Source organism: Coptis chinensis, chromosome 5, assembly GCF_015680905.1.
Source record: "Coptis chinensis isolate HL-2020 chromosome 5, ASM1568090v1, whole genome shotgun sequence".
Taxonomy (NCBI): Eukaryota; Viridiplantae; Streptophyta; class Magnoliopsida; order Ranunculales; family Ranunculaceae; genus Coptis; species Coptis chinensis.
In genome coordinates, this window is record NC_141460.1 from 64,117,941 (window position 1) to 64,179,363 (window position 61,423).

Sequence of the window (61,423 nt, forward strand, 5' to 3'; positions counted from 1 at the left end):
TGCAAGTTCCACCATGAGAGCCTCCATTCACTTCTTCTTCTTTGTTCATTCTCATTAATTGCTACCATAAAAACTTGCATGGATTTAGTTAGTCCCATAGTCAATGTTGTTGTTCGGGTATGAAATTGCACTGCAAGGCATATGAATTACTCCCCGTGTGGACTTGAAGAAAATCGGGAAACTTGAGAACCGAAATTAACGGATTGAAGGATGCTAGGAATGACATCAAGAGATGGGTTGATGTTGAAGAGGTGGCACAACTAATGATTCGCACTATTAATTTGGGTCTTATTATTTGTCGCCAATGTTGGGATTCGATCAGGAAATATTATGTACATGTTTCATTTGTATTTGCTAATGGGTCTCTTCATTGGATAGCCATTGATAATAGTTCTTCCAATCCCAAGTCACGTATTGTGTCCTTTCATCCGGGGTTGAAGAATTTATGTTTTCCCAACACCCGATTCCATTAGACAAAATAGTGATGACCCATTGAAATATTGGGCACTCGGGGTACTAGATGATCGTCTTTCGTTGTTGGATTCCTCTTCAAGACAGTATGTTGATGCATGGGTTATTACAAAGGATTGTGATGGGAAGACGTCTTGGAACAAGCTATTTTCTGTGAGGGACCCTTTGGTCTCTCATCGATTAGTTAGGCCTATCCAAGTTTATGGTGCAAAGTTTAATATTCTCATGTATGTTATGTCATGGTTGGATTATTTACACACTACAGTTTTGTTTCGGATTAAGTTGTCTTATTACAAATACCTTTAATGGCGCAATGGTGGTATGACAATAACAGATGGAAAATATGTTACAGCTGGTTATATTATTTCTTGCCATGGGTTTGGATCATCAGATCATGGTGATATGATCATCAAGTTTCGATCGTCATAGTAATGTGAAACTTTAGTACTTTGAATACCAAAACCATGAAATTGTGTCTTTTCTTCATATTGCCGAGTCCGTTCAATGTTCAATTTAATCACCTAAGGATGATTGTGGTTGATAGAATCAAGGGTTTAAAAACCCATTAAAGCTTATGTTCGTTCTTACTCTGATGTGAGGAAGATGATGTGACATCATCACTCGTTAAGATTGTTGGGCTTTAACATCTCAATTTTGTTTTGGATTTTAACATCTCAATCACGTGCAGACATGCAGCACACGTGTAAGGGTAAATGTGTCAATTTCTAAATTATGGACGGATCACCATCAATTTTGGCCCAATGTCTAATAAACGATCAATTGGTGACCAAACGCAAATTACCCAATTATAATTGGGCCCAAAAGCTAAATACCCCTTGAAAATACTCCAAATTAATTTGGGAGATATTATTGGATTGAGGCAATTGTTGGGTATAACAAAAACTTTAATTTGTTATGGGGGTGGGGAGTGTTTTTATGGGTGTCCAAGATCACCCTATGTTGGCATTTTGCTAATGCGTGGTAGTTGGTACGCTGTCTGATCTGGATGATAGAGTAATCAGACAAATAACTGACAAGTGGAAAGAAGCGGCAACTTAATAACTGATGATTTCATCCTCTGCCCTCTCCCAGTATTATTTGCCTTTTCAGCATCACTAAAAGCCCACAAAAAATACAAAATAACGTTCAAAAGCCACACCATCCTTTCCTTTCTTTAAACGCCCACCACGTACTCTCTTTCGTTCTCTCTTGCACAAACAAACCATGGCAATTCAACTTCGATGTGGATATCACCATCATCAGCATCATTACCACAAGCCATTACTCACATCTTCTTTTTCATCAAAGATATCTTTCTCCACTTCTTTAACCAATAAACAAAGAGTCACACCAAGGAATGTGTATGCACTACTATTCATCAACCCAACCACACACAGAAGCAGCACCAACAATCGTAAAACAACGTTGGTGAATGCATCAAGTAACACAGTTTCGCCATTTTGGGATGAATCTTGGAAACCTGATGAAAAAACACCAGCTCCTTCTCTCAGCGACATCTTCTGGCCTTCTGCAGGCATCTCTCTGTCTTTGTCTCATTATTTCTTTATTAGCATGTGAAACGACGAGAATGACCTTGTAAATTGTAATGAGTGTAATGTTTCTTCTATATAGGAGCATTTGTGGCGATGGCATCATTGGGAAAGATGGACCAAATGTTGGCACCAAAAGGAATTTCAATGTCCATTGCACCCTTGGGAGCTGTTTGTGCCGTACTGTTCGCTACTCCTTCCTCCCCTGCTGCTCGGGTACATCCTCTTCCATTCACCTTTATAGTTCTCCTTTTAGGCCCATTGTATTTGTTAGTTTGTTGAGCCCACAATCTTGGATTCATTGTGTTTTCTTCTTATTGGGCTTTTTCCAAAATTCATGTCAATAAGAGGTCCCTAATATGGTGTTCTAGTGTTGTTAGTGAAGCGAGACTAGTGTGTAGCGTCTAATCAATCTAACATAATAGAAGAGACTGATCTCGAGGTATTCTATTATTAAGTGGGGTGGTTTTTAGAGTTTAAGCAGGAAACAAATCCTATTTATAATCCAAATCTTATGATAGCTGGGTTTTCAGAACCCACTCTCCACTATCGAGACAAATTGAAATCTCCTTATTTGCTCAATTTATAAACACCTCTCACAAAAATGAGAACCACCCCTCATTATTAATAATTTAGAAGAACCCCCTAATGTCACTTAAATTATTTAATTATTCTCCATTTCCCTCCCGTAATTTAGAACAAGGCCTCTTTTATTAAGAATTTAGAAAAAAACTTTCTAATGTCACTTAGGAAAAAAAAAAGCTAGGTGCCTAGCACGGTTTGCATACTTGTCAATCTAACATAATCTACTATCTATATACTAAAGCAGAGACCTCTAATAGAGAATTTTCTCTCTCCTATGTGGCACTCTAATATGAAAGACAGTCTTTTCTAATAGCCTATAATCCTACGTATATAGAATCTCTTTGGAGATTTTGAGTGTATTTCTAATTTTTATATTTAGAGAGTTTGATTGTATTTCCAATTCTTATATATTTGATCAAATAAAAAAAATTGTTAAAAAATAGGTGATTTGTAAAAGGTAATTTCTTATTACGAATAAAACACTTTTAGTGTTCAAATTCTTATATATTTGATCAAATAAAAACAATTACTAAAAATTAGGTGATTTGTAGAAACTAATTCCGTATTACAAATCATACAATTTTAGTGTATATGATTAAACACCGACTTATTTTGAATATATCCTTAACACGGCCTCAAAACATAGTTAAAAATAATTATACAAAAAATAACATCACAAAATATATAATAGAAAATGAAAAAAAAATAAATAAATAAATAACGGCAAAGCAATAATGACAAATATTTTAAAAAACATATAATACTAAATGAAACTAACATAAAAAAACAATTAATAAGGAACCGAAAACTGGATATAAATGCATCGAACTAACCTCAAATAATATTTAACGGGAAATAAAAAACTGGATGCAAATGCAAACATTAAACTAATCTTAAAAAGTAATTAATAAAAAATTAGAATATGGATACAACTGCATTAAACTAACCTCAAATAATAATTAACGGAAAATCAAAATTTCGATGCAAATATATCAAACTAACATAAAAAAATAATTGTCGAAAAATCGGAAACTAGATGCAAATGCATTGAGCTAACCCTCAAAGATTAAATTAACTGGAAATCGAAAACTTGATGCAACTGCATTGAACTAACCTCAAAGAAAAATTATTTATAAATTGGAAACACGATGCAAATGCGTATAACTAATCTTAAAAAATAATTAACGGAAAATCGGAAACCGGATGCAACTGCACTGACTAATCTCAAAAAATAAAATGGATGCAAATGCATTTAATTAATCTCAAGAAATAATTAACGGGAAATCGAAAACTGGATGCAAATTCATTGAACTAACCTCAAACAATAATTAACAGGAAATCGGAAACTAGATGCAAAATGCAACTTTATCAAATAATAAACGAAATCGAAACCTGGATGCAAATACATTAAACTAATCTCACGTAATAATTAATGGAAATTAGAACCCCGGATGCAAATGCATTAAACCGACCTCGAAAGAACAATTAATGTGAAATTGGAAATTGGATGCAAATGTATTGAACTAATCGAAAAGAATAATTAACGAGAAATTAGAAACTGCATATAACTGCATTGAACTGATCTAAAAAAATAAATAACGGGAATTCAAAATTGGATACAACTGCATTGAACTAACCTCAAAATATAACTAACAAAAATCAGAAACTGGATGCAAATGCATTAAACTAATCTCAAAACATAGTTGGGTTATATGTTGTGGGAATGTCTCGATAAGTATAGTTTTGCATTTAAAATGGTGTTTATCTTATCTCTTTCCGTATGATTGGGAACTCCTTGCTATTAAGTAGCTTCAATATATATATGAACTTCACCTTATTAGGCAATCTCACAAAACTTCAATCAAACATCTATTATTAAACAACAAAATGAAGTTGAAGGGTTTTATCAAAGGTAAGTTCTTTTTTTCTAATGGAGAGTGAGGTTTTCACGTTATAAGAAATTTGGTTGAGTGATCAATATAATATTAATATATAATAGTTACAAGATATTTGCAAATATTTTTCGAGAATAATTAATATAACAACACCCGTTAAATAGATAATCTTTGAAGATTTCACATAGTGAGTCATGCATAATTTAAAGAATAATTAATGGGAAATCGGGAACTGGATAATCTTCAATGATCCCACATATAGTAAATCAAGCATAATTTACTTTTTATGTCATGTTTGCAAGGACACTACAGATGGATCAGTAGACGTTGGTATTACACACCACAATGGATAATTAAAATCGGAAATTGGATTAAAATACATAACTGAGCTCAAAGAGTAATTAACGGGAAATCGGAAACTTTATGCAAATGCAATAAACTAAACTCAAAAAAAGTAATTAACTAGAAATCGAAACTCGGGTGCAATTGCATTAAACTAACGTCAGATGATAACTAACGGGAAATTAGAAATTGGATGCAAATCCTTGAAAAATATTTAACGAGAAATAGGAAACGGTATGCAAATACATCAAACAAACCTCAGATAATAATTAATGGGAAACCGGAAACTGGATGCAAATGTATTGAACTAAACTAAAAAAAATAATTAACATAAAATCAAAAATCGAATCTGTTGCATTGATCAACTAACCTCGTAGAATAATTGGTGGGAAATCGAAACTAAATGCAAATACATTGAAATAATCTCGAAAGAATAATTAACTGAAAATAAGAAACCGATATAGTTGCATCGAATTAACCTCAAAGCATAAATAATCAAAAACTAGATGCATGTATTGAACTAACCTTAAAGAGTTATTAACGGAAATCGAAACTGGATCCGGATCTGAATGAACTAATCTCAAAGACTAATTAGCGAAACATTGAAAAATTGATGAAACTACGACCAACTAACCTAAATGAATAATTAACGGAAAATTATAAATTTGATGTAAATCGCATTGAACTAACCTCAAAAAATAATTAACGGAAATCTAAGCTTGATGCAAATGCATTGAACTAATCTCAAAGAACAATTAACATAAAATTGGAAATTGGATGCAATTGCATTGAACTAACCTCGAAAGAATAATTAACGGAATACCAAAAAACCGGATACAACCGCATTAAACTAAAATCGAGATTAACTAACGAAAATCGAAATTTGATGCAAATACATTGAAATAATTTCAAAAAATAGTTAACTGAAATCTAAGTCGGGATGTAATCAGATCACATCGATCTCAAAAGCATAAATGTCTACTTTTTAGCCTTCACATGAGTAATTCACGAGTAATTAGGAACGCGAAAACAAAAGTGAGTTTATAAAAATAGACTCTTACATGTATGCAAATTGTATAGAAATTGTAAACTATCGAACTAACCTAGAAAAAACAATTAACGGAAAATTAGAAACCGAATGTAGATGTATTAAACTAACCTCAAAGAGTAATTAACGGAGAACTAATCTCAAATACTAATTAACAAAACATGGAAAAACTGGATGCAATCTTGAATTAATCTTAATGAATAACTAACGGGAAATCATAAAGTGGATGCAATTGCATTGAACTAACCTCAAATAATAATGAACAGGAAATTGGAAACTTGATGCAACTGCATTGAACTAACCTCAAAGAATAATTAATGAAAATTTGGAAACCGAATGCAACGTCTACATTAAACTAACTTCAAAGAATAATTAATGGAAAATCGAAAACTAAATGCAAATGCATTGAACTAATAACCCTAAAACATATTTGTATTATATGTAGGGGGAATAAATGTCTCGACAAATATAGTTTTGCATTTTAAGTAGTGTTTATCATAATTCTTTTATTGTGATTAGGAATGCCTTGCTATTCAAGTAGCTTCAATATTATCTTCGACACATTGGACATTTTCACAAAACTTCAATCAAACTTCTATTGTTAAACCTAACAATAAAAAGAAGTCGATGAGTTTTATGAATGTTTGATGATTCCTTTTTATAGAGAGTGGTGCAAGAAATTTAAATGAGTAATTAATATAATTTTCATATCTCATAGCTATACATAGTTGCTAATATTTTTTAGAATAATTTAATATAACGGCACCTGTTTGTAGGACACGTTTATGTGATAAATCTTTTCAAGTGAGAGTAGTGTATTATTTGAGGATATGGAAACAATCAATCTGTTTTAGTGATTTGTACACATTAGTACGTATGCTGAGCGGTGATGATTTACCGCTGAATCACCATAAATCTAATAAAACTATTATACAAGCTAGATCGAGTTTAAAATAATTACATTTGAAAATTACGGATTAATATCCTAAACAACAAAGTGAATAGGCTATCTCAATTTGATCCCTTAGTTTCCAAGTACTTATACACCATAATCGCTGCTCATTAACGTATTTCGGTTTATTTTCAATAAAAATATATTCTGATTCGAAAATTTGCCACTAAATCACCATAAATCTAAGAAAACTATTATACAAGCTAGATCGAGTTTAAGATAATTCTATTTGAAAATTATGGATTAATATCCTAAACCACAAAGTGAAGAGACAATCTCAATTTGATCTCTTAATTTCAAAGTACTTATGCACCATAATCGCTGCTCATTAACGTATTTCGGTTTATTTTCAATAAAAATATATTCTGATTTGAAAATTTGTGTGAGACATTTTGTAAAGCCTTTTCAGCATACAAAATATTTAATAGATTTCGGGCGTATGCCCGGGTCCAAAATCTAGTAGAAGAGACTGATCTCAAGGTATTCTATTGTTAAGTGGTGGTTCAGATTTAATATTAGAAAAGGTAATTTGTGACTGAAATCAAATATATTGCGTCGAGATATGTGTTCTAACAAAGTCTTTAGAGTTTAAGTAGGAAACAAATCCTATTTATGATCCAAATAACCGAATTATTAGAAAACAGTGCAACTAATAACCGAATTATTAGGAATTTATAATTCTTTACATGTCACATACCTTACTTGAACGGACCACAAGATTTAGCATGAAATGCATGTATATTGCTTTTACTTTAGTAATTGAATGAAACTAAAGCCTCAAAGTAATAGTGACGAAGTCACGGGTAATTTATAGTAGGATACATTATAGATCATTTGATTCTATTTATCAGTATGGTTTGGTTACACAAATTTCTATTTCATGTTACACAAATTTCTCAACCATTATTTCTGTTTGTTTTAAAAATAATGTCAAACTTTCTATGATTCTTGAGTGACAGTTCCTAGTGTTCATGTCTATTCTACAGCAAAATATTGTGATACGCAATCCCTTATAAGGTCCATCATTGTCATACTCACTAGTCACTACAGTGCCTGATCAATGTTCATATGTCATAACTTAACCTGTGATAACTGAACACTATAAATTAATGGTTTCTTTCACATAGACTTGGACACAAGTCCAGTAGCTGTATGTGCTAGACAATATGTATTGAATTCACTGATAAATTTGATAACAACTTTTTTTCCTAAACGATATCAGGGCAACTCCAGTGGCTCTCTGTTTATTGCTAGACCTTCCCGACCTCCTTACATTTGGTCAGCTAACTAGCTAAACGAGTATTATCGTTTTGGTGTGGTTCAAATAAGATCTGTCATAGTAACAACTCACACAAACTTTACCAACTAAGCTAGTTAGAACCGGCCATTTACATCAGTACTATTGCCCCACCCCTACCCCCCAATTCGTCCCTGTCTCCACACATGGAAGGAGAGCTAGTAACGGTTGAACACATATGAAAGGGCCAATTCTCATATCCTTGCGGAATGATCTGCAGTAGTATAATACAATACCAGTACCTTATGCCTTCATCCTGTTACAGAAGTACAACACGTTCGTGGCTCAGATTGGTTGTGCGGCAATTGGAGTTCTGGCTTTCTCACTTTTGGGTCCAGGGTGGTTAGCTAGGAGCAGTGCTCTGGCTGTGTCCATAGCTTTCATGCTATACACTCGTTCCACACATCCACCAGGTCTGACTAACTTACTAGTTTCTTTTAAGTTCCCACTGCAATAGCTTCATTTGAAGGGTAGTATATATTCATATTGCATCCTCATAATGCTGTTAATTTATGTCTCCTTGCTATGCAGCTGCAAGCTTGCCAATATTGTTCATAGACGGGGCTAAGTTGCATCACTTGAATTTTTGGTATGCATTCTTCCCTGGTGCAACAGGATGCATACTTGTCTGCTTGATTGTAAGTGCTTGTTACCAATCTCTCTTTTTTGTCCTACTTAATTACATTTGTAACACAAAAAAATTGATTGACCAGCTATATTATGAGGGTTGGTAGATTGTGATAGTCTGGTTATGTTTTTTCATTAGAACGCAATGCTTGCTACAGTGCGACAGATTTCCCGAGCAAGTTTTTAGGAACTATGTTAAAGTGTATGGATGCTTCAGTTAAATGGTTTCTACACTTTCATGCTCTTAGTCAGAAGAAGACTATAAGTCCTTCTGCCAAGAAACAATCATACCCATGAAAAAACTATTCCAGCCCAGACTTTGGTAGGCATTTTTTTTTTTTGATTGGCAAGCCTGTTTTAAATGAGATTACCTCTTTGATGCTGGTGGGTTCAAGCTCCAGACCTCTAGTATCATCACCCAAAGGTTTTACCGACTTTGCTAGCAAGCACCAATCACAGAAATCTTAAAATGTTAGTTTATAATGAAGGCTACAGGCGTTGTGGACCAATATATCTTATATTTGGATTTCTGTCCAACTTTAACATGTATGGAATGTGTTCTGGTCTTCAAAACTTCTGAATTAGAATCCTAACAATATTGGCATAAGAATTTGACTTTGAACGTGATAATAACGGTGTATAGGTACTTTCCATTATTTCTTGTGTATAATTTGGAATGAGACAATTTGAGATTAATGTAATTTATGTGCTGTTAGTCCTTTCTTTAGGGAGATTGTTTTACATGTTACTTAAGGTGGATGTGTTTCTTTAGTTGCAATGTTAATCAATGAATCTGCTTCTCTTTATCTCTTCTTTCAATTGCAGCAACAGGTGGTGTGTTACATGAAAGACAACTATAAATTCTGATAATTGGATTCATGACGTAGTCTTCCCTTATACATGTACCTATTAGGCGGTCTATACACCTAATACTCACAACGACAAGGATACACTGGTGCAGAGGAGATATGCAGGAAGGATTTCCTAACGATGCTGGAACTACACTCTAACATGAATTAGGCAGATACCGTGTTTGACAGTGTTATTACTTTCTTACGTATCTGATTGCCTTGTTAATACAACTACTAGTGTTTAGTTGTGTTGATTCATCAATAATTACTGTGGAAGATTATCATTAATAAAATGTTTGCTTAAGAGCATCTTGAATGGCGCCTTTCTGGGCTCATTAACCCTCTGTTGGTGACCCTATGGTGAGTGCGATGATGACTTAACTAGCCGGCCCTGCGACTCGTGTATACCTATCATACTAATGGTAGGTGAGTATTTAAGGAGAGCCAGTGCAGATCCGCCTTATTTGAAGGCCCCTAATTATTGAGCACATATGGAAGGGAGAGACCATTGAAAATGGTTATGATAAACTTTATTACATAATTACTTGATATTCTATTTCTCATGTCCTGAACAATTTACTAAGCCACTGGTGACGGTCCATTGTCCTGAAGAACAATTTACTGGAAACACAGTGCTAGTGATTCTCTTAAATTTTAAGAGAGGCGCTCTTTGGATTAAAGATTAAGACAGAACGAAATTGAAACATCTATTTCCTTAAAAAGAAACTCAAGGAGTCGAGGCATACAAGTCTCCATCAAGGGTGCATTTTCTTTTTTCAATTACACAACATATGCAACAAAACTGACTTAAACTCTTGCTATTCAAAGACGCAGACGGAATAGAATGACAAATTAATGTTAAATTCCGTATTAATGGTGATGTTAGGAGAGTTGTGATATTGATATATTGAGAGAAACCAAGAAGAAGAACAATAGAGATTAATAAAAATTGATTGATTGATTGATTAAGGTTAGAGTTCAGAGAGTTGAGTTTTCTCTACCCAAAGTTACATATTTATACTACCCTACCTTGAGTGTGAAGTAAACCAAAACATGATAATAGAAACTATTAGATATGGATGTCCATACTTATAGAAACGTAGGACTTTACATATAGGACATAGTCTAATACTCCCCCTCAAGCTGTAATACAGCAAACTATGCAAATTACAACTTGAATAGCAGAAAGAGAAGATAAGAATACAACTCTCCCTTTCGCATATACCTGCCTTTAGTTGAAGAACTCGAACAACTGTTGAGACGAGACGTTCTGGAAAGTGAAACTGTCGGTGTAGACAATGGCCTAACCTGAAAACTGAAGTTGTACCACAGGCACAAACTGGAAACAGAACACCTATGTGATGACTGCATCCTGAGAGATGAATCTGAATAGTGCACTGATGATGTGACTGCAACCTGAGAGATGAATCTGAATAGGGCAATGATGATGTGACTGCAACTTGAGAAATGAATAGAAAGCTCGTGCTTTTCAGCCAAAGAGCTCAACAAGAAATAAATGAAACACCTGAGTACTTGGCACCACTGTGGCATAAAAGGAATCAAAACCTGAAAAGCTAAACCATCAATAAGAAGGCTAAAACATAAAGCCGGTGAAACACCATAGATTTTAGAACCATGACATGAAAGGGAGTCAAACCCTTATAAAGGAAACAACTTATCAACCAACCAATAATCAAGAATTCTACCAAATCATATTAGTTGAGACGAGGAGAAACTGCTGAAGAATATGGAAAACTGAACCTGAGATATAGAGACGATTAGCCCAGAGCGTGTGCGCGCCTAGCAGAAGGCTGAAACCGAGCACATGCATGCCTTCCACTAGACGAACTTTGAATACTAAAGAAGGCGTGTGCGCTTGTACTAAGACAATCTTGAGCGCATGCGCGCCTTGATCAATACGGAGACAGAGAGATTACTTGGCTTTCGAACCATGGAGAATAACGAGACAGAGAGATTGCGGAACCTTGAATACTGACTTCAAACCATGGAGGATAATGAGATGAGAGATTGTGAAATCTTGAAAAGTGCCTTGAACATGACAATGAACGATGATCGGTGAACAAGCGATTATTATAAGCGATTACAATGAACAAGATGCGATGAATGGGGCGATGAAACGATCTTGGTGAACAATACGATGAACAATACCGGTGAACATGAACGATGAACAGTAAATCCATCCAGAGAAAGATTGAAACTTGAATCGAGATAGAAAAAATTCTTTTTGTGAGAAAGATTGAAACTTGAATTGAATACTGAAAATTGAAAAAAAAAAATGATTTTGATTTTGATTGTTGATTTTGAGAGATTCCTCTCCTAGCATACCACTAAACTTTGATTTGATTTGAACCTGACGCTCTAATACCATCATAAATTCCATGTTAGTGGTGATGCTAGGAGAGTTGTGATATTGATATATTGAGAGAAACCAAGAAGAAGAACAATGGAGATGAATAGAGATTGATTGATTGATTAATTGATTAGGGTTAGAGTTCAGAGAGTTGAGTTTTTTCTACCCAGAGTTACATATTTATACTAACCTACCTTGGGTGTGAAGTAACCTAAAACATAAGAATAGAACTACTAGATATGGATGTCCACACTTATAGAAACGTGGGACTTTACATATAGGAAATCTATAATACAAAAAAGCTCAGTTTTTAAGCAGAGTTGTAAGGGCTTAAGTGGTGGTCCTGATTTCCTCAGGATTTGTGCTAATAATACTTTGAGAGTCCTATTTAGTACTACTAAAAACAACAAAAGCAGTCTTTCCAGATTGAAACTCTTCCTACCCAAAAACTTTAAGAGCCCTATTTTAGTACTACTAAAAACAACCAAAGCAGTCCTTCCGGATTGAAACTCTTCCTACCTAAAAAGAAAAGCTAAATTAAACCCAACAAAAAAGGCTTTTACGAGTAAACATTTTATTTCCTTCTCTAAATATTTGACTGCTTATTAAGCAAAGTTATAAGGGCTTAAGTGGTGGTCCTAATTTCCTCGGGATTTGTGCTAAAAAAAAATACTTTAAGAGTCCAATTTAGTACTACTAAAAACAACCAAAGCAGTCCTTCCGGATTGAAACTCTTCCTACCCAAATACTTTAAGAGTCCTATTTAGTACTACTAAAAACAACCAAAGCAGTTCTTCCGAATTGAAACTCTTCCTACCCAAAAAGGAAAGCTAAATTAAACCCAACAAAAAAGGCTTTTACGAGTAAACATTTTATTTCCTTCTCTAAATATTCGACTGCTTACAAAGAAATTTGATTCGATCTATTTCTTACGAAAAGAAAAAACCTTCTCTATCTTTAGCTTAGGTGTTTCGGAACCTTAAGTGGAAATTGTTCAAGGCGTTATTGCCGCAAACAGCAGGTTTCACTGGAGATATCCTTCGGACCTTAGCTTCCACAAACACATGTAATTTGATCTATTCCCAAAAATATTTGAGCTTGGCCTGAGCCTATGTTAGCATTTCCTAGAAAACAGCATGTTTCACTGGAGATAGAGCCCCTCTCCCTCAAAATAGGAGCTTTTTTATAATTAAATTTATTATTTCATTGTTAAATATGTCGAATTGTTTGTATTCTCTAATCTCTACCTTTTCCTTTATATTATAATTTAATCTAATTTAACTTTCTCTTTTAAATCATGAAAATATGTGATGGATAATACAGTAATTGCTTCATATATTTAGGAAGCCATGAGCTATGAAGTTGGGATTTGTGAGAGCCCATGTTAAGTCAGCCTACCAGGTACCAAAACAATCAAACAAGAACAAAATCAATAACTAATTAAAAAATCAAAATGCTATATGCATAATAACACCTTCCCAGTCACACACTCACACTACACCCACCACAATAGTACCTTGCCAACCAGTCAACAAGATCTACTAGATTGTAAGAGCATCTATAGGAGAGAAACCAAGAAAACACCAAATTTTTGAACCAAGCCAAAAAAATACCAATCAACTTTAGGAGAAGCTTCAAATTTTCGACATCAAATAACGCGGTTTTGGATAAACCGCGCCATATAGCCCACGTGGTTTTCTTAACACCGCGCACTGAAGCCCATCATAAAAGCCCAAGCACACGTAGTTTTGGCAAAACCGCGCGATGTGTCGCACATTAACTTTCTGATTTAATTTCTTTCCAAATCTCTAACGCGGTTTTGGCAAAACCGCGCGGTTCCCAGAAAACAGCAGGTTTCACTGAAGATAACCTTGGGACCTTGGCTTCCGCAAACACATGTAATTTGATCTATTAGCAAAAATGTTTGAGCTTGGCCTGAGCCCATGGTAACTTTTCCCAGAACATGTCTTCCCATCAATTCAAATACCATGATAGCTCCCAATATTAGGGAGATTATTCTGATGATTTCTAATAGGGTAAGAATTGTTTTACTGATTTGTTCAAGGCTCTATTGCCACAAACAACATGTTTCATTGGAGATACCCTTCTAGCCAATTGACTGATTTAAGTATCGTGGTATGTTTGTGACTGATTTTTAATTACCAATGTTAGATCATTATTTGGTTTTTATATTTTTTAGGTACCAATTCGATTAGACTATAGATGTGTGTGATCAATAGCTACCTAAGCTATCTTAGCTTCGGTTATGATCTGGTTGAAAGGTTTTAACCATAAAAAATTGGGATTGTTTAAGCTGAATAATCTAACACACAGACACTTAGGCCACTGCCTATAACTTGATCCAATAGTCCAGCACTGTACTATATATCATTATATGGATGGATTCCATAGCTATAATACAAAACAGCTCAGTTTTTAAGCAAAGTTATAAGGGCTTAAATGGTGGTCTTGATTTTCTCGGGATTTGTGCTAAAAATACTTTAAGAGTCCTATTTAGTACTACTAAAAACAACCAAACCAGTCCTTCCAGATTGAAACTCTTCCTATCCAAATACTTTAAGAGTCCTATTTAGTATTACTAAAAACAAACAAGGCAGTCCTTCCGGATTGAAACTCTTCCTACCCAAAAAGGAAAGCTAAATTAAACCCAACAAAAAAGGCTTTTACGAGTAAACATTTTATTTCCTTCTCTAAATATTCGGCTGCTTATTAAGCAAAGTTATAAGGGCTTAAGTGGTGATCCTGATTTTCTCGGGATTTGTGCTAAAAATACTTTAAGAGTCCTATGTAGTACTACTAAAAACAACCAAAGTAGTCCTTCCGGATTGAAACTCTTCCTACCCAAATACTTTAAGAGTCCTATTTAGTACTACTAAAAACAAGCAAAGCAATCCTTCTGGATTGAAACTCTTTCTACCCAAAAATGAAAGCTAAATTAAACCCAACAAAAAAGACTTTTACGAGTAAATATTTTATTTCATTCTCTAAATATTCGACTGCTTACAAAGACATTTGATTCGATCGGTTTCTTACAAAACAGCTAAGTTTTTAAGCAAAGTTATAAGGATTTAAGTGGTGATCCTGATTTCCTCGGGATTTGTGCTAAAAATACTTTAGGAGTCATATTTAGTACTACTAAAAACAACCAAAGCAATCTTTCTAGATTGAAACTCTTCCTACCCAAATACTTTAAGAGTCCTATTTAGTACTACTAAAAACAAACAAAGTAGTCCTTCCGGATTGAAACTCTTCCTACCCAAAAAGGAAAGCTAAATTAAACCCAACAAAAGAGGCTTTTATAAGTAAACATTTTATTTTCTTCTCTAAATATTCAGCTCCTTATTAAGCAAAGTTATAAGGGCTTAAGTGGTGATCCTGATTTTCTCGGGATTTGTGTTAAAAATACTTTAAGAGTCCTATTTAGTACTACTAAAAACAACCAAAGCAGTCCTTCCGGATTGAAACTCTTCCTACCCAAATACTTTAAGAGTCATATTTAGTACTACTAAAAACAACCAAAGCAATCCTTCTGGATTGAAACTCTTCCTACCCAAAAATGAAAGCTAAATTAAACCCAACAAAAAAGATTTTTACGAGCAAACATTTTATTTCATTCTCTAAATATTCGACTGCTTACAAAGACATTTGATTCGATTGGTTTTTTACAAAACAGCTCAATTTTTAAGCAAAGTTATAAGGGCTTAAGTGGTGATCCTGATTTCCTCGGGATTTGTGCTAAAAATACTTTAAGAGTCCTATTTAGTACTACTAAAAACAACCAAAGCAGTCCTTCCAGATTGAAACTCTTCCTACCCAAATACTTTAAGAGTCCTACTTAGTACTACTAAAAACAACCAAAGCAGTCCTTCCGGATTGAAACTTTTCCTACCCAAAAAGGAAAGCTAAATTAAACCCAACAAAAAAGGCTTTTGCGAGTAAACATTTTATTTCCTTCTCTAAATATTCGACTGCTTACAAAGAAATTTGATTCGATCGGTTTCTTACGAAAAGAAAAAACCTTCTCTATTTTCAGGTGTTTCGGAACCTTGCGTGGAAATTGTTCAAGGCTTTATTGCCGAAAACAATAGGTTTCACTAGAGATATCCTTCAGACCTTGGCTTCCGCAAACACATATAATTTGATATATTACCAAAAATGTTTGAGCTTAGCCTGAGCCCATGGTAGCTTTTCCCAAAAAACAGCTGGTTTCACTGGAGATATCCTTAAGACCTTGGCTTCCGCAAACACATGTAATTTGATCTATTAGCAAAAATGTTTGAGCTTGGCCTGAGCCCATGGTAGCTTTTCCCAGAACATGTCTTCCCATCAATTCAAATACCATGATAGCTCCCAATATTAGGGAGACTATTCCGATGATTTCTAATAGGATAAGAATTGTTTCGCTGATTTGTTCAAGGCTCTATTGCCACAAACAACAGGTTTCATTGGAGATACCCTTCTAGCCAATTGACTTATTTAAGTATCGTGGTATGTTTGTGATTGATTTTTAATTATCAATGTTAGATTATTATTTGGTTTTTATATTTTTTTGGTACCAATTCGATTAGACTATAGATGTGTGTGATCAGTAGCTACCTAAGCTATCTTAGCTTCGGTTATGCTCTGGTTAAAATCGCACATTCTGATGCTTCCTCACGTTCAGCAGAATTAAAACACACCACCCGATATTTAGATATTTCTGTAGTTTGAGAAGGTGGCTCAATGCCATACAAAACTGGTGGTCATTGCAATACAAAACTTCTTCATGACCAGCACCGACTTCACCGCCCCCATTGCTGCTTTCAATATCTATTGTGCTTCTGTCTACCAGTTGGCAACAGTAAAATAGAATTCCATACAAACACAACAGAACCACGGCTATAGAGCACGTAAGTATTAAAACGAGAAATATGTAAACGATATCACTATTGCCAAGTGAAGAAGAAGAAATTGGTGGTGATGCAGAACTCATTCTCGAGGGGTAAGAAATAGAACTCAAACAATTTACTACTATGGCTTCTTAGAGTTTAGAACTAGAGAACAATGCAAGTTTCTTAACTAGATACATTTCTAAATTTTAGTTGAGTCTAAAATTTCTAAAATCTACATGTTTTGGAGATAAACTTAGAAACATCACGAAATTTTAGTTCTACTAGAGATTATTTTTTTTTTGGATAAAAAAAAAAAAAAAAAAAAAAATAGAAACTATAGACTATAGATTCTAGTCTATAGTTTCTAAAGCCTACACTTTCTATTATGTTAGAATTTAAACTGCCACGGAGTTCCGCATCATCACGCTCTTCTTCGTATCGTATGTGGTTCATTTGGCCAAGACACAAGCAAGTGAAGTATCCCATTGAGAGACTACTCGAGCCCAGATTCTTAGACCGTGGTCTCACGGTCTCACCACTAATGAGTTAAGTGGGTAGGCTTGTCTAAAGATATGGAATGTGTCTCGACTTTCGAACTCAGAACACATCCTAATGACTTCACACGAAATCGCTTGTCTCATGAATTAGCAGTGGAGTACCCACGAATTAGCAGTGGAGTACCCACTTACTTCATCTTTCCAAATTGTTGTAGATAATTGGAACCATTCATCCAGTTCTTATCCTTTCCTTTTCAGTTATTGAGAGAGTGTGCATCCTGGCAGTGTCCAAATTTTGAATAGAATCTAAAACACTGTAATACAGATGAAAGCACTAATACTTCTCAAGTAGAGGAATCCTCACCAACAATCAAAATCAAAATCAATTTTTTTTTTTTCAATTTTCAGTATTCAATTTATGTTTCAATTTTTCTCACAAGAAGAAGTATTCAAGGTTCTGCAATCTCTCTATCTCATTATTCTCCATGATTAGAAGTCAATATTCAAAGTTCCACAATCTCTCTGTCTCATTATTCTCCATGATTAGAAGTCAATATTCAAAGTTCCACAATCTCTCTGTCTCATTATTCTCCATGGCTCGAAGTCAGTATTCAAGGTTCCGTAATCTCTCTATCTCCGTATTGATAAAGGGGCGCACATGCTCAAGATTGCCTTCGTAAAGGTGCGCACGCCCTCATATATCTTAGCAGTCGCTGTCATTATTCTCCATAGGGGCGCACGTGCTCAAGATTGGCTTCGTCAAGGGGTGCACACGCTCTAGAGTATATCGTGAAGAATTATCTTTCCTTTGTTTCCGGTACTACTCACGGTACTATTCATCATCGTACTATTCACGACACTATTCATAATTACTGTTCACGTCACTGTTCATCATATTGTTCATATGTACTGTTTATCGCACTGTTCAATCGATTCCCCACTACACAGATAACTTGTATTTGAACAATAACAACTCTAGACAACAATCTCAATATTCCTTACAACTAAACTAACATGCCAAACTCGCTAAACAACTATTAACAACAGATAATAATGTAAAGCAGTAAAAGCAAATCAGAACACAAAGATATACCGTGGTTCGGCCAATGGTGCCTACTTCCACAAGAGCTAATCCTTTTATAAAGTGGGAAGGAAGATTATAATCACTCTTTGCAGTCTCTCACCTTACTAGATCACTCCTCTCTCTTTACAGGGTTGTTTTTCTATAAAGGTTATCTCTCAATCTTGATTGCTTTCAAGATTAAGTTTCTCTCTTTGTTCTTGTGTATTTTCGTGTCTCTTCTGAGTCCTGGGTTTTGCCAAAAACCCCAACCCTTATTGCAAACTCGCGGTCCACAAAAATAGAATTCTCCAAAAAATAGGCATAGGCGAGGGGCGCGGGGCGCACCTTGACCAAGGCCAAGTCGAGCGCGGGTCGCGCTGAAGTGCTTGGAGGTTGACCAAGGCATGAGCGCGGGTCGCGCTCAGGCTTATGCACGCAAGCATAACTCCTTTTCTCCTAATGTGAGGGATAATTCCAACAATCTTCCCCTCCCAAACAGTGAGGGGGGATACCTCCATACAATTTCTAAATCAACAGGAGGAGTCTGCTACCATTCCGGTGGTAGCACAGCAAATATCAAACTTATCTTTCGGTAAGACTTGGGTCATCATATCCGACCCGTTCTTGTCGGTATGGATCTTCTCGATACACAAAGGGTTGTCTTCGAGTACTTCTCTAATCCAATGATAACGCACATGTATGTGCTTGGATATAGAATGGAAACTCGGATTCTTGCTCAAATGGATGGCGCTCTGACTGTCACATTGAACTACAAACTATTTCTGCTTTAGCCCTAGTTCGTCGAAAAACCTCTTCATCCATAATATCTCTTTGCAACACTCAGTGGCTGCAATATACTCGGCTTCTGTAGTGGAGAGGGGAACACACTTTTGCAACTTAGATTGCCAAGAAACTACTCCCCTAGCAAGAGTAACTAGATAACCGGAGGTGGACTTCATCGAGTCAACATCACCTGCCATGTCTGCATCAGTGTAGCCTTCAAGTAAGGGCTTACTTCCACCAAAGCATAAACACAATTTGGAAGTGCCCTTGAGATATCTCAATATCCACTTAACACCTTCCCAATGCTCCTTCTCCGGTTTGGCCAAATCGAAACACAACACCAACGGCGAAAGCAATATCCGGTCTTGTACACACCATTGCATACATCAAACTGCCCACTGTGGATGCATAAGGAATATGTTCCATCTGACTCTACTCATACTCACCTTTTGGACACATCTCTTTGGTCATGTGGAACTGGCCACCAAGCGGACAACTGACTAGCTTCGTTTGATCCATGTTGAATCTCTTCAACACCTTCTCAATGTAGCTTTCTTGAGAAAGCCACAACTTTCCACTCTTTCTGTCACAAGTGATTCGCATCCCAAGTATCTGCTTTGCTGAGAAAGCCACAACTTTCCACTCTTTCTATCACGAGTGATTCGCATCCCAAGTATCTGCTTTGCTTGACCTAAATCCTTCATCTCAAAAGACTTACTCAAGTCTTTCTTCAGCTTGGATATCTTGTTGATGTTTGGGCCAACTATCAACATATCATCCACATACAACAATAGCATAATGAAATCCCCATCTGGAAATCTCTGAACAAACACACAATGATCGGAAGCAGACTTCTTGTATCCTTGCTTCACCATAAAGGAATCAAACTTTATGTACCACTGTCTCGGTGCTTGCTTCAACCCATACAAACTCTTTATCAGCTTGCATACTAGGTGCTTCTTGCCTTTGACCTCAAACCCCTCTACCTGGTCCATGTAGACATCTTCTTCAAGGTCTCCATGAAGAAAAATTATCTTCACATCTAGTTGCTCAACCTTCAGGTTCATACTTGCGGTCATACCCAAAACCACTCAGATAGAAGTCATCTTCACTACAGGAGAAAAAAATCTCATCAAAGTCAATACCTTTCCTTTGACCAAATCCCTTCACTACAAGGCGAGCTTTGTGCCTTGGGTGTGGATTGTTCTCTTCATGCTTGACCTTGTAGATCTATTTATTCTTGAGAATTTTTCTTTCTTGCAGTTTCTCAACTAACTCATAAGTGTGATTCTTATGCAAAGAATCCATCTCGTCATGCATGGCCTTCAACCACTTCTCTTTGTATGTACCTTCAAGTGCCTCTTGATAGTATATAGGTTCTCCACCATCCGATAGTAGAACATACGTATGTGGTGGATACCTGGTTGAAGCTAGTCTTTCTCTATCTGACCTCCTTGCCCCATCTGCTGGTGCCTAAGGAGGATGCACTTCTGCTTGCTCTGGTGGTGGTTCATGCACTTCATCTGCATCTTCTATACCAATAGGTTCTATCCCATCATGAGCAATATGATTCTCTTTGTCTGTACCTTTAAGTGCCTCTTGATAGTACATAGGTTCTTCACCATCCGATAGTAGAACATACGTATGTGGTGGATACCTGGTTGAAGCTAGTCTTTCTCTGTCTGACCTCCTTGCCCCATCTGCTGGTGCATCAGGAGCATGCACTTCTGCTTGCTCTGGTGCTGGTTCATGCACTTCATCAACATCTTATATACCAATATGTTCTATCCCATCATGAGCAATAGGATTCTCATCATGAGCTTCAAACTCATGGTTCTCTGCATTCTCAATGCCTTCTGCACGTTCCACAGTAGGAACTTCTGGTTCTGAATCAACAAGATCATTGGTGAAAGCCTGTAACTTCTCACCCTCCTCAAAGTCTGCTATGGTTTGGTTTTTCAGGAACACAACATCTCAACTTCAGATTACCTTCTTGTTAATTGGATTATAGAGTTTGTAACCAAACTTTTCATCTCCATAATCCAGAAAAATACACTGCTTGGCTTTGTCATCAAGCTTGGATCTCTCATCCTTCAGAATATGCACAAATGCCCTGCATCCAAATACCCTCAAGTATCTATAATCAACATCTCTGTCTGACCATACTCTCTCTGGATAATCACTATTCAGAGGCTTTGACGGCGATAGGTTGATCACATGCACAACTGTACGCATTGCTTCTATCCAGTAGGTTCTAGGTAGCTTAGAATGAGACAACATGCATCTCATCCTCTCTACAATGGTACGATTCATTCTCTCTGCTATTCTATTCTATTGCAGTGTCTTGGGAACGGTCTGCTCATGATGAATCCCATAACTCTGGCAATACTCTTCAAATGGCCTAATATACTCACCCCCATTATCTGAGCGAATACACTTCAACAACTTCCCAGTCTCTCTATCCACCATGCCGTGGAATTTCTCAAACACGCCAAGTACTTCATCCTTGGTCTTCAGACTATATGCCCATACCTTTCTTGACGCATCATCAATGAAGGTCACGAAGTATAGACCTCCCCCGTGGGACTTCACTTTTATAGGACCACATAAGTATGTGTGCACTAATTCAAGGACATTGTCCTTTTTGTGAGACGGGAATCTTTGGAAAGACACCCTGTGTTGCTTTTTTACCAAACAGTGAGTACATGTATTTAAATGTGTACCTTTGATGTCTGGCAATGCCTTTTGCTTAGCAAGAACTTCCATCCCTTTTACGCCCATATGACACAGTCTCTTGTGCCACAGTTCGGAGGAAGCTTCTTCTACTGCCGCATTCACTTCTGCTTTACACAAACTAGCCTGTGTTTTGTAAAGAGAGCAAGTTTTCTTCCCTCTAGTTGCTACAATGGAGCCTCTGCTCAGTTTCCATACCCCGTTACCAAACGAGTTTACAAAGCTATCGTCATCTAACTTCCCAGCCAAAATTAAGCTTAGCCGTATGTCAGGGACATGTCTTAAATCCTTGAGTGTCAAGGTGTAGCCGACATTGGTTTCTACATGAACATCTCCAATGCCTATAATCTTCGAGACACCACTATTACCCATCTTCACTTCACCATATTCACCACAGCTGTAGGTAGTGAAGAATTCCCTGTGTGGTGTGACGAGATAGGATGCTCCTGTATCTATCACCCACTCTGTATCCTGGCATGAGGTACTAAGACAGCACACACCATAATCTGACACAATTCCCACTAGGTCGTCGACTAGTACGGTAGTATCTCTGCCTGTGCTTCCATTCCTCTGCACCATGTCTTCATGTACACAGTTATTCTTCTCATCCCTCTTCAGTGTTCTACACTCATATCTGAAGTGACCCTTGGTGGCATAATAGTAACATTGTCTCTCTGCCTTAGGAGTTCTAGCTTCACCCCTAGATTTACTTCTGTCACCACCTCTAGAATGAGATGGTTTCCTGTTTCTACCTCTCCCCCATTTCTCTGTGACAAGGATCTCTAAGTGAGAGGAGGTGCATTTTGAACTCCTTCTAGTCTCCTCATTTAACAAAGACGTGGTAGCCATCTCCATGGTAACGATTCCATCCTTGGCTGCTCCGTGTAGAGAGGCTGCTAACGTCTCCCAACTTTTGGGTAGAGAGCCTAAAAGAAACAAAGCCTCAACTTCGTCTCCCAAATTAATCTTCATCAAATGCATCTGATTGATGGTATTATGTACTTCATTAAGATGCACAGACATTGAAGAACCTTCTTAGTACTTCGTGTTGGCAAACTTATTAACAACTAGCACTTTGTTTCTGCCCGACTTCCTCTCATAGAGGTCTTCGAGTTTCTTCCACAAGCCAAAAGTTATAGTCTATTGGGATACATGGTGAAAGGCATTGTCGTCAATCCACTGTCGAATGTACCTAATGGCTTTTCTGTCAAGCTTGCTCCACTCAGCCGCAGCAACCGTTTCTGGTCTTTCTCCTCCATTCTCAATGGGTTGTGCCAAGTCCTTACAATAAAACAAGTCTTCCATCTTGGCTTTCCAAATGGTGTAGTTCTTCATATTCAGACTCGTCATGCGAGTGTTCATGAAATTGTCCATCTCTCCAAGTTATTTAAACTCAAATCTTCTCTCAGGAGTTTTGTCAGACACCTTCCGACCAAGATTTGGATAACACCCTAGGCTAATCTAACCTGGCTTTGATACCACTGTTGGGGTTTATACCAATACCAATCGATTTCCCACTACACAGATAACTCGTATTTGAACAATAACAACTCCAGACAACAATCTCAATATTCCCTACAACCAAACTAACATGCCTAACTCACTAAACAACTATTAACAACAGATAATAATGTAAAACAGTAAAAGCAAACAACAACACAAAGATATACCATGGTTCGGGCAATGGTGCCTACTTCCATAAGAGCTAATCCTTTTATAAAGTGGGAAAGAAGATTACAATCACTCCTTGCAGTCTCTCACCTTACTAGATCACTCCTCTCTCTTTACTGGGTTATTTCTCTGTAAATGTTATCTCTTAATCTTGATTGCTTTCAAGATTGGGGTTCTCTCTTTGTTCTTGTGTATTTTCGTGTCTCTTCTAAGTCCTAGGTTTTGCCAAAAACCCCAACCCTTATTGCAAACTTGCGGTCCACAAAAATAGAATTCTCTGAAAAATAGGCATGGGCGCGGGGCGCACCTTGACCAAGGCCAAGTCGAGCGCAGGTAGCACTGAAGTGCCTGGAGGTCGACCAAGGCATGAGTGCAGGTCGCGCCTTGAGCAAGCCTATTCTGAGTGCGGGTCGCGCTCAGGCTTATGCACGCAAGCATAACTCCTTTTCTCCTTATGTGAGGGATAACTCCAACACTTTTGAACTCAGAACACATCCTAATGACTTCACACAAAATCGCTTGTCTCATGAATTAGCAGTGGAGTACCCACTTACTTCATCTTTCCAAATTGTTGTAGATAATTGGAACCATTCATCCAGTTCTTATCCTTTCCTTTTCGTTCTTGAGAGTGTGCATCCCGCGGTGTCCAAATTTTGAATAGAATCTAAAACACTGTAATACAGAGGAAAACACTAATACTTCTCAAGTAGAGGAATCCCTCACCAACAATCAAAATCAATTTCTTTTCAATTTTCAGTATTCAATTCATGTTTCAATCTTTCTCACAAGAATAAGTATTCAAGGTTCTGCAATCTCTCTATCTCATTATTCTCCATGGTTAGAAGTCAGTATTCAAGGTTCCGCAATCTCTCTGTCTCATTATTCTCCATGGTTCGAAGTTAGTATTCAAGGTTCCATAATCTCTCTATCTCCGTATTGATAAAGGGGCACACGTGCTCAAGATTGCCTTCGTAAAGGCGTGCACTCCCTTATATCTATATCTCTATATCTCGGCAGTCGCTGTCATTATTCTCCATAGTGGTGCACACGCTCAAGATTGGCTTCGTCAAGGGGCGCACGCGCTCTAGAGTATATCAAGAAGAATTATCTTTCCTTTGTTTCCGGTAGTGTTCACGGTACTATTCATCATCGTACTGTTCATCATTACTGTTCACGTCACTGTTCATCGTACTGTTCATATGTACTATTCATCACACTGTTCACTAGTACTATTCACAAAATTCAACCGGTTCTACAAAATTCAACCGGCTAGTTCTAATATGAGGGCATGCGCCCTTTCTTAAAAGCAAATTAGAGGGCACGCGCCCCCACACTTTAGCTTTTTAGGTTTTGATTCCTTTTATGTCGCAGTGGTGCCCGGTACTTAGGTGTTTCATTGACTCTTACTATCTCTTGTTGAGCTCTTTGGCTGAAAAGCACGAGCTTTGTAATCATCTCTCAGGATGCAGTTATATCATCACTGCCCAATTCAGTTTCATTGATCTCTCAGGTTGCAGTCACATCATCACTGCACTACTCAAATTCATCTCTCAGGTTGCAGTCATCAAACAGGTGTTCTGTTTCCAGTTTGTGCTTGTGGTACAACTTTAGTATTCAAGTTAGGCCATTGTTTACACCGACAGTTTCACTTTCCAAAACGTCTCGTCTCAATAGTTATTTGAGTTCTTCAACTAAAGGCAGTTCTATACGAAAGGGAGAGTTGTATTCTTATATTTTCTTTCTGTCATTCAAGTTGTAATTTGCATAGTTTGCGGTATTACAACTTGAGGGGGAATATTATAATATGTCCTATATGTAGTTGACATATGTAAAGTCCCACGTTTCTATAAGTGAGGACTATAAGTCAAACTCATCCGTATCTAATAGTTTTTATTCTCATGTTTTGGGTTACTTCACACCCAAGGTAGGTTAGTATAAATATGTAACTCTGTGGAGAGAACAATAACTCTCTAAATTCTAACCCTAATCAATCTCCAACCCCAACTATCTCAATCAATCAATCTTTATTCTTCTCCATTGTTATTCTTCTTGGTTTCTCTCAATATATCAATGTCACAACTCTCCTAGCATCACCACTAAGCCGGTTGAATTTTGTGAACAGTGCGATGAACAATACCGGTGAACAATACAATGAATAATACCGGTGAACAGTACAATGAACAATGCCATGAACAGTAATGATGAATAGTACGATGATGAATAGTATTGTGAACAGTACCAGAAACAGAGGAAAGATAATTCTTCGCAATATACTCTAGAGTGCGTGCGCCCCTTGACAAAGCCAATTTTGAGCGTGTGCGCCCTTATGGAGAATATTGACAGCGACTGCAAGATATAGAGATATAGATATAAGGGCGTGCGCACCTTTACGAAAGCAATTCTTGAGCGCGTACGCCCCTTTATCAATACGGAGACAGAGAAATTACGGAACCTTGAATACTGACTTCGAGCCATGGAGAATAATGAGACAGAGAGATTGCAGAACCTTGAATACTGACTTCGAACCATGGAGAATAATGAGTCAGAGAGATTGCAGAACCTTGAATACTTCTTCTTGTGAGAAAGATTGAAACTTAAATTGAATACTAAAAATTGAAAAAAAAAAGATTTTGATTTTGATTGTTGGTGAGGGATTCCTCTCATAGCATACCACTAAATTTTGATTTGAACCTGACGCTCCAATACCATGTTAAATTACATGTTAGTGGTAATGCTAGGAGAGTTGAGACATTGATATATTGAGAGAAACAAAGAAGAGGAACAATGGAGAAGAATAGAGATTGATTGATTGAGAGAGTTGGGTTGAAGATTTATTAGGGTTAGAGTTTAGAGAGTATTTATTCTCTACCCAGAGTTACATATTTATACTAACCTACATTGGGTGTGAAGTAACCCAAAACATGAGAATAGAAACTACTAGATATGGACGAGTTTGACTTATAGTCCACACTTATAGAAACGTGGGACTTTACATATGTCAACTACGTATAGGACATATTCTAATAGTTTGTTATACCAAAATTTGGAGCATGGTACAATATAGATGATATCATTTCCACCAACAATATTTTCCAAGCACAAATCGAATTTAAATTAATAAGTACTTTTTCATCTTTGATAAGGTGTCGCCCACTGTCGAATTCTGTGTAGATCACGATTACACACCCAACAAGTTAGTCTATATTGTTGAGTGTACATTCACGATGTGAATTCTTACAGCAATTTTGCCCATTCATATAAGGAATCCGTTTCACTGTGTTTCTGCCCAAACGCCCTGGGAGGGATTTACGTTGCAGCCAAAATTAAATCTAACGATTCGTCGATTCCAAAATCTTATGATTCATCGATTCCACATCACTTGTTTGAAACTTTGTATTCAGGGGGACTTTTTTATGTATCATTTTTTCTGACTAATATAGATTCTCTCTCTAGGCTTTTCCAGGGAAAGTGAGACATCAATTCCTCTCCATTTAATTTGCAGGGAAAGGGAGACATCAACTTTTTTTTTTATTGTTTAAAATAGTGCCACATCTTTATCTCTAGATGGAAATATTTGTGATAACAACTAGTCCAAAATGGAATATGTGATCTTTTGATGTTACAATTTTTAAGACTTACGCACTTACCCCAAGTCAAGTTTGCTCAAATACTTGGGGGTACTTAGTTACTTAACACCCACCCAACCCCCAAACTCACAGTAGGACCAAGTCAACTAGTGTTGACCATGATATTGTTATTTGAGTCATGTGAAATGTCCTAAGTATCCTTTCAGACCTAAAATTATCTAAATACCCTCTTGAATCCAACGGCTTAAAGAAAGGGAGAGTTAGTGACACGTGTCCCAATCTTATCAACTTAATCCAACGGCTTAAACAAAGGCAGAGTTAGTGACACGTGTCCCTATCCTATCAACTCCATCTAATGGCTTAAACAAAGGAGGAGTTAGTGACGCATGTCCCCATCTTATCAAGTTAATCCATCGGCATGAACAATTACTTGAATTTACTATTAATTTTCACTACTTCTTGAGATGTGTAATTGGGGTGTGTGCTACTAATTTTTGTAAATATAGTGGGGGGATACTACAATTCAACAATGTTAATTGGTCGTAGTTATTTCTTATGTGGTTGCATTGATGATCAATGAGTTTGTTTTGTATTTGAGGAATCCAACAACACCAAAACACATGTCACCATATAATGAACTTAATTGATCTAACGATTGATTTCTAAAAACCACATAAAAACTTTATTAGTATTACCCCCCTCACTGTATTTACACAATTTAATAGTATACCCCCAACTCCACATTTCAATAACTAATTATTAGGAGCTTCCAACAACACCACCGCCACCTCCCATTAGGCTAAGGGTAAAATCTAAGTTTTGTAGGTAATGATAGAAGAAATTAATCTTCAATTCGAGACATGGTATACCAATGTTAAGTTGGATCAAACCCCATAAAAACTAAATAGAACATTAATGGCCAATGATTAGATCATTGTTAATTAAGTTGTTAATACAAATATCAAATTTGAAAATGAAGTTGAATAGGGAAATCAAGATGAGAAATTTTAAAGATGAAAGTTTTTGGTTAGATAGAGAAGAAAATGAATTAGCCGTAGGATTGATCTCGAATGACACAAAAAATATCACAACAAACAATAATTTTTTTGCTTTGATTAAATCGCAGCCATTAATTTTTGGGTTAATGATTGAGTATTAACCCCCATACATACAAAAAAAACACAGTCAATCCAAGTTGACTTTTTTTTTGTGTGTACTGGGGAGAGAGAGACTCTAATTTTCCCATCTAGTGGGGGGAAATCCTAATTGGCTCATCTGGGGGGGGGGGGAGGGTACTAGTTAGGTCCGAAAGGGTACTTAGGACATTTCACATGATTCAAACAACAAGATCACAGTCAACACCTGTTGACTCGGTCCTGCTATAGTCTTGGGGTGAAAGTCTAAATAATGAAGTCATTTTAGCAAACTTGGCAGGGGGTAAGTCTTAAAAACTGTTGAAGTTAAGTTAGTTTAGCCCAAAATGATTAGAAACAAAATCCAAAAAAGAAAAGATTGTTAATGTTAGAACTATCTATGAGGGTTAGGTAGAAATGTACCTTGCTTTCAGATGATTGGTCCGAGGAGCAAGTCCAATGGGGTGTTATATGGGGATGCGAAAGGCCATATAACACCCCAAACACCAAATGACCATTTTAATGAAGCTGCTAAAGGGTCTTAAACTTGACTGGTGTGATAAACCCAGCCAAATTTGTAGACAGTTTAGCAGCTGCCATAATTAAGTTTCGGGAGATGGACGACACAATTTCTGCCGACGGTGTGTTAAATTTCGGTGGACAACAAAAATTGTGTCATCTGTCTAAAAAAAATTAGACTTAAGTTACAAACTAATGGACGGACGACAGAAATTGTGTCGTCCTTATCCATTTAGCACTTCAAAACATAAAAGGCGATTGGAATGAAATTCAAGGTTTTGGCCTGCCATATTTGGCCGGCAAAGTAAAAACCTTAAAAATCCTATATGGCAAGGTTTTAGCAGCTCCTTTTTATGTGCAAGTCCAATGGGGGTGCTATATGGGTTGCTAAAGGCCATATAACACCCTAAACACAAAAATGTCATTCCAATGGGGCTGCTAGATGGCTCCAAAATTTGGCCGGTGTGATAAACCCAACCAAATTTGTAGCATTGTCTAACAGCTGCCATTAATAAGTTGTCGGATGATGGACGACACATTTTCTGCCGTCTGTCCCCTGTTTTAATTAAATTGATGAATGACAGAAAGTTTGTCGTCTGTACCTTCCAGACACAAAAACTGAAAGGCATTTGTTCTTCTTTTCATATACAAATAATCCATTCCAATCATTATATAACTCCACAATCTATTACAATCATTACACAACTCCACGATCCATTCCATTCATTCCCAACTCAACAATCCACACATCTATTCAACTAAACAAAAGTCATTCAACTAAACAAAATTCATTCATTAAACAAACATAATCCAATTCATTCATTAAACAGAATCCATTAAAACTTCAATTAATACAAACATTGAAACATTTCAAAATTAACTTAAGCTCGAGCCCTTCCCAAGTTGCCTTTTCTTTGATTTACTCCTTCGCTGTGATTCTTGCAAGGTCAGTTCTACCAGTTGTGTTTCTAAGTCATCAACTCTATCCTGTGACTTTTTCTTCGCTTCTCGCTCAACCACCAAATAATGATAGTACTAGTTGGTTGTAATCATAAACGAGTCACGCATCCCATGCATCACTAGTTATCACTCGACATATCGCTACCTAAGTGTGGCTTACAAAAAAAATCAATTACTTTAAGAAAAATCATCACTATGAACCAAATATAATTTGAGTTTCAAATTAAACCAAATATTAACCTCATATATAGTGTCAAAATCCGGGACAAAGTTCAAAAGATAGACTTGATCAATGTGAGGTAACAATGACATGCATCCCCTATGAACTAACCATGTCATAACTCCATGGGTTATCCGGATTGGATGAAGGTGGAGCAAAAGCCTCGTAAGGACCCTGACAATAAGAGTATGGCTCAGCAGGGTGTGGGATACGCAAATAACTTCTCATAGCCTTATGTCCCACAAAGTCCATGTTAACCGGCAATATATGACCCATTGAGACGCGATCCCAGTAACTGTCGTAGTCACCATTCAAATTTAAATAGAGTAATGCATGTGGCCACAAATCATGTTCACTAAGGTAGAACCTCCACTGACTAGCTCTTCCCAATGGGCACATATTCTCTGGAGGTGGGTGTGGGATGAAAGGTGTCCTAATGATTTGGTGCCAACACCTATTACCCAGGTATCACACGATGATACCTCCAAACTCAAAGAGGACTCAACGCATTGTAAGGTCATATGAATGATGTACACTGTGAATCACCTCACGTTCCCACACATCCTAACATTGTCAACATTTAATTGCAAATACTTCCTCAAATATGATGGTGTCCACTGTATCGCCAATGCCGATCTAGTCTCGAGTTAGTTACGGTCCATGTGAACGTTGTGGTGCCATTCACCATATTGGCATTCTCTATAGTTATTCATCCATGCTCGAATCTGTAGGACGATATCACGATGCATGTTCTACCTCACAAGTGGAGCCATTGTATGTACGTACTCAAACCACCAATACTACAATAAAAATAATAAAAAAAAATATAAAAAAAAACTTGTAATATAATATAAAGTTGTTATGATACTCAAAATTTAAAACTTACTTATAAAAGAGGGGTGAAACTGTTAGAAAAATGGATTTGCACAAATCTATTGAGATATGAATGAGTAATTTGTCTCCCAAGTTACCCCACTTGAGATGAAATAGGTTTCTCTTGAAATAGTACTATAAAGTGAGAAAAACTTTTTCGAAAGGGTACACTGGTTCGAAACAGTGCATTACGCTAAAAAGGTGCGACCTTTCAAAATGTGCACTGGTTCGAAACAGTGCATTATGCCAAAAAGGTGTGACCTTTCGAAATAGGCACTGGTTCGAAATAGTGCTTTATGCCGAAATGGTGTGTCATTTCGAAACATGTGACTTTTCAAAGAGTTGCTTAATTTTTCCCAAGAGTCACTGTGTTGTTTTGAAACGGCACCACTCACCTATAAATAGTTGATGAATTTGGAGAGAAAGACACACCATATCACACCGAGTTCTGATCTTTCTATTCTTTCCCTGTTCTTAGTCAAATACTATGTTGTGTTCGCTGATTTTGTAGAATTGAAGTGCTAGCTTTCTATAGAAGAAAATTCGTTCTATCTTGGGATACAGTTTCCCATCAACCTTCAAGCACCGTGAGGGGGAAAATCTGTCTTAAGGACATAATGTATCTACAGTAGGCTCAGATTTAACTAAGAAGTATAAGACACGTACAAGAAAAAATGTTTGTATAGTTTGGTAAATAGTAAAGAGTAAGTACAATTATGTTGTATATTCGTAACAGAAACCCCCACATTGACCATCCCCAACATTTATTTTAGGTCTCGACGTTTGATCCAACGCATAAATCAATGTTCTATACATAGCACCTCCCCAGTCTAACCCATCAATGTATTCTAACTCAACCGAATTCTCTATCCAACCCATTCTCAATGAACTATCACCCATGGGGAAGAAACAATACGTGATTAAGTAAAGTAGAAGGTTAGCAAGTACATTTCCTGATCTCTACCGGTCGGGCACCAACCTTTGTCATTTTCTTTAGTCTTGGTCATAAGCTCATTCAAAAAAAAAAAGGTTTGACACCCGCTTTAGACCAATGCTCCGGCTTGATATTGGGACATTGATGCTCAACTTAATCAAAAGTATATTGCTGGCCTTCTCCAAATGTGATTGTGTTTCCTTTCCTTGAGGTCATTCTCATAAGCATAGTGACATCCATTGGAGTGATACCTATCTCAATCTGTGGAAAGTGGAAGGTGTGGGTTATGTCCCACCACCGCTTGATCAAAGTATATATTAAACCATGGTCGGTGTTTTGATATCCATATTGAAACAATGATCCAAATGGAGATTGTAAAATTTCATTTCGTATGTCTGCAAAACAATCTTCTTTGGCAACCATTATTTTCCACCAACTGTTCACGGAAGCCCAACACCACCGCAATTTCATCTCCCGCACCCCTTAAACATTTATTCAAAACATTTCATTAGCAATAATAAATTAAAAAAATACCAATTTTCTAAAAAAAAAATCAAATTTAACGATCAAATGTTTACCATATCTACACTAACACGATGAGAGATGCGTGTTTCTGGGTTTGTAACCAATGTAGAGTGTGTTAGTGGATCTACTGGGTCCGGTGTATAATCCCATATTTTGGGCCTTGGGTGAGTTGGGCTTGATAATGCCAATAACATAGAAGAACAAAAAAAAACAAGAGAAAGAGGGAGAATACGCTCGGGCTCCTCTCTCGCTCTCGGTCTCTCTCAAAATGTGTGTGTGTGTGTGTGGGGGGGGGGGGGGGCTCTCACAATTTTGAGGGTACACTCATCTACCTCGTACAATACAAGCTAGGGTTTTTAGTGGGGTGTTGAATTGGAAGCAAATTCTAAGGAATTTCATGAAATTGAAGTAATTAAGCACCATAGGAGTTAAGCTAAGTAATCTCTACCATAAATTCTCTGAAGTTTAATTTGAATTCGAAATTGCTAAGGGTAGGAATATAGATATGTATATATTACCTATTATTCGCCGCAGGTTAAGTATTTAACATTTTAATCTTTGTTATTTCATCTTTTTGATATGGGTGCATGTAATCTGTAAGTAGAACTAATTTTAAAAGATATGTCCAAGGCTTGATTTAAGCCTAGTTATCTAGCATGGTGTGTCTTGATGGGCTTGAAAATCATTTTTGTGATCCTATTCATCTGTGTAAGTTTTAGGATATGAGAGAGTTAGTTCTCGATATATGTCAATAATGTGAGATGATTTTTGTTATTGCTATTTTGATCAATTGTGTATTACCTAAGTTGTGTTAAGTTGAAGCGTTGTTATTTTATTAACATTCATGACATGATTTGTATTAATGTGTAAATTGCTAAGATTAGCAAGTTGTTTCTATTAGTGTCAAATTAATTTTGGGGTTTGGCGCGGGCTATATAGGTATACATTATATGAAGAATTTGGAAGAACTATGTATGACTTGATCCCTTGAAGGGTAGGCAGCCACTTGGCACAACCACTTTATGATTAGTAGAATTGTTTGATTTTTGGATATTTTATTATGGTTTGATTTCATGATAACGTGGGTTCATATACACGTAATTGTGGAGACGTAATACTCTTATTGTGGATGGTCTATTATGTGGATAGTCTTCATGTTGAACCTTTGTGGCTCGAATGATGTTATGTTGTGCATGACCACGTTGAACTCATGGTGTTAAGAATGGTGGTCGATGTATAGTATGTGACCATGTGGAACCCATGATATTAGCATGGCGGACAATGCATGCAACTAAGTTGAACCCATTAAGCACATGATGGTCGAACTCATTGAGCACATGGTGAAGAAGTTATGTTGATTTTGTTGAGTATTTCTTTAGAGATATTATAGTTATTTACAAAGAATTATTTTATTGTGATGATCCGTTATGTTGCTTACCTTGACAACGCAATAGATTGCGTCTATTTACTAACGATGTTATTAGTAACGTATCTTTATATATATATATATATATTATAGCTCTACCCTCTTCAATTGAGGAAGCGTTTCTAGAGTGTCCACGTGTCATGGCTAATTAAGAAAAAATAGGAGATAAAATAGGAAACAAATATTTATCTTTATCCTTAGATATATATTATAGATATATCCTCACCAATCTATTTTTGAAACAAAGAGACTCTAGTTTTTTCTAAACTTTATTATTAATTATAAAAAAAAGTATGATATAAATAAGAAAACAATCCCATCTAGAGCTTCACAGAGTCTCTAATTTTTCTTAAACACTATAACTAATTACGAAAAAATAATCTCATTGAGAGTTTCACAAAGTCTCCAACTTTTTCTAAACAATATAGCTAATGACGAAAAAAAATGAGACAAAAAACTAAATTACTAAAAACAATAGTTTCAACCGAAAACGATTTTTCTAAAACCCTTTCGATTTGATGCGTCATCTACTGTGGGATTTAGATATTTATTCATAGTTAAGGATTCCAAAAATCACAATTCTAGCCACAATAATTACAACATATTCCAATTAAGTTTATGAATTTATAATTTTTCAACACTATAATGTAATTTCGAATATATATATATATATATATATATATATATATATATATATATATATATATATATATATATATATATATACGAGATTCAGTGGACGTTGGGCTTAAATAAATTATATACCAAACCAACACAAATTACATGTGGAAAATTAAATTATACAAAAATAACATCACAAAATATATAATAGAAAATAAATAAAATAACGGCAAAACAATAATGACAAATATTTTAAAATACATATAATACTGAATGAAACTAACGTCAAAAAACAATTAATGGGGAACCGAAAACTGGATGCAAATGCATCGAACTAACATCAATTAAAATTTAACGAGAAATCGGAAATTGGATACAAATGCAAGCATTAAACTAATTTTTAAAAAATAATTAATAGAAAATCGGAATATGGATATAACTGCATTAAACTAACCTCAAAGAATAATTAATGGGAAATCAAAACTTGGATGCAAATACATCAAACTAACATCAAAAAATAATTGTCGGGAAATCGGAAACTGAATGCAAATACATTGAACTAACCCTCAAAGATTAAATTAACAGAAAATCGGAAACTGGATGCAACTGCATTGAACTAACCTCAAAGAAAAATTAATTATAAATTGGAAACATAATGCAAGTGTGTGGAACTAATCTTAAAGAATAATTAACGGAAAATCGAAAATCGAATATAACTGCACTGAACTAATCTCAAAAAATAAACTGGATACAAATACATTGAACTAACCTCAAGAAATAATTAACGGAAAATCGGAAACTAGATGCAAATTCATTGAACTAACCTTAACAATAATTAACGGGAACTCAAAAACTATATATGCAAATGAAACCTTATCAAATAATAAACGAGAAATCGGAAACTTGATGGAAATACATTAAACTAATCTCATAGAATAATTAACGGAAAATCATAAACTGGATACAAATACATTGAGCTGACCTCAAAGAACAATTAATAGGAACTTGAAAATTAGATGCAAATGTATTGAACTAACCGCAAAGATCAATAATTAACTAGAAATCAGAAACTGGATGCAACTGCATTGAACTAACCTCAAAAAATAAATAACCGGAATCGGAAATTAGATGCAATTGCATTGAACTAACCTCAAAATATAAATAACGGAAAATCAAAAACTGGATGCAAATGCATTGAACTAACCTCAAAACATAGTTGGGTTATATGTTATAGGAATATCTCGATAAGTATAGTTTTTATTTAAAATGGTGTTTATCTTATCTCTTTCCATATGATTCAGAACTCCTTGCTATTCAAGTAGCTTCAATATATATGAACTTCGCCTTATTAGGCAATCTCATAAAACTTCAATCAAACTTCTATTATTAAACAATAAAATGAAGTTTAAGGATTTTATCAAAGGTGAGTTCTTTTTTTTTTAATAGAGAGTGAGGTTTTCATGTTATAAGGAATTTGGGATGAGTGATCAATATAATATTAATATATAATAGTTCTGCATATTTACAAATATTTTTCAAAATAATTAATATAACAACACCCGTTCGTAGATAATCTTTGAAGATTCCACATAGTGAGTCATGCATAATTTAAATAATAATTAACGGAAAATTAGGAACTATATAATCTTTGATGATTCCACATAGTAAATCAAGCATAATTTATTTTTTATGTCATGTTTGTTGTTTGTAAGGACACTACAGATGGATCAGTAGAAGTTGGTATTACACACCACATTAGATAATTAAAAGAAAATTAAAAACTGGATTCAAATACATAACTGAGCACAAAGAGTAATTAACGGGAAATCGAAAATTAAACTTTATGCAAATGCAATTGAGCACAAAAAGTAATTAACTAGAAATCGGAAACTGGATGCAATTGCATTAAACTAATGTCAGAGAATAACTAACGGGAAATTTGAAATTGGATGCAAATCTTTGAAAAATATTTAACGGGAAATCGGAAACGGTATGCAAATACATCAAACAAACCTCAAATAATAATTAATAGGAAACCGAAAACTGGATGCAACTACATTAAACTAACCTCATAGAATAATTGGTGGGAAATTAGAAACTAAATGTAAATGCATTTAAATAACCTCAAAGAATAGTTAACAGAAAATCAGAAATCGGATGTAATTGCATCGAACTAACCTCAAAACATAAATAATAAGAAACTAGATGCAGATGTATTGAACTGACCTTAAAGAGTTATTAATGGAAAATAAAAAACTGGATGCAAATGCAATGAACTAATCTCAAAGACTAATTAACGAAATATTGAAAAATAGATGAAACTGTACTGAACTTAACATACATGAATAATTAATGAGAAATTATAAATTTGTTGTAACTACATTAAACTAACCTAAAAAAATAATTAACGGAAAATCGGAAACTTGATGCAAATACATTGAACTAACCTCAAATAACAATTAACATAAAATCGGAAATTGGATGCAACTGTATTGAACTAACCTCAAAGAATAATTAACGGGAAATCAGAAACTGGATGCAACTACATTAAATTAAAATCAGATATTAACTAATGGGAAATCAGAAATTGGATGCAAATATATTGAAATAACCTCAAAGAATAGTTAACTGGAAATCGGAAGCCGGATGTGTAACTGCATCGCACTAACCTCAAAGCATAAATAACTAGAAATTGTAAACTATCGAACTAACTTAGAAAAAGAATTAACAGGAAATTAGAAATTGGATGCAAATGTATTGAACTAACCTCAAAGAGTAATTAACGGGAGATTGGAACCTGGATGCAAATGCAATCAACTAATCTCAAAGACTAATTAACGAAACATCGAAAACTGAATGCAACTGTACTGATTTAACCTTAATGAATAACTAACAGGAAATCATATTGTGGATGCAATTGCACTTAACTAACCTCAAATAATAATTAACGGAAAATCAAAAACTTGATACAATTGCATTGAACTAACCTCAAATAATAATTAATGAGAAATTGGAAACTGGATGCAACGTACTACATTGAACTAACCTTAAAGAATAATTAATGGAAAATCAGATGCTTGATGCAAATGCATTGAACTAATAACCCTAAAACATGTTTGTATTATATGTAGGGGGCCGGGAATACATGTCTCGATAAATATAGTTTTGCATTTTAAGTAGTGTTTATCATAATTCTTTTATTATAATTGTGAATATCTTGCTATTCAAGTAGCTTCAATATTATCTTCGCCACATTGGGTATTCTCATAAAACTTCAATCAAACTTCTATTATTAAACCTAACAACAAAAAGAAATTGATGAGTTTTATCAAGGTTTGGTGCTTCCTTTTTATAGAGAGTGGTGCAAGAAATTTGAATGAGTGATTAATATAATTTTCATATCTCATAGCTATGCATAGTTGCTAATATTTTTTAAAATAATTTAATATAACGACACCCGTTCATAGGACGGGTTCGAAAGCTAGTAACTTTATTATACCTGTGTTGTGTATTAAGTTTCTTTTCTCAATCATTTTCCTAATTTTTAAAGATTAGTTGGTAGATATTATTTGCTAGGCGTGTGGTTATTACACCCCTTTATGGGTTTTGCAAGAGTCTGTTGGTTAAAAGTACTAAAATGCGACTAAAGTCTATAAGTATTGTCTTTGTACCTATTTTGTTTCTCTTTCAGAGAGTTTTATAGTAAATACCATTTGTTAAGGATATAAACCTTTCGATAGCTATGGGACTCAAATGTATATATTTTACTTGTGTTTTCGGTAATGACTTTGTACGGGGTGCTTGGATGATTTGACATTAGTAGAGACATTCAAGTACTTTGGCGTACTAAGTCCCAAAGTTGAAGTCATGATCTCATTTTTGTAAGCCGGTTATTTAACTGCTCTGGCATTGCTCGAGACGGTTAAGTAGCTGGGTTAACTAATAAGAAATATATTATTGTGATTTTCATATTATTATTATGACAGGCTTTATATTTATAAAATGTCGAAAATACAGAGGAGATGCATGCTAGGTTATGACAGGTTTTATATTTATTAAATGTTGAAAATACAGAAGAGATGCATGCTACCGAAATTTTACCATAAAAACCACGTGTCATAGGTTTGTACTTTTTTGAGTTTTGGGGCATTACATCCGAAAATTAAAATGTTGGAAGGTTTTGCAAATTATAGACTTTGTATTCGTCCTCATTGTTGTTTACCATTGACGTTGACTCTTTTGTCAATCTACTAAATGATTTTCGATTGAAAAATCGTTTACCCTTGTTACTCATTTTTAGTGGCACCTACAATTCAATCAACATCCTTTTATAACTTCAAACAACACTTAAACAAAACACAACACTTTAAACACATTTCAACATTCACATCACTACTTCAAATCAATCCATTTCAATATTAATCCATTCCACACCATTTCAAACCAACAAGTATAGTATTAACCAACATAGTTAAGGCATTAAGGCGCACCTAAGGCGTATCACTCTCTTTGTGCCTTATGTGCCTTAGGCACGCGCTCCTTATTGAAGTGAGGCGCACAGTAATTAAAAATAAATGAAAAAATATGACATGAATTATCACTGATTTGCATAGCTAAACAATATAAAATCAATTCTATAAGATTGTAAACATGTAACCATTGAGCAACATCCGTAAAAATCACGAATCGTTTAGGTAGTAATTATCACTAAATAGAAAAAGATGTAAACAACAATTAAATAGCAAAATGAAAATTGTATCTCTTAAAACATGTTAGAAAAATGGATTTGTACAAATCCATTGAGATATGAATGAGTAATTTGTCTCCCATGTTAGTAATTATCAATTGAGATGAAATGGATTTCTCTTGAAACAATACGTAAAGTGAGAAAAACCTTTTCGAAAGGGTGCACTAGTTCGAAACAGTGCAATATGCCAAAAAGGTGTGACCTTTTGAAATAGGCACTGGTTCGAAATAGTGCTTTATGCCAAAATGGTGTGTCCTTTTGAAACATGTGACTTTTCAAAGAGTTGCTTACTTTTTCCCAAGAGTCACTGTGTTGTTTCGAAGAGGCACCACTCACCTATAAATAGTAGATGAATTTGGAGAGAAAGACATCATATCACATAGAGTTCTGATCTTTTTCTTCTCCCCCTGTTCTTAGTCAAATACTATGTTGTGTTCGCTAATTCTGTAGAATTGAAGTGCTACCTTTCTATAGAAGAAAATCCGTTCTATCTTGGGAGATAGTTTCCGATCAACCTTCAAGCACAGTGAAGGGGAAAATCTGTCTTAAGGACATAGTGTATCTACACTAGTGATAAACCAGTAAAAACTCAATTAGATTACTCTAACCTTATTCTTACGGTATCAATTATTTATTTCCTACTCTCACATATAGATTTATGTAATATATAGAGTACGGAATCGTTCCACTCCTAAACTACCAAGATATAATAGAAATCAATTGATTAACACAAGGGAACAATGGTGAGAGTAATATTTATAGAGGTGAATTTATACTATGAAACTAAATATATGAATTTAACTTATACTAATTTAACTAAGAAATTGAATATGAATTGAATATGAATTGAATATGAATTGAATAAAATATAGAGAAGAATATGGAGAAGAGATTAGGGGTATTTGATTTCACTTAAATAAATTTCTAATATGCTAGTGTAGATTATTGCAATCATAACCAATTAAGATTAATTGTGATCCCTAATTATTCATGGCAATCTCTGCCAACTAATAATTAACATGTGAGGAAGTTCAACCCATTCTCATGGCGAATCTACTAACCTACTAGAGTAAACTCTTAAATGAAATAATTCTAACTAACACTTCAAGTCTTCATCCAAGCTTCATCAAACCCCTCTAATGGCGGTTTAGCTAGAATTCATTAGACTATCATTTCTAACACACGAACAATAAAAACAAGTCATTATTGAATAACTAATTAAACTTTCTTAATCTAAATTAACAATAGTCTAAGATTCAAACATGGATTACAATTGAAATTTAAACTAATTTAGAACTAAGATTATGAATACTAATTATCAATTTAAACAACTAAATCTATGAATGAAAGATTGAATTTGAATTTAAATATTGAAATATAACTAAGTAATTTATTCTAAAATTCAAAACTTGTTCTCACAACTAATAAAATTGACAACTAACTAGATTAATCTATATAAACTAATTTAATCAATTAAAACTAATTCTATATTGCAAAACTAAAATTTATAAACTAGAACTATGTTTTTTTCTAGATAGCTTAAGAGCTAAGCTTTTATATCTTGATATAGAAGAGCTAGATCTCCAAATTGATGCATGGGCTGAGGAGTCATGTTTTGGGCCAAAAAATCGAGCCCAAAACCCAATTTGTTGAATCCAAAACTTCCTATTCTAGTCGTATTACTATAGTGTGAGTTTTCACCAACTTATACTACTCTGATCGAGTCAAGGTCTAGACCATTGGAAAGAGCTTTCTGAGCCAGTCATTTTGATATAAAATGGGCCCAAATCCGAGGTCTGAGTCCAAAGATATAGCTTTTTAAAGTTTTGTTGACTTTTCTTCAACTTTCTAATCCGGTTTGACTTTCACTTAACAACTTTGACTTGGGCTTTTTAAGGGCTTTTTCTTTATGAAACTTGGGCTTTCTTTATAGAGCTTTCATAGCAATCCCTTTAGCTCCTTTTAGCGCCTAATTAGTAACGAATTTACATTTATTCAACTTCAAAGCCTGAAATACTCAAAAGCACGTAATTAGTGATAAACCTATATTATTAATCACATAATTGGTCTAACAACAATATTGTTAAAGAGTTAAAACTGCAATTTTGGGCTCTTATCAAACCACCCCCAAACAGCATTTTGCTTATCCTCAAGCAAATATGAGAAAATAGAATAAGTGACCAAAAATGGAGTTCTAACTAGTCTAGTTTCGCCGAGTGCGATTGCATTGACCATATGCAACAAGACGTTAAACCACTAGGACTTCCTTAGTGGACGAGTTATAGCCTCGTGAGAGTTTTCCAGTGAAGGTACTCACAAACTTCATCTATACTACGACGACTAAGAAATAAAACTATTGTTTCCTTATTTATGTCTTAATTATCTATATATCTCACTAGCAATGAATACAGAATAATCAAGTCGAAACCTAAGCTAATATATGCATAATAATCAATCATCTACGAATAAACATATATACAATGGTAATACTATGAAATGCACTAGCAGTCAATTTTTTGAAAACTCGAATAACGCCCCTTAAGTAGGTCCTCACATAAATGTCAAGACAAAAATCACTCGATTTTTTCCGCTCAAGTTTCATATCTCCGGTGTCAAGCAAAGTGGCACACTTTACCTTACAATCTCAATGACACACAAGGAAGCCGGAGTCGATCAAACACATCTACCACTTACTATCACACTAACCTATTCCTAATTGAGCTAGAGGTCTTTATTATATGTTGCGGGGATTAGGAGATGGTTTAAGAAGGAAGAAAATGGATATTCAAAAAGGACAAGTCTGAGATAATAGAATCTTCATATTATGTAACTAGAGAAAACTTTGTTATTTACTTTTGCTTCTACACTTTGTTTCCATCCTTAGCCATATTTTTCTTTTTCTTTGGCTTTTGACTCCTTTGATTCTATTTTTGGAGTTCTAACTCTTTATTTTATTTTATTTTTTATTTGGTTGAAAACTTTCTTTTCTTATTTGAAGCGACTAACAAATTCTTGATTTCAAAGGTCTTTCTCTTTTCTATTCTTCATCTCTATTCTCAGACTCATTCAAAGATGGGTAGGCTTATTTTTATTTTTATTTTGTTTTGTAAAAGAGTAAAGGAATTGTAGTTTATGAAAGGCTAAAGAAAGGCTCAGAGGGGCGACTAGCAGAAAATAATTTCATAAGGTTTGAATTTCTGGTTATATCGATTCAAAGAGGGCCTAAATTCTCGCTTAGGATATGGTATAGTAATCAAGGAAGTGGACGTGTGATTTCTCTATCCGGATTTTACTTCTCCCTTGTGTCATTTCTCAAATGCTTCACTCATATAAGGCAAAGGCTATATTCTCACAGGATTTGTAGAATAAATACTTTAGCCTAGATTTCAGAAATTTACTACCAAACAATCATAGATACTCATATAATATATTTATAGATAGATGCAAAGATTATTACCTATATATTAACCTAAGTTTCTAAAATTCTTCTAATGCAAAAGCTATGTGAGACTTCTAGATTATTAAGAGCATAGAGAAAGAAAATAATACCAATATTCCTAAGTGTATAGCATAATTTTTTATTTATATTTTAAATTTTTTCAAATTTTTACTAAAAAACAAGTGTATATTATACATATCTATATCCTAACAGATGCCTTAATTATACATGTTTCTATGCCCACCCCCAAACAAGAAGCATGCTTTGTCCTCAAAGTATTTAAATAAAAAGGGTAGAAAAATATCATGGAAACGCGTGAAATTCTGGAACATCTGCAAAACAAGGTTACAACATACTAATATAGCAAATAAAACTGACGCAACTCTATAAGAGTTCCACCCGTTATGGGGTTAATAAGAAATAAATTGTTTGGGACATAAGCATACACTAACTGAAAATAAAAACTTACCTTATCTCCCGCTTAATCGTCCTCCTCATCCTCTTCTTCTATAAAGAATTGAGGTTCCTTCGCATTCTGCCATGCCATGATAATTTGCCAGGCTTGACGCCATTTATCATCTAGGGATGCTAACCTGTTAAGCGCCACTTGGTCAGATGGGGTGTAAGGTGCAACCTGATGAGGTTGTATCCCCTACCCTTGCCACGTCATTGCACGGAAAGATCGAATAATACAATTGGTGGGTCTCACAATGTTGACCCCAACCCAATCCGTGAAACGGGTACAAACAATAGGGAAGAAACATAGCATAATATAGCAAACTAAAACAGGCATAAGAAGGTACTTATGCCTCATGCTATGGGCTCGCGCTAAACTAGAAACTAAGGTTCGGGGAAAATCATAAAACATACGTCCTGTGGCTAAAGCAAGGAAGACGCTGCAAGTGGCATCATTCACAGACGAAAAATGTCATTCCCCTAATATGTTTAGCGTGATCCAAAACATAATAGTGCCCACGTTCATGGACAAGCTACCAAGGGCGACGTTGTATTCCCCTTGGTCCTCGATACGGAAAATTCCTACCCGAAAAGCCTCATGCAAAAACTCATAGGTGTAGACATACATATTATCTACCCAATAGCCCCATGGGTCTTGTATTTCAGCGGGCATAGCAAGTCCAAGAACAAATGCTAGCAAGAACCTGGTAATTTCCATTGGTTCATTGTAACGCCCGTATTTAAAATACGTATTTTTCTATTTATTAATTAATTAAATTATTTATTTAAAAATCGGTTGGATTGGATTTGGATATGTGGGCCTGGTTTCTGGGCCCGAGTCTGTGTTGGGCTTGGGTTTCGGACCCAAGTATATAAACATATTGTTCTAGAGAATAGGGTTCTAAGAAAAATAAAATAATAAAAATGGAGGCAGAGCTTGAAGCTTGTTTGCTGGAGGGTGGAGCGCGACGATTCGGGCTGGGAGGATTCGTAGGAGCTGTGAATACAGGTGAGTAGCTATTTTGCTATTTCACCAAATTTGTAGTTTTCGTATGTCGGTATACTGTCTACTATTTTTGTTTTTATACTACTCTTTTATATTGTTTTATTCGGCGTCGTCCTGTATGTTGTTAAAACTCTATTGAAAACTGTTGTGTTGTGGGGTTGGAAGTATATGAGTTTGAACTGATGGAACAGTTCAAAACTCTTTGGAACTTTGTCAATGGAGGCGCCGGCCATCAATTCGAACTGCCCTCTCACTGTGTTGGTTTGTTTCGTGGGTTGGGTTGTTGGTTAGAGGGATTACGATTGGTGGTGGTGGGAGGTTGTCAAGGTGCTGCCAAAGCTTTGAGGGAAGCTTTAATGGCGTCGAACGCCTTTACTGTGTTACTGAAGGATGCAATTTTTGTCTTTATTTTTCATTGTTTTGAACTGTTTTGGTTAGTGTTGTTTGGGGTTTGATGAATGGTGGTAGTTGGGTTGATGTTGGATTGTGTGGGGCTGTCGAGTGGAGGTGGAAGAACCATTAATGGTGGCCGAAATGATTTCTAGATCTAGTTTTGGTGATGTTTGGATTGAATGAATTAGAGTTTTTGGTTTTATTAAAGTGGTGGGGGTTTGTACCCTCTCCATTTTCGGTTTGTTGGAAATTGGTGGTTGTGTGGAGGTTTGTGGTGGTCGATTTTGGTGGTGGTGGAGAGAATCAGGGAGAAGATGACCCGCCCAACCGAATTGGGCTTGGGCACCGGGTCAAGACCAAGTGAGTCGGTTTTGTTTAGGCCCGATTCTAGTTTGTTTAGTTGTTGGGCCGGTTTTATTTTAAGTTCTTGGGCCCTAGCTTGTTTTGTTTGGGGCCAGACTAATTTGGCTTAGCCTATGAGCCAGTTCAGTTGATGTTGGGCCCGGATTTTGTTTTAAGTTGTTATGGGCCGGACCACATTAGTTATGTTGGGCCAACTCTTTTTTCTTCTTTTTGGAACTTCGGTTGTGTTTTGGGCGATTCGATCCCAAAAAGTTTTGGGCCGTTCTAATATTGCTTGGGGCCAGTCCATAGACTTAAAATAGATCTATTTGGGTTTTTCAACTTTTAGACTTTCGGGTTCTAAAGTTTGGGCTCGGCCAGTTGGGTCCGAACCATTACATTAGTCATGAGCCCACGAGCCATGCACTTTGACTTTAGCCATGAACCATGGCTATGACCCTGAACCTGTCGAACATGGAAACGACAATTTGACTTCGACCATGATGTGTTGATTTTGACTTTGACCATGATGTGTTGATTTTGACTTTGACCATGATGTGTTGACTTTGACCATGATGGGTTGACTTTAACTTTGACCATGATGTGTTGACTTTGACCATAATGGGTTGACTTTGACAATGATGTGTTGACTTTGACCATGATGGGTTGATTTTGACTTTGACCATGATGTGTTGACTTTGACCATGATGGGTCGACTTTGATTATTGACCATTGACCGTTGACATTAGGCTTTGACTTTGACCATGTCAGTTTGACTTTGACCATGACATGTTGACTTTGACTTTGACCGTTTACTTTGACCTTTGACCGTTGACTGTGGAATGTTGACTTTTTCCAGTTTTTCTCATATTTGATTTTATGGACTATTATAATAATAAAATGTTGTCGAACATTATATAACGTTGTTTATCATTATCTAATTATGATTTGACGTGAGTAGTGTGTAAAACATATATATATTGGGCTTTGATTGTGGATCGTGGATTTCCTAATTGTCTTCGCTTTATGTTGTATATTGTACGGACAAATCCAATGTTAAAATGCTGTGGAAGCTTGTATAAATTGGTTAGTCCTTATCTAAGAAAAATTTGACATTGATGTTGTGTATTTTTGACACGTGCTGAGATAGAAACTGTAGGAGATATATTATTCCTAAAATGCTATAAAAATATATGCAATACGTTTGAAGCAATTGTGATATCATATGATATATTGGGATGTATATATTAAATGCAATAGTTTTGGAGAAATAAATGTATCACCACTCCATTATTATATATGTGATGAGGTAGTATAGTATTGAGGAATATTTGCCCATAGGAGTGTGGTGTAGTGCAATAATATATTGGCACGTGAAAGAATGAAATTGGTTATGAGATATAATTAAGATATTTCTAAATATTGTGGCTTAGTGCAATAAGGTAATTGACCTGCACGTGATATAGTGGAATGATTGTGAGTCATTAATGTATGACACCTGAATAAATTACGTAACGAAAATCCTAGAACCTGACTACCACAACTCATGTGATCTGCCCTGTGTGGGCATATGTGATATATAAGATGTTGTATATATAAGATGTTGATTGACCCATGTGTTGGACAATCGTAGCCGAATAGTGGCTTGATTATTCCGCTTAAAAATATTGAACGAGACGCCATATTTTTATGCGAATAGGGGCATTACTTATATAATGGCTTCCGTGTGAGGATTTACAGTGTGTCGCGGCATCCCGCTTCCGGGGTGGTGGTTACGCACGGAGTGGTACATTATATAAGGGGAGGCATGTGGATGTACATGTTCGGCATTGGGTAGCAATTGTGGTAGCCAGGGAAACTAGGTAAGACATAGATACGACGTGAATTTTAGGGACACACAAAGAAAGTCTAAACTAATATAATTATGGTAATATGTTTGTAAATGATATATCTCTAGATAGATGATTTTATATGTTTAGCTGGTTAGTAGTTTAGTTAGAACCTAAGGCGCCTTGTGGAGGAACTAAATGCCTTTTATTATCGCTGCATGGTATGTTGTATTAGTTGTTGGAAAGTTAAAAGCCTCGATTGGAGGAACTACCGCCTAGATTATTGTACTTAAGGATGTTGTATTAGTTGTTGAAAGTTCACGGTACCGGTGGAGGAACTAACTGCCGTATGGTTTGTGTATATATTTGTATAAGAATATGTTGTATTTTAGAGCTACTCACACCGATTTGCATGTTTGCTTATCGGGTGTGTTCATTAAATGAACACAGTTGATAAGTCTTGACAGGTTTAGTGTTGAAGAAGATTGGTTCTTTGCTTTCGTGGTTTTAAGTTAAGCGTCGTATTTCAAGATAGGCTTTGTTTTCCTTTGAGGTGATATAGAGTTTCTGTTGAGACAAAGTTATTTGTATTTTCTTTTGTAAATTTTTGTAATGAAGAGGACTTTTATTAATTCAAAATTTTTATTGGTTTTTATTTATCCGCATATTTAAACTGTTTATGGGTTTTTGGGAGTTGAGAGTGCGTCACACCTCGGAGATCGAAGAGTCGGGAACAAATAATGTTTTTCCGAATTCTGTCGAAAATTCGGGGTGTGACAGTTTGGTATCAGAGAATTTGGTTAGCTTAGACTTAGGTGAGTCTAGGTGATTCTCGGATCGTGGTTTATAGGTAGTGTTTAGGAAGTATTATTTTCAAAACTATTTCCGCTAGTTGTTTTATTTTTACAAAGAAAATGAAAGATATATAGAAATAAAGAGAGTCAATATTTTCCTTGATTTGTTTGTATGTGTAATGTGGATATTTATATTAGTTACTCTGGTGGAGTGCATATGAAATGCTTTTATTTTTCCTTATCATATAAGGAGTGGTTATATGTGTAATATGTTAATTATTAACGGATTTGATCAAAATGATGTGTGCTGCTATAGTGTGGTTTTGTTGTTGGTGATCATTTTCACGTGGAGTATGAATTAAGTATGACAACCTGTCTGTGAACTTTGTATTTGGGTGTTATGTGATTGTTCAAGAAGCAATGAGATATTTTATCTATATTGAATGAGTTGTATTATCTGGTGGCTTTGTGACATACTAAGTAAGGAACTAATTGCCTCGGTGTTGGAGGAACTATCTCACATCACTCGTACATTGTAATGGATGAATAGTATTTTGAAGTATAAGAGATTAATCTGTTAGAGGTAATTAGTTAGAAATAGACCGAATAATAATAAAATATACGTGTATTCTTTTTGAGATGTGTATACTGGCGTATACATGTGTATTCTTTTTGAGATGTGTATATTTGCGTATACACGTGCATTCTTTTTGAGATGTGTATACTTGCGTATACACGCTTTCTTATATTATTGTATATGGATGAACTATTACCGTGTATATATGATGATAATATGATTTCACCAATAAGACATGCATGTGTAGGTTGTTTTCTTAATGCTGCGTTATTAATGATTAATTAAACTAGTCGTGATACTTGGTAGTTGTAAACCATAATTAGATTAATTGTTCTTAATTAATATATTGAACTTTGTTCATGCCGATATAAATTGTTGTTGTTGATATATTAGAAGTGAGTTTATATTATCCTAAAATTTTTAAAATTTGTGTTATACGGTAGCAAGTCTTATTTTAATTGTCATTGTATATGGAGTTTAAATTTTTGAATCTTTTCACCGTTTAAAAGAATTAGTAATAATAATAATAGCAATGAGCGTCGAGTATTTGTTCTTAATTGTTTTGTTTCAGTCTAAATGATTTTGATAGATGAATATGAAAAATTATTTTTGGATACGTGCTATATTTGATCCAGTTGCAAGCATGAATTAGGATTCAAGGGTTGTTTTAAATTTAATTTTTCTGATAACATGACTAAAGTAAATATAAAGTTTTATTATAGTATCAATGACATGAGTGATTTTTATTTGAAGTGTATCAGGACACTAATTTTCTTTTATGCATGATAATGAAAGACTCCATAATGTTTTATGCAGTGATGAACTTACCCTGTATTATTGATTAGTTAAGTAGAATATTATTTTTCGTAGAGATTGCTACGTGTCAAGAAACTACATGCTAAAAAGATATGATATATTTATCTTGTATTTAAGTGACAGCAATAATTTGTTTTAATATAGTCAGTTAAATTATAATTGGTTTTGTAATGGCATTAGGATATATATTCGGGTATTATTTAGAAATAATTAATACCAATGTTATCTTGCTTAAGTTTAATCAACGTGCATTCTTGGGTATGTTCTAAGTTAATAACCAACGTTTTTGTTCGTATAGCTTTACTTCCGAATCTCGGGACGATATTCTTTTGAGATGTGTATAGCTGTAACGCCCATATTTAAAATATGTATTTTTCTATTTATTAATTAATTAAATTATTTATTTAAAAATCGGTTGGATTGGATTTGGATATGTGGGCCTGGTTTCTGGGCCCGAGTCTGTGTTGGGCTTGGGTTTCAGACCCAAGTATATAAACACATTGTTCTAGAGAATACGGTTCTAAGAAAAATAAAATAATAAAAATGGAGGCAGAGCTTGAAGCTTGTTTGCTGGAGGGTGGAGCGCGACGATTCGGGCTGGGAGGATTCGTAGGAGCTGTGAATACAGGTGAGTAGCTATTTTGCTATTTCACCAAATTTGTAGTTTTCGTATGTCGGTATATTGTCTACTGTTTTTGTTTTTATACTACTCTTTTATATTGTTTTATTCGGCGTCGTCCTGTATGTTGTTAAAACTCTATTGAAAACTGTTGTGTTGTGGGGTTGGGAGTATATGAGTTTGAACTGATGGAACAGTTCAAAACTCTTTGGAACTTTGTCAATGGAGGCGCCGGCCATCAATTCGAACTGCCCTCTAACTGTGTTGGTTTGTTTCGTGGGTTGGGTTGTTGGTTAGAGGGATTACAATTGGTGGTGGTGGGAGGTTGTCAAGGTGCTGCCAAAGCTTTGAGGGAAGCTTTAATGGCTTGAACGCCTTTATGTGGTTAATCAAGGATCGATTTTGTCTTTATTTTTCATTGTTTTGAATTCTTTTGGTTAGTGTTGTTTGGGGTTTGATGAATGGTGGTAGTTGGGTTGATGTTGGATTGTGTGGGGCTGTCGAGTGGAGGTGGAAGAACCATTAATGGTGGCCGAAATGATTTCTAGATCTAGTTTTGGTGATGTTTGGATTGAATGAATTAGAGTTTTTGGTTTTATTAAAGTGGTGGGGGTTTGTACCCTCTCCATTTTCGGTTTGTTGGAAATTGGTGGTTGTGTGGAGGTTTGTGGTGGTCGATTTTGGTGGTGGTGGAGGAGAATTGGGGAAGAAGATGACCTGTTGACCGAATTGGGCTTGGGCCTGGGGTCAAGACCAAGTGAGTCGGTTTTGTTTAGGCCCGATTCTAGTTTGTTTAGTTGTTGGGCCGGTTTTGTTTTAAGTTCTTGGGCCCTAGCTTGTTTTGTTTGGGGCCAGACTAATTTGGCTTAGCCTATGGGCCAGTTCAGTTGATGTTGGGCCCGGTTTTTGTTTTAAGTTGTTATGGGCCGGACCACATTAGTTATGTTGGGCACATTCTCTCTTTGTTTCTTTAGGCGAACTTCACCAGTGTTTTTGGGCGATTCGATCTAAAGTTTTTGGGCCAGTTCTAATATTGCTTGGGGCCAGTCCATAAGACTTAAAATAGATCTATTTGGGTTTTTCAACTTTTAGACTTTCGGGTTCTAAGGTTTGGGCTCGGCCAGTTGGGTCCGAACCATTACATTAGTCATGAGCCCACGAGCCATGCACTTTGACTTTAGCCATGAACCATGGCTATGACCCTGAACCTGTCGAACATGGAAACGACAGTTTGACTTCGACCATGATGTGTTGATTTTGACTTTGACCATGATGTGTTGACTTTGACCATGATGGGTTGACTTTGACTTTGACCATGATAGGTTGACTTTGACCATGATGTGTTGACTTTGACCATGGTGGGTTGATTTTGACTTTGACCATGATGTGTTGACTTTGACCATGATGGGTTGACTTTGACTATTGACCATTGACCGTTGACTTTGACCATGGACCGTTGACATTAGACTTTGACTTTGACCATGACATGTCGACTTTGACTTTGACCGTTGACTTTGACCTTTGACCGTTGACTGTGGAATGTTGACTCTTTCCAGTTTTTCTCATATTTGATTTTATGGACTATTATAATAATAAAATGTTGTCGAACATTATATAACGTTGTTTGTCATTATCTAATTATGATTTGACGTGAGAAATGTGTAAAAAACATATATATATTGGGGCTTTGATTGTGGACCGTGGACCGCCTAATTGTTCTACGCTTTATGTTTAGTATATTATGCGGACAAATCCAATGCTAAAATGCCGCGGGAAGCTTGTATAAATTGGTTAGTCCTTATCTAAGAAAGATTTGACATTGATGTTGTGTATTTTTGACACGTCTTTGAGATAGAAACCGTAGGAGATATATTATTCCTAAAATGCTATAAAAAATATATCACGATCGTTTGAAGCAATTGTGATATCATATGATATATTGGGATGTATATATTAAATGCAATAGTTTTGGAGAAATAAATGTATCACCGCTCCATTATTATATATGTGATGAGGTAGTATAGTATTGAGGAATATTTGCCCACAGGAGTGTGGTGTAGTGCAATAATATATTGGCACGTGAAAGAATGAAATTGGTTATGAGATATAATTAAGATATTTCTAAATATTGTGGCTTAGTGCAATAAGGTAATTGACCTGCACGTGATATAGTGGAATGATTGTGAGTCATTAATGTATGACACCTGAATAAATTACGTAACGAAAATCCTAGAACCTGACTACCACAACTCATGTGATCTGCCCTGTGTGGGCGTATGTGATATATAAGATGTTGTATATATAAGATGTTGATTGACCCATGTGTTGGGCAATCGTAGCCAAATAGTGACTTGATTATTCCGTTCGCAAATATTGGAACGAGACGCGCGATATTTTATGCGAATAGGGCATTACTTATATAATGGCTTCCGTGGTGAGGATTTACTTGGTGTCGCGCATCCCGCCGGGTGGTGGTTACGCACGAGTGGTACATTATATAAGGGGAGGCATGTGGATGTACATGTTCGGCGTTGGGTAGCGATTGTGGTAGCCAGGGAAACTAGGTAAGACATATATATGACGTGAATTTTAGGGACACACAAAGAAAGTCTAAACTAATATAATTATGGTAATATGTTGGTAAATGATATATCTCTAGATAGATGATTGTATATGTTTGGCTGGTTAGTAGTTTAGTTAGAACCTAAGGCGCCTCGTGGAGGAACTAAATGCCTTTTTATTATGCGTATAGTATGTTGTATTAGTTGTTGGAAGTTAAGGCACCTCAGTGGAGGAACTACCTGCCTAGATTATTGTACTTAAGGATGTTGTATTAGTTGTTAAAAGTTACGGCGCCTCGGTGGAGGAACTAACTGCCGTATGGTTTGTGTATATATTTGTATAAGAATATGTTGTATTTTAGAGCTACTCACACCGATTTGCATGTTTGCTTATCGGGTGTGTTCATTAAATGAACACAGTTGATAAGTCTTGACAGGTTTAGTGTTGAAGAAGATTGGTTCTTTGCTTTCGTGGTTTTTGCATTAAGCGTCGCATTTCAAGATAGGCTTTGTTTTCCTTTGAGGTGATATAGAGTTTCTGTTGAGACAAAGTTATTTGTATTTTATTTTGTAAATTTTTGTAATGAAGAGGACTTTTATTAATTCAAAATTTTTATTGGTTTTTATTTATCCATATATTTAAACTGTTTATGGGTTTTTGGGAGTTGAGAGTGCGTCACACCTCGGAGATCGAAGAGTCGGAAACAAATAATGTTTTTCCGAATTCTGTCGAAAATTCGGGGTGTGACATTCATCCTCAATGTTGATGGAGAACACCATTCGGTCTATCAAAGAACATGCAATTATCATAAAAATAAGATGTAAGTGCTGGAGAATAATGTTCATCAGGTTTTACCATTAGCGGTTCCCAGCCTACGTGTATGATCACCTTGCAAAACCAAGCACCATAGGTGGTGCTTTGGAACAAATCTTCGATAGATTGTTCCGGTATGATTGTAGGAGATGTCATCTCAAAACTACCCTCTGGAACAGCTGCAAACGATCCTGAAACAACCCACAAAAAATCAGAATTTTTCGTGCCCACGTCGTCGCGTGCGGTGCGCTCAACCTAAAGCCTTGTATAGCGGTCGCCCGGAAATTTGGACTTATAGTGTTTTGGGCGCGGGTCACACTCCACTGAGGTGCAGGCGCGCTTCGAGGTGCTGAAATGCTGAAGTGAGAGGGAAAAAGGAGGAAAACTTAGGAGTGAAAGTTGAGAGATGGAAGTGAGAGATGTGAGTTGTGTGTGGAGAATGAATGAAGTTTATATAGGTTTTTAGTTTCTAAAACGAATCGGGAAGTTGCCAAAAAATTTTAAGGCAATTGCCAAAAACAAAAATTTCCAAAATCGAAAACGGAAACAACCCATATTCTTGATTCTAAAACAAACCTAATATCTTTTAGGTTGAATTTAGGGTAGTAACTGCCTAACTTATTGAGATTTTATCCTACCACAATATTTACTCATAGACATGCCAATATCAGCAACATTCCCAACAATCATCGCAAAATTACATAATAAATTGTGGATCATATAAAAACCATGCTAAAAGAAATAATACCACCCCCAAATAATTCGGGAAGGTGGGATTAACACTAAAATCAACGCATAATTTGAAAATAACCAAATTAAATTAAAATCAAAATTCAAATGCAATTAACTACCAAATTCAAATTTAACTACTGAATTTAACAACTTAACATCCAATCTACTAAAAATAATAAAAACAACATCAAAACAACAAACAACAAGAAATCTAGCTATGAGATGAGGAAGGGATAAGAATAGGAAGTTGAGTGATCAAGAACGGAAAAACTAAACACCCCACCCCCAAACAAATTTTATAGAACAAAGTTTAGAAAATTTGTTTTAAACGTGGGTCTTTTAAAGTCAGATTCCCCTAGAATGTGCACACCCCTAAACAAGCAAGAAACTGGGGTGGTACAAAATAGATGATGCATGGTCAACTATAAACTAATAGTTGAAAAAGTTGGGGGTCTAGCCATAAAAACATGATACTAAATGCACCTCCAAACATATTGAAGTTGTATAATTGGAAGCAATCATGTAGAAGAATGAAAGAAAACTTATGCAACCCATCAAAGAACATATGCAAACCATCATGTTGTAGCTGCGTTAAAAAGTTGGAATGACCCAAAAGATGAATTAGCGATACTTTAGGTGAGAAAGGAATAAAGTATGAATCCTGATATCTTTCATGAGGCTCAGATGAGGAAAAATAAGACAAACTAGGTGTCTCACTACACTCGGTCAAAGCTTGGTTCTCAACTACAAGAATGGTGTACTCATGGGATTGTGTGCTAGGCAAACACTCTTCACCGTGAGGGTTGAAAAAATTATAGAGGGTCTCTGAGGCAATTGGCTCAAGGGCAAAATCGAGGTTCCTTTGAAATGGTGGGTGAATGGATGGCTTAGTTGTGGTAGATGGTTGGATTATAGGAGGTGGTAACTCAGGTGGATGGTGGTTGGTTGGTGGTTCATCAGTTGATGGATCCTCACATGCTCTTAAGAAATCATAGAAGTCTTCATTTAGCTTACTTGAATCCATAAAGTTATGGTTCGTGGCTTTATCTTTAAGAAATTCATCTATTTCATCTATTGTCATTTCCTCAGTTACCAAACTAAATTGAGATTCACATTGCGATAAAGAAGTTACTTTCTTTAATTCCTACACATGACCTTGTTCATGCCTTATATTAGAATTCTTAATCTCTATTTCCTCACCCTCTTCCTCTAAAACACTATAAGTATCATCAATGACATCATTCGAATGTGTCAAGGAATCATCCAGCCGAGTGCGGTTAGCAAACTCAAAGGCCTGGATATGCTCAATAGGAGGGTCCATATTAAGAGAATGTCAATAGTTATTAAATTCTTCCTCCGTCACATCTTTATAAATATCTTCTAATGTGTCATTCTTATATTCATCTTCAGATGGATCAATGGGAGATTCCTCGGTGGCATCTCTCAATTTGGAGTGGTCATCCAACACATGTCCTAAAGAGTCGTCTTTAAGAATTTCCTTATCCAGGTGGGGTGTGGAGTCAACATAATGGTTAATGGGAGGGTCATGGGAAGGTAATGATTCATGAAATTCAGGGTAGGTCTTAACTAGGTCGAATGGTGTGGTTATGGGAATAGGTTGTTCTACTTGTGGGTCGATCTCTGGCAAGGTTGAAAGTTCTTTGTTAGGTGAGGAGATCATGGAAATCATCTAGGCTATGTTCTGAAGCATAGTTACGTTCTAAAGCATAGTTTGGGAAATTTGGTCTGGGAAGGGTGGTGAACTAGATTGGTGGGTAATTTCTGGTATGGTGGAAATGTCTTGTTGGTATGGTGTTTGATAGTCATAGTTATTGACGTTTGAGTGACTTTGGTTGATCTCGTATTGTGATGGGATAGGTTGAGGTTGAATAAATATGGGACATGAATGGGCAGTGTGGTCTGGATCTGAACAAATTGTGCACGGAAAAGTGTTTGGTTCACTGTACACACTCATTATGGAACTAGAATGATACGACACTGGTTGACTCCTTGTATAGTTTGGATGACTAGAAAACTCTTGATTGCATGGGTCACCATAAAAATTTGAAAATTGAGATTCATAATTATTATTATATCCTATAGTAGGCTCAAACTTTTGATATGATGGGCAATGAGAAGCCCAATGGTAAGGACTACCACAGTATGAACATGGTGAAGGGTTTACATAATAATCATATGATTGTTGGTCTACATATTGATATGCCATATTGGTTTTACAAATATATTAAGGACAATTAATATGCAACCAAAATTCTAACTATAAATTTCTAGATAGGCATGTACGCTGATGTTTACGATAAACAAGCCTGATTATACTAGAATTGAAACTCCTCTGACAAAAGAGGCGAGGAGTGGAAGAAGGAGTACCTGAATGCCTCCTTGCTACGCGTATGAATAGAGTCTTGTATACGCAATCTCAATGTATTGAAGAAGTTAGAAACACCGAATAACTTGAAGAAATGGAAGTTTGGACTGACCTGTGAAAATCGGGCTGCTCCAAAAGAGGACGCGGGGTGCGCTCAGAATTTGCCTATGAAGGGCATAGGTCACACTCGTTCCTGAGGCAATTTTCAGTTAGTTGAGCGCGGGGGGACGCTCAGAAATTTGCTCGCGAAGGGCTGGTCGCTTCGAGTGGAACTCGAAGTTCTGATGTTTTGAGCCAAGCAGTCGCTCAAACTTTGCCTTGTATGAGCGCGGGTTGCGCTCTCCCAAAAATTTGAAATTTTTACAGTAGGTTGCTAAGATGTCCAGTAAGTAGCCTATAAAATTTCAGAATAATCAGAGCTATGTAAGTCCTTCTACTGCCCTGCAAAGTTTGCGAAACAGTTTTCAGACACAATACAAACAACCTAATGGTTAACCAATCAAAACAGAGCCAAAAATCGCCAAAATTTTACTGGAGACTTCTGAAAGATCATGCGTGTTTCTATAAAACTTTTAGAGAAATTGGAGTTCTATAAATCCTCCTTATTGGCTATTGTTCCAAAAATTAAGTGTTGCAAAACTGCAGAAACACACTGGAAATACTCCACTAGTTAGGAGGTCAAAACAAATAAAAAACTTGTCAAATTTGTACTGCAAACTCCTGACTTAGGATAGATACTCCTGTAAAAATTTTAGAATTTTTGGAGCTGCCTAAGTAACCTTACTCATCTGTTTTTCAAGAACTTACGGTTTGAAAACTGAAATGCAGCACTGTAAAGATCGTATTTGTTCACAAGGTAAAACAATTAGGAAAATTCTGAAAATATTCCAGTAAATCAATAACACCTTAAATATTATGCCTGAAAATTTAGAAATACCTTTACCGTAGTATTCGTCAATGTGATTCCGCAATCTTAAGGGAGCGCAGGTGCGCTTTGTGCAAGGCAAAAGGGAGGGCGGATTAAAACAGTGAATTTCAAGCATGAACAGTAACGAAAATATGAGAAACAAGAAAAAAAATTAAAAGGGTGGGTGGGTAGAGAATGGGGGATTGCCCCTTGGATTCAAGCAATTGAATTCTTGTCCTGAAAGAGTTTAAGATGGCAGCGGCGCCATTTGATAACCCGTAAAAAATAAATTAGATTACTCTAACCTTATTCTTATGGTATCAATTATTTATTTCTTACTCTCACATATAGATTTATGCAATATATAGAGTACGAAATCGTTCCACTCCTAAACTACCAAGACATAATAGAAATCAATTGATCAACACAAGGGAACAATGGTGAGAGTAATATTTATAGAGGTGAATTTATACTATGAAACTAAATATATGAATTTAACTTATACTAATTTAACTAAGCAATTGAATATGAATTGAATAAAATATAGAGAAGAATATGGAGAAGAGATTAGGGGGATTTGATTTCACTTAAATAAATTCATAATATGCTAGTGTAGATTATTGCAATCATAACCAATTAAGATTAATTGTGATCCCTAATTATTCATGACAATCTCTACCAACTAATAATTAGCATGTGAGGAAGTTCAACTCATTCTCATGGCGAATCAACTAACCTACTAGAGTGAACTCTTAAATGCAATAATTCTAACTAACACATCAAGTCTTCATCCAAGCTTCATCAAACCCCTCTAATGGAGGTTTATCTAGAATTCATTAGACTATCATTTCTAACACAAGAACAGTAAAAACAAGTCATAATTGAATAACTAATTAAACTTTCTTAATCTAAATTAACAATAGTCTAAGATTCAAACATGGATTACAATTGAAATTTAAACTAATTTAGAACTAAGATTATGAATACTAATTATCAATTTAAACAACTAAATCTATGAATGAAAGATTGAATTTGAATTTAAATATTGAAATATAACTAAGTAATTTATTATAAAATTCAAAACTTGTTCTCACAACTAATAAAATTGACAACTAACTAGATTAATTTATATAAACTAATTTAATCAATTAAAACTAATTATATATTACAAAACTAAATTTTATGAACTAGAACTAGGTTTTTTTCTAGATAGCTTAAGAGCTAAGCTTTTGTCTCTTGATATAGAAGAGCTAGATCCCCAAATTCGTGCATGGGCTGAGGAGTCATGTTTTGGGCCGAAAAATCGAGCCCAAAACCTAATTTGTTGAATCTAAGACTTTCCATTCTGGTCGTGTTACTATAGTGTGATTTTTCACCAACTTATACTACTCTAATCGAGTCAAGGTCTTGACCATTGGAAAGAGCTTTCTGAGACGGTCATTTTAATATAAAATGGGCCCAAATCCGAGGTCTGAGTCCAAAGATATAACCTTTTAAAGTTCTGTTGACTTTTCTTCAGCTTTCTAATCCGGTTTGACTTTCACTTAACAGCTTTGACTTGGGCTTTTTAAGGGTTTTTTCTCCATGAAACTTGGGGTTTCTTCATAGAACTTTCATAGCAATCCCTTTAGCTCCTTTTAGCGCCTAATTAGTAATGAATTTACATTTATTTAACTCTAAAGCCTGAAATACTCAAAAGCACGTAATTAGTGATAAACCTATATTATTAATCACATAATTGGTCTAACAGCAATATTGTTAAAGGGTTAAAACTACAGTTTTGAACTCTTAACAACTAGGCTCAGATTTAACTAAGAAGTACAAGATATGTATAAGACAAAAGGTTTGTATAGTTTGGTAATTGGTAAAGAGTAAGTACAATTAAGTTGTATATTCCTAACAACTTAAGACAGATTTTTCGTTGGTAAATTAAGTTTATTCGTTGAACTAAATGTTTGTTCATGATATATTTGTTATATCAATTTGATTTTCTTGTTTACTTAACAATAAGTATATTTTTGGAATAAGTTTCCTACAAACTTAAGACATATTTTTTGCCTTGAATTAATTTTGGTTACACTTATTGTAAATTCTCTAACAATCTTGAAGTGGGTTTTGTTAATGTGTCATTGAGAAGCGGTGGTCAAAAGATTGATATGTGGAAGAAACATTTTCTTGCCATAGTTCCTCACTATAATGCTTCCATGCACTGGGACAAGTATGTATTTCTAGTTAATTACACACTCAGAAATTATATATTGTGGCAGTTCTTTAGTAGTGAACGCTAAGGTGACCTTCGAAATTCCTTCAATCTGGTTGAAGAGATGTGAAAGAAGGGAATGGTTCACGTACTGATTGAATGGAAAGTCGATTTGCGTTAATGAAGTGCTTGAAGCACACTAGTTTGTATCCAATTTAATGGGCGTCCGTCCAATAACTTAAATAACCACCATGGTCTTTCTAATAGTCTTGGCGCCATATGGTTTGGGTTTAAACAAAGAAGGTTCATTGAACATGGGTGGAATTAGTGAACTTGATGAAAAGGTGCGACTGTTTGAAAAGGCAAACACTTGGAAAGTGGAACCAAGATATTTCGAACAAGACACCGGCTTGTTAGTTAGATAAGGTTCAAAACTTGGAGTTTTTGTGACTCTTTGTGAACATAACCAATAACCAACAGAAGTACTAAATGGTTGACAATTCAGTCTTGTGATTGTCAACATACTTGTAAGTAAATTGAGGTCTTAGAAGTGTTTAGACACTATATGAATGATATGTGACATTTTTTAACAAGACGTCTCACTTGAAAAATATATATCTAAATGGTTTCCAATTTATTAACTTTGTCATGAGAAATTGGAAAAATGTGGGGGATTATATATGTCCTTGAATTAATCAATTCAAAATTGGAAATTTGTTGAAGCATTATTCAAAAGACATCAAATGTGGTGTTTTGCTCTAGGAGAGGTGCATAAATTTCAAGGAAATCCTCATAGCAAACGTGCATAGCAAGGTCCACTATGGAATTAGAATTCATAGCATTGGACAAGGCTGGAGAAGAAGCAGAGTGGCTTCAAAATTTCTTAGAAGATATTCCAAACTGGACTAAACCTCGCATGCCCGTGAGTGTGTATACATCGTGGATGACCCAATCTGCTATTGGTAGAGCACAGAGTAGCATGTATAACGGGAAGTCTCAACACATACGTCGTAAACATAACACCGTTAAACAATTGCTCTCAAATGGAGTTATCTCAATTGACTATGTAAGGTCAAAAGATAACATTGTGAATCCGCTTACAAAAGGTTTAACAAGAGAGCAAGTGGAAAGATTATCAAGGGGAATGAGCTTAAAGTCTTTGAAATAATCACCCAAGAGTCATCATAATGGAAAAACCTACCTTGTTGACTGGAGATCCCAAGATCTAGGTTCAAAGGGCCAACTAAATTATGTTTGTGACTCAGTTAGCACTGGAGAGTAATAATATACTCTAACCCATTCCTAACATAAGACAGTGCATATTTACCACGATACCCAGGATAAGTCAAGCTTTTAATGATTTACTATATCTTGAAAAGTTATGTTATCCAAGTGGAGTATTGCAGGATACTCTTTATAGAAATCACCTATGTGAGTGTGAAGTGGGGCTGCTTCTATGAGAATTTTAAGGCAAATGTCTCAAAAGCACTCTCTGAAACCAAGAAGTGTTTAAGGCCAAAATAAACACAAACGTGAGAACCAACAGTATTCGAGAAGGTACTGCGTGAAGATGATTGTCTAGGTTTATACAAACGGCTGACAGTTCAAGGACATTAATTGAAGTCTATTGATCATCTAATTAAATCCGATCGTTTTTCACTAAGGCAAGTTCAAAGCCTCCCATGCTACTTGACCTGATGTGGTATCTTTTCATTTGTAAAAGAACAGAAATCCAATGTTTATGATAGAAGAAGCCAAATTTTTATTCATGTGGGGGATTGTTAGAAAAATGGATTTGCACAAATCCATTGAGATATGAATGAGTAATTTGTCTCCCAAGTTACCCCACTTGAGATGAAATGGGTTTCTCTTGAAACAGTACGTAAAGTGAGAAAAACCTTTTCGAAAGGGTGCATTGGTTCGAGACAGTGCATTATGCCGAAAAGGTGTGACCATTCGAAATAGACACTGGTTCGAAACAGTGCTTTATACCGAAATGGTGTGTCATTTCGAAACATATGACTTTTCAAAGAGTTGCTTACTTTTTCCAAAGAGTCACTGTGTTGTTTCGAAGAGGCACCACTCACCTATAAATAGTGGATGAATTTAGAGAGAAAGACACACCATATCACACAGAGTTTTGATCTTTCTCTTCTCTCCCTGTTCTTAGTCAAATACTATGTTGTGTTCGCTGATTTTGTAGAATTGAAGTGCTATCTTTCTATAGAAGGAAATATGTTCTATCTTGGGAGATAGTTTCCCATCAACCTTCAAGCACCGTGAGGGGGGAAAATCTGTCTTAAGGACATAATGTATCTACACTAGGCTTGGATTTAACTAAGAAGTACAAGACACGTACAAAACAAAAGGTTTGTATAG

At 35.6% G+C, this 61,423-nt stretch overlaps 1 protein-coding gene across 1 annotated transcript; it reads left to right on the forward strand.

Moving 5' to 3' along the window:
* Positions 1–1,595: 1,595 nt before the first annotated feature.
* LOC147498317 (Integral membrane HPP family protein) lies at positions 1,596–9,927 on the forward strand. The gene is made up of 5 exons (XM_086560352.1): positions 1,596–2,005; positions 2,104–2,237; positions 8,406–8,553; positions 8,672–8,778; positions 9,593–9,927. The coding sequence occupies exons 1-5, from the start codon at positions 1,696–1,698 to the stop codon at positions 9,632–9,634; spliced, it is 741 nt and encodes a 246-aa protein (XP_086416478.1). The 5' UTR covers positions 1,596–1,695; the 3' UTR covers positions 9,635–9,927.
* The last annotated feature ends 51,496 nt before the right edge of the window (positions 9,928–61,423 follow it).

Bases quoted from the DNA above. Each gene is read 5' to 3' on its own strand.
- LOC147498317 (XM_086560352.1), top strand. From the start codon at position 1,696: ATGGCAATTCAACTTCGATGTGGATATCACCATCATCAGCATCATTAC. The intron at 8,554-8,671 runs GTCTGACTAACT...CTTGCTATGCAG, and splicing joins TCGTTCCACACATCCACCAG to CTGCAAGCTTGCCAATATTG. The intron at 8,779-9,592 runs GTAAGTGCTTGT...TTTCAATTGCAG, and splicing joins GCATACTTGTCTGCTTGATT to CAACAGGTGGTGTGTTACAT.